At 40.8% G+C, this 72089-nt stretch overlaps 3 protein-coding genes and 1 long non-coding RNA gene across 4 annotated transcripts; 1 reads left to right on the forward strand and 3 right to left on the reverse strand.

Annotated features, from left to right (window-relative positions):
- Positions 1 to 6070: 6070 nt before the first annotated feature.
- On the reverse strand, positions 6071 to 9341 carry LOC147500064 (uncharacterized). Its single transcript, XM_086563594.1, has 5 exons — positions 9274 to 9341; positions 8599 to 9115; positions 8150 to 8211; positions 7591 to 7703; positions 6071 to 6390 (listed from the first exon to the last, which is right to left on the reverse strand). Exons 1-5 carry the CDS (start codon positions 9339 to 9341, stop codon positions 6071 to 6073), a joined length of 1080 nt encoding a protein of 359 aa, XP_086419720.1.
- Positions 9342 to 11469: 2128 nt separating this feature from the next.
- Positions 11470 to 33020, forward strand: LOC147500065 (uncharacterized). Its single transcript, XR_015196186.1, has 6 exons — positions 11470 to 11651; positions 11754 to 11843; positions 13509 to 13685; positions 15214 to 15259; positions 32277 to 32366; positions 32579 to 33020. It is a non-coding gene; the product is annotated as an uncharacterized LOC147500065 (long non-coding RNA).
- LOC147500066 (uncharacterized) lies at positions 12586 to 15003 on the reverse strand. The gene is made up of 3 exons (XM_086561789.1): positions 14667 to 15003; positions 13200 to 13910; positions 12586 to 13108 (listed from the first exon to the last, which is right to left on the reverse strand). The coding sequence occupies exons 1-3, from the start codon at positions 15001 to 15003 to the stop codon at positions 12873 to 12875; spliced, it is 1284 nt and encodes a 427-aa protein (XP_086417915.1). The 3' UTR covers positions 12586 to 12872.
- An 18543-nt stretch (positions 33021 to 51563) lies between the features above and the next one.
- Positions 51564 to 52400, reverse strand: LOC147500067 (uncharacterized). The gene is made up of 2 exons (XM_086563595.1): positions 51756 to 52400; positions 51564 to 51650 (listed from the first exon to the last, which is right to left on the reverse strand). Exons 1-2 carry the CDS (start codon positions 52398 to 52400, stop codon positions 51564 to 51566), a joined length of 732 nt encoding a protein of 243 aa, XP_086419721.1.
- Positions 52401 to 72089: the final 19689 nt, after the last annotated feature.

Consider the following 72089-nt stretch of genomic DNA (forward strand, 5'->3'; position numbering starts at 1 on the left):
TTTTACACATTTCTTCTTGATGATGATCCTGTGACGTATAATGAGGCAATCAGTTCTCGAGATGCTCCTTTCTGGAAGGATGCTATACACTCAGAACTAGATTCGATTATAGCTAATCACACATGGGAGATCGTTGATCTACCTCGGGCTAAAACCTATCGTTACAAGTGGATCTTCAAAAAGAAATTGAAACTAGATGGTTCCATTGAGAAATACAAGGCTAGACTTGTAGTCAAGGGGTTCTCCCAGAAGAAAGGCATTGACTATTTTGATACTTATGCTCCTGTAACTAGGATTTCTTCTATAAGAGTTCTAATGGCTCTAGCTGCTATTCATAATTTATTTATTCATCAAATGGATGTAAAAACTGCATTTTTGAATGGTGATCTTGATGAAGAAATATATATGATCTTTGCACTCGAGGGTACGATAGTACGGGGAATGAGCATAAAGTATGCAAGTTAGTTAAGTCTTTATATGGGTTGAAACAAAGCGCCAAAACAATGGCATGAAAAGTTTGACAGTGTCATGATGTCTAATGGATATCACATAAATAATGCCGATAAATGTATTTACTTTAAATCTTTTGATGTGAATACATATGTGATTATCTGTCTATATGTGGATGACATGTTAATCATGAGTCCTAGCCTTGATGTTGTGAGAAACACCAAGATGTTTTTATCCTCCCAATTTGAAATGAAGGATTTGGGAGAAGCTGATGTGATTCTTGGAATCAAAATCATCGAAAGCGATGATGGCTATCTGGCTTTCACAAGAGCATTATGTTGAGAAGTTTTGAAGAAGTTTAACTTTTTATGATAGTAAGCCCGCGGTCGACACCTTATGAGGCAAATAGTGAACTTCAGAAAAATGCTCAACATGGTGTACTTCAGTCTAGATATTGCCCAAATTATTGGTAGTCTCATGTACTTGATGAATTGCACTAGACCTGACATTGCTTATGCAGTTAGCAGGCTAAGCAGATACACTCATTGTCCTAGTCAGGAACATTGGAGTGCGTTAGAGAGATTAGCCAAGTACTTGAGAGGAACAATGAATTACGGCATAAGGTTTAGACAAACTCCACCGGTGATAGAGGGTTATTGTGATGCAAACTGGATATCTGATTCTCATGATATCAAGTCCACTAGTGGTTATATTTTCACCCTAGGTGGAGGTGCAGTCGCTTGGAAATCTTCTAAGCAGACCTTGATAGCTCGTTCAACCATGGAGTCCGAGCTTATTGCTTTAGATAAAGCAAGTCGAGGTCGAAAGTGTCTTAGAAACCTCTTGGCAGATCTTCCTATTGGTACAAAACCGCCTCCGGTGCATGCACATGCATTGTATTTGTCGGGCGCATAATAGCAAAGGCAAAGAGCAAATTGTATAATGGGAAAAGCAGGCATATTCGCCTGAGACTACAGTCTATAAAGCACTGCTGTTGGAATCTGGAGTTGTGGCTCTAGATTATGTGAGGTCAGAGTTAAATTTGGCCGATCCTCTGACAAAGCCACTTAACAGGAGACAAGTGGTTGATACGTCGAGGGGGATGGGACTTTTGCCTTAGATAGAGGGCGATTAATCGACGCAACCCCACCTATGTGATTGGAGATCCCATGAAGTAGGTTCAAAGGGAAAAACAAGTCACCTAGTCGCCTCGGTATGCTATTGTCTTTATTTGAGGCGCCCACCCTATGACTAGATAGCATTATTGTATACTTTGTATAACTTGAATAGCAATGAGAAAAGGATGAGTTATTTTACTCTTAATGGAATCCATAGTCCATTATTTTTATGAGATAGTGTATTTTAACTGCTATGTACACTTGATGGATATCCACCTACGTGAATGTAGAACTGGGTCGGTTCTTATGGGTATTCAGGCAAATACTCTAGAGCATTCACTTAACACAGGTAGCGCCAAAGAGGGCAAAAAAGCAACAATGAAACAGGGCATATAATGAAGGAGCAATGTGGGTGCATGTCCTCTATTTTACTACAAGGGAATGTTGGTTCAAAGATTTTTTAATCCACCACTTTCACGTATTATAAGACATGTTACCCTATGACTGGTTCAAGCCCGAAAAGCACCAGTATCTTATGCATTGTTTTTTCGATTCTCTCTGGCATTTCGTTAACATATGAAGAAATAATAACATTAGATAATAGTTAGTAATAAATCATTTAAATGGATCATAATGGATATAAAAATATTTGCATACTTCCGATTTTTTTCATATATAGTGATGATAAAATAACAATGACAATTCCATCAGAATTCTTTAGGTTTGCAAATCTTTTGGAGTCTTCACCCCATAAAGTAATTTTGATTTCATAGTTCCTGTAAAAATAGTTAGTAATTAGAATTCATAGTCATTGCAAAAAAAAGAAAGTAATTATCTTTAAAAATTATTTTTAAAATTCACAAACATTGTGTGTTACCTCTCATTCATTAGTGTGACTTCCCTGAAACCATACGGGCTTTGTGCTGAAACTTTTGTCAAAAGTCCGATAAAATCTAGTTTTTTCAAGTTAATATTAGTACAGAATTTATTTTTATGGAAAAATAACATTATTCAATCAGTAACATACCAACTGTGTTGAATGCCTTGACGTAGGCTTCTTTCTTTTCCATGAATTCTTCAAAATCAACAAATGAAAACTTGTATTGTCTGAATTTTTTTCCATCTTCTTTTGAAGCAGTTACAACTGTATCTTTTTTTAAGAAAATTGTGAAGTTGGCCCTCACCGGCTAATATTGAAATTTGGCTGCCTTAACCTCAAAATTTTCAAAACAATAAATTTCTCCTTGTTTTATTATTTTTTCAAAGACATTTTGGAATTCCTTGTCGATTTTAGCGAGAATTTGGTTTTCCTGTAATGACATGGTTTTAATGCAAATATGTTAGACGATATAGGGAAAAAAAAACATGCTATTAATGGAATATTTATGGATAAAATTTAAGAGAGATAGTAAACTGTTTATGCTCAAGAACACATGTAAAAATGACAATAAATTGCAAACAATAATATATTGAAAACATATCATGACTTGACTCTAATAGTAAAATTAGATCAAATAACTTTTACCTTTTCATCAATCAAGATCATCTCAATTCCAAAAACCTTTCCTTTATACCTTGCTATCCACATTCTGCTTACTCGTGTTATTATTTTGCAAGATGGTGAGTAAAAGTTAAGCTCGTCCAAAGTCTTGCACTTCCTCGCCATATCGTCTAATCTCTATAGCATAAAGAGTGCTTCTACATTAGTCCTTTCATCCATGTGTTTTTTTCAAACATATCTCAGGTACAAAACAATATTGTAAAAAAAACTACGATATAGTAGATTAGTTGAGAATTTACCTTTGAATTTGTAGTGTAGGTTCCTTTTTTTGTGTGCTTTCTGTTGTGTGTTAAAGCTCAAAAGCATATAATGACAAATTATATAATCGTGATGTATTTATATAGCTTTAGTATTAAGTTGATTTAGAAGTTTCCTTGTTATCGAAATCTTATGTTAAAGTAATTGTATGTTTAATAAAAGACTTCATTACGGATTAGATTAGTCTTTCTAGTAGCTATCCTTAATTCTCTCATCTATTGAACCGATTTAGTAAAAAAATAGATAAACATTAATAGTAATAGAGTCCTACTAAAAAACAACATTAATATTAATAGAGTCCTATTAAAATTGTAAGATTTAGTTAGAGATTTTGTTGGTTAATTCTTAAATATAATAATTTTGTGCCCGATTATATCTTAAAACAGATAAACATTAATAGTAGTAGAGTCCTACTAAAAAACAACATCACCAGTAATAGAGTCTTACGAAAACTGTAAGATTAAGTTAGAGATTCTGCTGGTTTTAATTTTCTGTCCGAGTCTAATCAAGTTGGACATTCAGGTGTGATTTGTGCATATCTATAAACTCTTACTCTCTTTAACCTTTATCAACTAAAATAGTGAAGTTAACAGCAAAGGAAACGATTTTCCAAAAATAAAAAGAAAAAAGTAAAGGAACCAAAGTGTAAGATAATCGAGTCTTGCATTATTCCGATCCACTATTCCCCTTTTTAGGGGAAAAGGAAATGATAACTTTGTACATATTAAGTACACCCAACTTCACACTCCTATTCTAATCAACATGCTATAATGCACTTAACCAACAGTCCAACACTACAATTAACCTTAGAACTACTAATATCAGACAATAACTAAGGAAAGATCAATCAATTAAGTAAATAACATTTTCTACTCTTGGATGAATCACATGTTGTCAATAGCTTGATATTGAACATTTCAACAACAGAATTCGGATGTCAAGTCCTAAAATGTTGGCATCTCTTTCTCTTTTAAGTTGTCTTGTTTCTAATCAACATGCTATAATGCACTTAACCAACAGTCCAACGCTACAATTAACCTTAGAACTACTAATATCAGACAATAACTAAGGAAAGATCAATCAATTAAGTAAATAACATTTTCTACTCTTGGATGAATCACATGTTGTCAATAGTTTGATATTGAACATTTCAATAGCAGAATTCGGATGTCAAGTCCTAAAATGTTGGCATCTCTTTCTCTTTTAAGCTGTCTTGTTTCTATAGGCTAGCAATCAACCAAGCTTCCAAATCCTGATTTTTCTCCCCCACCTCCAAGCCTTCCAACTGCAATATCTAATGTGGAATCACCTAAGACCTGGTCATTAAGCATCTAAGACATTCCTTTTGTGTTTCTTGTTTAGGTTAAGAAACATGGATTATTAAATTTATCATTGTCTCAAACAGACCGAAAAAACCATTGGGAAAACAAAAAATGGAAATACAAACAATATAAACACCAAAATCGTTAACTTGATAATAGTGGTAGATTCAGAATTCATATAGAAAACCAAGTAAAAAAGTTACACCACTTAAAGCAACAAAGAAGTTGTAGTCAATCAACTACCTAATATCCAGGGATGGAGCCAGGAATCTGACCTAGGGGGGGGCGAGTTTATATGCATAATCAAAATACAGGGTCGCCCGGACGGAGCCAGAATTCTGACCTAGGGGGGAGTGCTTCTACTATTTCAGAAAATGAAATAGCATGAAGCGTGTTTAGGGATAACAAAACGTATTAATAGATGAAGTAAAACATTCAAATTATGAACATACCCCATGGATCTCAAAAAGGCCCAATCAAAGTAGACTAGGAGAAAGCAAAGGCTTGGCCACTTTAAGATCCCCACAGTCACTTATATAGACTGTTTTAAGAGGTATGTTCCATATATTATGTGCACTCTGAGCTTTTTCGTCTCCAAAAAGCTCTTTCGTCACTTATATAGACTATTTGAATTGAAAAAAAATAGTTTAATATTAGGGTTTTAAAATGCTTACATCTTCTTCTAACATCATTTCTTGACTTCTTTCCATAAGAATTAGCAAATCCTTGTTATGAATTGAAATAAATTGGTTTAAGAAGTTATGGAAGGATAAAAATGAGCGATTCCCCACCCTTTTTCAAAATTCAGAAAGGTAATTAAAGTGAATAGTGAAGACAGAATGGGACCTTATTAAAGAAATGGTATAAATAAATAGTATAATAAAACTTTACTTTTTTATATTTGGAGAGAGCAAGTAAGCCGTGACTTTGCAAGGATTTTCTGCCTCGACTTAATTGTATGTTACTTGACTTCTATTATCGGTACCGACCCTTTATATTCTCTAAGAGTAGATTAATGATAAAACACTTGGGTTTGATATGATGCTCCTACACCTATTATAAGAAGACTATGTTGTGGCTTCACGTTTAAAAAACATAGTCAAAAAGTTTGAGGGGGCAGTAGTAAAATATTTGAACCTCTATGTATTCAGAAATTTTTATACTGATAATACATAGAACATAATGATTCTTTAAAACCTTTGGGGGGACGACTGCCCCCCTCCCCCCTTGTCTCCATCTATGCTAATATCCCCCATAAGGTTCTCCTGCATTAAAGAAGACCAAAAGCATAGTAAGGATAAGTTATTAAAAAGTTAAAAAAACACCATAAAGTATTTTTTGTTTGAAATACAGTACCTTCCTCAGATTGCTTGAAAAACTTCTTTATACACAATGTTCTGTGTATATCCTTTTGGCTCATCATCTTCCCTTTTGATTAGAAATTTTAGCCCCTGTCTAGATGTCGTTCTCGAAACAGCCACATATAACTGCCCAAGTGTGAAAATTGGACGTGGTAAATAAACACCAACATGGTTGAAAGTTTGTCCCTGACTCTTGTTTACAGTCATTGTGTAACACACTTTGATGGGGAATTGTTTCCTCTTGAAGACAAATGGCCACTTTGTGTCAGTTGGAGATAGGACAATTCTTGGAATATAGATAGGTTCACCTATGTTTGTACCTGTAATTATGAATTTGCTTATATGATTGTAAAGTTCCAAATATAATTGAATAAAAGAATATTTACTGGATCACGTATTTTTATACCCGTTATAATTTTTGCTTCAATAACTTTGGATCCCATCCTTGTCACAATCAACCTAGTTCCATTGCAAAGCCCAACACTCGATTCAAATTCGCGATTAACATTATAGGAACACCAACTTTCAGCTCAATGTTATGGTTTGGTAATCCATAAAATTGAAGTGTATTCAAAAATTTTGTAGGAAAGAGAACGCCCTGTTATTGAGACTTTCCATAAAACAACAAAGTAATAAGATAATAAAAGTTAAATTTTGTAAAAAGAAAAACAATTATTTATATAACTACTTTTTAACGTGTTAACCTTCTATAGGACAAAGTGTGTCTCTGCACTCAAGTAACTCTGTAAATCTCCGGAAGTGATGAAATAATGTATGAGTTGATTTCATCAATTGTTTTCATTCTTGGGGCCAAGATGCTTCTTTCCTTGAGGTACTTTTTACAAAACCGTGATTGTTTGCAAAATCTGGATAAATATTTGAAACAATATCTTTAATTGAGTCTTCGATTCAGGAATAAGAAGATCATCCGAATCTGTATCCATGTTGGCTCAATATCGTTCTCCATAGAAATTACTGGCAACTTTCCGTCTCCTAGATCTAGAACCCATTTGCTGAAATCTTCTATAAAGCTAGTTGTTTATGGATCAACATTGTCACTTTTTAATCTCATGTTTTGCGTCAGATGAAAAACTTTACATTCTCCCCAGATTTTAGACTTGTCAAATATAATTAAAGATGGCAAAATTAAAAATTGCTCAAGGTTACTAAACGAATTATTTGATAAAATTAAGATTGTTTGATATATTCAAAATGGTACTTGTTTATTGAAGCATCAACAATGTTACCTCTTTTACCCCTTGGAATAACTGGCAAAATTTGTCTAAAGTCTCCACCCATTAAAAATGTTTTGCCGCCAAAATATTTGTTATTTTCATCCATTATGTTTTTAAAGTTCTCGACGACTTGAATGTGCCTATGAGTCATTGGAGCTTCATCCCATAAAATAAGATCTGCTTTTTTGTATTAGCTTTTGGGTTCTTCATGTTTTGAGATTTTGCATGTCGACTCTTCACTGGTAGAAATTTCAATATTGAACCTAGAATGTGTTGTTCGCCCACCTGGTAGGAGTAGTGATGCTATTCCAGAATAGGCAACTGCAAGAACAATTTTACCTTCAGATCTTAGCTTTGAGATGATAGTTTTGTACAGATACGTCTTTCCGGTTCCTCCACTGTCGTAAACAAAAAATACACCTCCATTCTGTGAATATACTACTTGGGTGACTAACTGGAATACTTCACGCTACTTAGTATTAAGAACTTCATGCATTCTAACGTATTCATCACGTAGTGAACGACAATCATAGTCAAGTTCTCCTGCGATCATTCTATTACCAGCTGGCATCTGGTCTTTCACATTTGGAAATGGGAAGTCAGTGACCTTTGCCAAAGTTTTACCTCTTCTGAGCATGATTTTTTCAATCTCGCATAGAGTGTAGTTCTTTATTTTCTCCTCTAATAAAATCAATGTATGATTTCCATTGATTCTTCTATACTGAAATAACATGTCATCTCCTAGTGCCTGGTGATGTTTTTCCCATAGTTTTTCAGGAAATGATATCTCGCACATCAACATTAGCGTCACAAATAGCTCACACAAAATGCTTTAGGACATAACCATCCACTAGCTTCTTTTAGTGCATCATCCCACTCTTTGTCATCATCGAGCAAACCTAGTGCCTGGCAGGTAAATTTAATTGAACAATTAAATATGTATAGTTTAAAATTAAAATTCAGCATATATTACCTTCAGGAGTTTGTAAATTTAACTTTAAGAGTTTGAAACGAGTTCTTGTCATATTATTGTACTTTCAGAAGTGAGGTATGTCTTAACATGGTTTATATTAACTTCGTAATTAGTGGTTTAAAACTACGTTTAAAGAAAGAATATTATTATAGTATTATGACTTAGGATAATACAATGTTGATAATTTAATTTTAGAATAGACAACATGAAAAAACAAATCTAAGTGTGTATGTGTTTCCTAAGTTTATTTGTAAAAATGATTTTAAGTTTTACAGAACCTATGTAATAATGATATACGAAAAGAAAATTTCATAAGTTACCTCACATGCTGCTTTGAAAGTAGGATAAATAGTTCCATTGACTGTTCTGATTTCTTCAAAACTTCTAGGATCTTTGACAATATTAAGCAACATCCGTAGGTAAAATCTCTCCCCTGATGTAAGGTGAGCATAGTAAACATGGCCAATCTTTCTTTTACCCTTTCCCCGTCTAGGAGTCCACACTCTGTCATTGACTTGCAAAACCCATTTAGTGGAAAATTCCATATAAGTAAGTTCTCTAGCAGATGGATACCTGGCATTGACTTTAAACCATTCTATAAATTTCATTTTTGAAGCTTTCTCGCGTTTGATGACTTCTTCTGATAAATCATTGTCACCGTAGTAGACAATTTGTTCTCCTTCAAGATGAAATGGCAACCTCTCTACGTTTGGGTCTCTGTATTGAATTTCAAAGTTCAATAATCTCCAACATGCTTCAGAAGCAGAAAGATAACAACAATCAAGAAAACGTCCAACTTCATCCACACTCGAATGATTTGCTTCCCCGTGTCTACATCTGTTGCGACATTCTCAACAATAAAAGCAGTGGCTCTATATTTTCCCTTGTTAATATATTTGAAAAGATACTTTATTGACCTTGCCTTATTACAATGCTCAACATTTATTTGTGCTTGAAATTTAACACACAAATTGGCATAATGTGGTATTACCCACCTATTGTCCAGTTCCTCAGTCTTATCAAACACTTTAAGCGTGACTTTATGACCGTTGTTTCTTCTCATATAAATGGTGAAGTCATTGTGATCAGTTGTAGTATCACTGCAAAAAGCCTTCGGATAGTGTTTAGAACATTTATTTTCCAACATACATGGCGAGCTTGGATTTTTATCTCCACAGGGTCCGTGCATCATAAACTGTGTAACTGCTGCATATGCAACTTTATCTTCTGGGTCAGGAAGCTCGGCTAATATTAACTTATTTATCTGAGCAGGAGTCTTGGGCTTGGAACCATTATCCAAGAAAAGCAATATATGAGCATGAGGTAATCATCTCTTCTGAAACTCTATTGTGTATATTGCTGCAAAAACAAAGAAAAGACAATAAAAGAATTTAAGGTAAGCTTTTCATATAAGAAAAGATCATTCAATTCAACAGGGCATTAACTGCCAAATTATGCAAAAAAGTTATCTTTTGGGAAACTATAGGAAAGTATGGATTTTAGTATAGCATCTATTTTGAGTATGATACTGCAAAGTAAGTCCTAGGCAAAATGGGGAACTCTCATATCACCGTCTGGCTTGGTAAATAGTTAACATGTGGTTGCAATCAACCAAGGTGCAATAGAACCTGGATTCTATAGGTCATCTACCTTCTCAATAATGTCTAAAAAACAGTTAACACAAAAAAGTTTTTTAGATGCAATAGCAACCCATACGTCGCATGAGCATTGGCCTCCTGAACCCATGGGATGCTTCCTAAACACCCCTGCCATAGGCTTTTGCTAGTATTCCTACACACATTCATCAGATACTTTCTCATCTATTTCTTGAGTAGTTCAGAAACTCCTTCTACCCTGTAGCAAAATGAACAATATCGATACTTTTAATTGCTCCCAGGGACCAGCCAGTCATGTCCCACCCGGTTTTGTTGTATTTGCCTAAATAAATATGCAGCTCATGGAGCATGTCCTCTAGATTTATATACTGTTTTAACTATTGCAGGCCTATCTATGCGAAGGTGATGCTTTCTTGGCCTTGTAGGAAGCCAGTGTAGTTGAAAATTCAAACATAGTAGCTTTACAGATTGATCCATCTATTCGTCGATCTAAATCATTCAAGGTTATAGTCAATTTTTTGGCAGTAGATAAGTTCAGTTCAAGTGCATTTGTTGTTTAAGACATCTATCCAACAATATAGTTTGTATAATGGATAATCTGATTTTGGGAATTGATTATAATATGAAGTCATACACTTCTAGGGTGAATCCACCCACATACTTTGCATCTTGCAAATACAATTTGTCTATTTGACAGCTGGCTTTTACCAAATAATTGATTGAAAGGTGTTTTAGTTCTTATGACTATTTCTGCAGGCTCGGGTCACGAAGCTTCAAGATAAACTAACTGCTGCAGATATGGCTTCTTAACTTCGATATTGAGTGAAACCTCTTTAAATACCTTTTAAGGATATGAGACAAAGGCAAGGCAAGATGCTGAATTTCCGCATTATCTAGGTATTTTTAGCTTTAATCTTGTTTAATTTTGGTATTCTTTTTTCTTGTAGACTAACTTGAGGCGTATGCTGCTTTCTTAGTTGTAACTAGTAAGTATAATATATTAGTGGTGCTGTTGAAAAAGGTTGAAGCCCATATTTTCAGTTTTCAATAGATACACTGAAGAGCCTTTATTTTAGGGAAATACCCCTTAACGATCCGCGGTTGTCCCTTTCGGATGCAACTGTGGCAAAAAGACATGCTTCGGGGACATTATTTTCTTGTTCTAGAAACTCATAGTTGACAAAACACTTGGCTTTTATCTCACAAAGCAAAGGGGCGGATGGAAAGCAATTAGTTATGTTTCGAAGTTTTCGATCCTTAGATCTTCTTCTAACTTGTGTGGACTGTATGATAGGTTGATGCATTAGATCCAAAGAGTAGGCACAAAGGAAAGCTCGAGATAGAAAACTTACTCTGATCGAGAGATGTGAACTGAACTTCAATAAGACCGGTCTACATTTATGGCCCTTTGAACTACAACCCAATTGAGGAATGGTTCTTTCAGATTGAAAGCTAGTCGTCCAATTCAGTCCCAATTGGGGGGTTCAAAAAACTTAACTTGGCCATGTTAAGGTTAAAAGATTAAAATCTTTATCTCAAGTATATTGTACAATTCAAATTTACAGCTATAGCTACTTCTTATTTTATTTTTATTTAGTTCTTAAATTTCTAACACATTCAACTGTGGAAACACATTACAGGATTTGGCCACTGCCTTTATTCAGGTTCTTGGTAATGAGAAAGCAAGTAAGCAAATCTTCAATATCTTTGGAGAGAAATATGTCACGTTTGATGGGTTAGCAAAGGCGTGTGCTAAGGTAATTATAACAGAGAATATAAAAGAATTCAACAAATGTTGTTCACTTGTTCAGGTTGAATTTTTTTCCTTTTCCCTTATTTGATTCCACTAATTTTTCCAGGCTGCTGGCTTCCCTGAACCTGAGATCGTTCACTATAATCCTAAGGAATTTGATTTTGGTAAAAAGAAGGCATTCCCATTCCGTGACCAGGTAAACACATACTAAATCCACAATAACATCTACTAAATTATGGCAACAAACATTTCAAAGTTGACTGTTTTGTGTTTGGTTGGGGGGTGTGTGTGTGGCGCTACATGAATGCTAAGTCCATGGTTATTTATGTTGTTTTCTATGCTAAGTCGAGATAGTGCAAGAACTTGACTAAATGTGTTTGAGTTAGGACATATTTATTGTTTAACTTTTCAAAAGTAGGGTCAAAGATAAAAAGGTGCTCATATGTGCTCAAGATGATTAGCTTATCAAATGCATCATTATATTGTCTTGAAGCATGCTTGATGAATAAGTTGAATGTCAGTATTGTTCAACATGTAGTTCACATTTTAGAGTTTTTGCATTGTATTAAATGATAGCTAGCAAATTGAGTTTTTCAGTTTGCTTATTTTCCCAAAGTCTATTTTTCTTCATTTTAGGTGTTTAACTGAGAGAGGTTCATTTTGCTTTTTATTCTTTTCATTGTGCGTTTCCTTAACCATAGTACGTTAGTAATTTGTATTCTACTGATCTATCACTTGAAGCCATTCACTTAGGTAGTCATCTTTCTTTTCAATTTAAGTTAATTTTTCACTTGAAGTGTCAGAGAGTTTTGACATAATAAAGATCCATAATATGTTGCTTCCATTTTTTTCAATGACATAAGCAGGCAACCTTACATTTTAGGAAATCTCACAACTTTTAATTTTACAAAAGACGAAGGTGCCAACTCTAAGCAATCCTATAAATTGCAAAGGGTATTGCTTAAAGTGATCGGAGAAGCACTTGCAGGAGATCAAGCACAAAATATTGATCCTAAAGTGGTAATGTTCGTTATTGGGATTAATTGGGTACTCTTTTATGATTTAAGGGTAGGAAATCTTTTATGTGTAGATAACGATGTCCATTACCGGGGAGGTTGTAAATCTTTCCATGTTAAGGTCGAAAAGTTGACGAGTTATTCTGTAGTGCAACTGGTATTATGATATGGGAATTGAAATAACATCTTCGAATCTTCCTAATATCTTCCTAATGTTTACACCGTTGCAAATCAGTCATTAACTCGTGCAATTTTATTTCAAATACCCGAGCAACAATATCAGGGGCATCTTCAGGTTTTAGTCCCTTAGAAACCTTGTCCAATGCCATTTGAATTTCAGACCACTTGGGGTTGCAAGTAAATATGGTGAAACTGTCAGGAGTTCCAGCCCATCTGGAAATGGCTATGGCATCCTGATAATTTTGTACCATATATCTTAGACCACCTGTAAAAGACGATGGTAAAACTAATCATTTGTCATTATAAATCCATTTTTTAAACTTGTGAGTTTTGGGGATTTCAATAGACTTAATTACCTGTAAAAGACGATGGTAAAGCTAATCGCCTACCAACAGATGCAAGTTTAGTATCCCTAGAAACAACAGCATCAACCAAATCTTGGTACAATTCTGCACGAATAGTATGTTGGTTATTTCTAACCCATGAAAGCTTCATCTCCTCAATAGCAGTGTATGTATCTACCGAAAATTGTAGCTTCAATCGTTTACTTTTGACTATTGTTACCCCTTCACTTCCTCTCATTTGCATTCTAAATACATAGTACTCTCTCATGGTAACATGTTGTCTTTTGCCCACTTTACTACCATTTTTGTACTTGGTTTCAGGCACATATCCATAAGCTCCGTCAGGAAATAAGAGAGGGTATTGCATTAACATAAAACTTGGAAAAGTTTCATCAATTCTCTTTAAGCCGTATCCTTTATTGTCAACAATAATATCACGGTGACCTTGAGATTCATCTCCATTACCAACAATGAGAGTAGCTACCTCATTAGAAGTTGGTAAGTTGTAGAGTCTTCCATCATTTCCTCTTGTGCTAATGAGTCTTATACTAACATCAGCGGTCTCAGATTCTTCAAAACGATCTCTCGCCATTTTGTAAGTCTCAGCTATTCTGTTGCTTTCATTTAACATGCTAATGAGTCCTGCTATAATGTTTGAATCCAACGGTTTCTTCTTTTCAATCTTCTTACTAAAAGAGTTCAATCTGTTTTGCACTTTGTTGCCTGTATTATATATGTATAACTGCCCAAATTTAGGAGTCTAGTCGGGCACAAAGGGAAAAACCCAAATTAACTCGTAAAGAACATGTAAAAACAGAATTATTATGAAAATTCAAATGGCTAATTATTTGCTCCATTTATCATTGAAGAAAATCATATCTACGAAAAAAATCTAATATCCTAGCCAATAAAAAAAAATCTAATATCCTAATATCTAAGAATCTAATATTTTGAAGAAGGTTTTGTACTTCATTGGCTGTATCATATATGTACTAGGGTATGCCCGTGCCTACGGCCCGCGAGACCTCGACGTGCCTGCGGTGCTACCCCGCATTCGACTTGCGCCTACGGCGCGAAACCACAACACAAGGCGCCAAAACCCAATCAATGCCAGCCCAATTGCCCATCGCCTTCGGATAGCGCAAGGCGTAGGCACATAAAATGGATGGGGTCCTTTGGGCCCACTGCCTACCCCCACTATTACCATTTTTTTTAATTGACCATGCTCATGTTTCTAAACCCATAAAAAATTCAACCCATAAAATTTTTGTCCAATGTTGACTTTTTTGTGTGGCGTGGGTGAGGTGAGAAAAACTGTTTAACTCACCCCATAAAAGCTTTTTAATTCACCTTCCATAATTTTTTAGTGGCTATAGTTAGGGGGTGTGTCGACCACGTCTCACCTTATGACGTGGAATCTGTCCTCCCACTTCTTTCTGTTTTGTTAGATAGATAACTACCCAAATTTAGGAGGTGTACCTGGAATGGGTAGTAGGGAACCAATTTTGTGGTGATTTTGTCCGCTGATCTTAAAAACATATGGTCCCCTACCATTGTTTATTTTTTTATCAATCACTCCCCCAGTTGATGTGAAAGCAAACATCGTGTTATACGCCCTCATGTTTTCTCTGTAATTTGTAGACATTGAACCACCTTCAGAATCTAGTAGCTGGTTTAGGAATGGAGGTGCATCAGCTAAAAGAGGAAGCTGAACTTTTCCATGGAGGCAGCATATTCCAAACTTTGGTTTCTTGGTCTGCTTTGTTCTACCAACCCTTTCTTCATACCAAAGTATTGCTCCACAAAACGAACACATAGACTTTGGCTCTCCAAAATTCCAGGCTTCATGACAATTTCCTGTGTTAAAGACAAACATATAAATTTGTTTAGGAATTTTTATCATAATACAAAATTAGAATATATTGAAAATCTTATTTTTATATTCAGTTTCATTTGATATCTTCTTCATCGCCATCTAATTCACTACTCCTCATTTGTGAATAATAATCTTCGTCTAATGATACAGACTCATTAAACTCAGCAACAACAGATTTTTTCCTTTTCTTCTTCAGGTCAGCTCTTTTTTATTTAGAAATTGTTTTCATTAATTCATTTATTTCCTGATTTTGCATACACTCAACACCAAGAGGCCTTTTCCTTTTTTTCTGCTAAATAACTCATTCAATTAGATCAATTAAGTTTACATTCTGCTTTGCTTAAAATTGGATAAGTGCCTGCAAAATCAATCAATTAGTGTTTTTCTGTAGCAATATTTGTGCTAGTGTATAACATAACTCAACAAAGAAGAGAAGGTATATGAACTGATATCAGGTGGACTCATTTTCACGGCAGATTAGATTTAGAACAATAACCATCAGAATTCACTTAAGCAGGGTAGAGAGCATAAAATTTCTAAAATGGAAACACTTTTACTGTTTTCATCACATTTAATAAGCTCTTTTGACCTTTTACTTGCTATCCTATAACTCATTAGGTTATTCTTTGAAGTATTAACATTAGTGTTGGCAGTTGACCATAGTTAGAATTTATGTTTTGTTAGATTTGGAAAATAGAGATTCCATGACCATGTTTTCAGTTGATAAAAAATGGTTGTTAATTCAGCCATATCTAACCTCTCAACAGAAAACTGAGGGTCTTAACAGATTACAGACTCTTTTGTTGTCACACACACTTCGAGAAGCAAATTTTGCAGCTGACATAGCTGCAAAGCATAGCACTAGTCTTGCTGCAGGTGCTATGGAATTGTATGAAAGAAACCCCCATGGTTGTATAAATGGGAGGCCCCTGAGTCAATTTATTTTAGATTTGATAACTGAGTCTCTGGACAGTCAGATACCTGTAATATATCTTAATATCAATATATATACACAGCTCACTAAGCAAAAGGATACAATTTTTCTTCTTTTTTATACTGTGTCAGGCATATGCTTCTGACAATTCAAAATGATTCCTAAGTAGTTAGTTTAGGTGTCATTGTCAAAATCAATTAACATGTAAATGATTAATTATATTGGAAATCAATTTGATATTTCTGTTGTAAATAGTTAGAAATTAGTAGGGGAACAAGTGTGCACCTATTGATGATTGATGTCAACAAACAAAGGTCGACTTTTGGAATCATTGAAATAGAGAAAAAGAATCAAATCGATAAAATAGTTTATTACTAAAACAGATCGAATTACTGCAACAGAGTACACCAGTATTATTTATTTTAACTCAATAAGACACGTATAACTATCTGGTCCAGGTGGCCCAGGTAGTTCAGCAGTAAGCCAGCTGGTTTATGTTCCTATCATAGCCAATAAATATATGGTTACACCCAAATAACTCTTGGTCATTTTAAGAACAAAAAGAAGTTTGTCAGTCCCGCATCAAGAGCTATGCTTTTAAACATTGATTATGGGGGTGCTTTTAATGTCAGATCAACAAAATCAGAGTACACTCAGACTCTCTACTAGCTACAAGTATCCTTAACAGATCAGAATCTCCGCCATGGTACACACGGAATTTGGTAGCTCATATCCATCACTTAAGTACGAATTTTGTATCTATTGTTTTTCAAACATGGGAGAGTAACTTTTCTGCAGATCATTAGATCATAAACTTAGTACTACTGTAAAGGAGGATGTCTCCGAAATGTTGTACATACGTTTCTCTCTAATACAGATAAGGGTCTGCCTAATCCTAACTAAACATTATAAAATAAAATAGTTGAAGGGAGACATTGAAGAGTAGACTAGTAATGAACATACCAAAAAAATTTGTGGGCTTCTTGAAAAGCTCCGATGGAGAGGGCACACGCGTCTTTCCAGCCTTCAACGTATAGTATTTCTGTTTTCTTTTGATAAGTGAGCCTTTCAGGTATAATCTGATACCTCTCCCTGAAGTTCTCTGCAAAAAAAACTACAGAGGGAAACATATTGGATTGCAAGGAATATTTCAGCAACTCTAAACCCTTGCAGCAGTAAATGACATTTACCAAAGCAAACTAGATAGAAACCAAGGTTGAAAAGGGATGAGCTAAGTAATGATTTCTGTAAAGGAGCGTTTTGGTCTTCTCCTAATTACAACTAGGAAGAACGGGAAGGGTTAGGATTTTGGATGTGACCGAGGTCGCTGTGAGCGAACTGCCTACGTATCTTCTCTCCTTTTTCCTCTTTCTGGGGAGAGAAGAATCAGGTCTGACGTAGTTCCAGTAGGTGGTATTTATAGAGTTTTGAGAGAGGAGATCCTTCTGACACGTGTATTCTTTTGTACAAATGTAGGGTGGAGATCGACGGATGAGTGTTGAATCGATCTGTTATGATTGGGGGTAGATCACGGTAGTCCCTATTTCCCGGTGTTGAGATTACCACTAAGATTTTGGCAATCATTACCCCCAGTGGGGCGGTTTCTATTCAAGCCGCGTTCAGATTTGGCGAAGTGTTCAGACTTGAGATATCTCCGTTCGCACCACCTACTCGAGGCGCCTTTCGCAGGTCGGTCTTGAGGTCGCCTTGGATTCATCTATGCCGCACGCGCGTGTGGCTTTTATATTGTTCTCGTCCGTCTTGGAGGTCGATGTCTTCGCCGCTATGCTCCGCGCGAGAGTCGCGATGCCCTATGAGGATATCGCTCCCTACACGACCCACCGAGGGGCGTTGGGTGGAAACGCGCCGGCGAGAGAAAGAGTCGGACGAGCGTGGTGGAGCGTGAGCGAACAGTAGTGGATGAACCGACTGGTAGAGCGCCACTTTTGAATGTTGTGGCCTCGTGAATTGGCGGGAAAAGGTAGTTTTAACTTACGTGCACGTGACAGAATCGTAGCAGTTGAAGCAGAAACGTGTCGCCGCGTTATGCGGAACTGCTGAAAGGACAGTGCCTTGGAACACGTGTGCGGGCTATAAGCGTAGGTCGTAATGATTACTCCTTGGTAACCGAGCGGGCGGTTTATACAAAATCAGATTTGGAATACTGAAAAAGTTACTTCGTGTTTTCTTCTTCCAAAAAAAACGCCCAGCCTAGGGTTTACGGTGAGTGCTCCCCTATTCTCATTATCTTTCCCATTTCCATTTGCTTTCCTCTCGTCCGCTCGTTATTTTAAGTAAGTAGGTTATTGTAAGGCTATAGGGTTTAGAACTGAATATTTGATAGAAAAGGGGTTGTTAGAATGTTCGATTCGATGATACTCGGTCGGAGGAAGTCCGGAGAGATATCTTTGAGTTGTGGAGAGTAACGAGGATGAAGAATCGTAAGTTGTCGGCGTGGGGGTTGAGTTAGAAGAAGAAGAAGATAGGATAGCGGGGTAATGCCCGATCTCGGTCGAGATGATGACGCGGGCCGATCGCCGTCGTCGGGGAGAGGTCGGCATCGCTTTAATGCCTCCTAGAAGTGTGAACCGTCGCGGTCGCTAACTCTTTCCCCGAAATGAGTGGCGGCGATGGGATTAATGTCCCCGACCGGAGATATAATGAGCCACGATCGAAAGTGAAAATGTTCAGAGTGAGGAGTATAACCCACCGAACGGTGGAGTTATAATCTGTGAGGGTTACCGAGAGCGCCAGATGCACATACCGTTTCAAACCGGTATGCGACTTCTTGGCGCTTTGTTGGAAGTCTCCCCTGTCGGTTCGTGGGTAACACCGGCGATTATTTAAGGTGTTCGACCTGCTGAACGCGAAAGTGGGGAATATGACATAGGGTATCGGATATAGTGGAGCACTATGTGATACGCCGATCGGGGAACATGAACTTTAGCTTGCAAACCATGACGACGCCGCTCGCCGCGGATCGATGGAGTAAGCAATGAGGCCTGGACTAAGAGACCGTTGTTGCTAGTCGGCAATTACCGTGGTGAGCGGGTGTATACCGCTTAACTAGGATTTGTAACATATCCGGTGGGTAGGAACACTTTTTCGTTGTTATTTTTCGTAACGCGTTTGATAGCCGTTCTAACAGTCTTTGTTTTGCTTTGGCCGCAGAGTTTTTCGCGGAAGCGCGAACCGATCGTGGGGAGATAGAAAGATTCGCTCGGCCGACTCGGCTGAAAAACAAGCCGGTTGCCCGAGGTTGCTCATTTCTTTGAGGAAAAGGGAGGGCCGCGATCCGGGAGAAGAGGAAGGTGCAAAAAGGAGCTGGCTCTAAGTCGAACGGCGAGGGGTGATGGAGAAGCCGCACAAGTGATCCGATAACACGAGAGAGGAGAGGGTGGGCAGGGGAGCGCAAAGGCGCCCGTTAGGGGAACCGCAGAGCCGGAGGATCGGGCACCGGCGGCCTGAATGGGTTCGATCGAGGCTCCCCGTAGAGTTGGAGCCGCTGGTTTTGATCGCCGCGTGCTAGGGGCAGGTCGGAGAGGAGGCCACGCCGATGTCTCCTCGAAGCAGACGCCGGACGAAGCCGCGAAAGTAGCTCGACATGCTCGCGGAAGATGGTGCTAGCACGGGGCGGATCGATGGTGGTGCGGCGGGGGCCACGGTATCTCGGCCAGTGGGGCCCGACCGAAAGCAAAGTGATGGACTTGGCCACTTTTGAGTGGGGTCCAGCGGCCGATCGGGACGCCGATCCCAGTCCGTGAAGAAGGCCAAGGCTCCCACGTAAGGCTTAATCGAAAGCGGTGGCGTCTGCGGGACGATCCGGAAGGACATTTTGTCTATCCGACGAACGGGCGCAGCCAAGACCGCGGAAACGGTTTAATCGGCGCCGCTTCAGATCCAAAGAAGATAGCGGGTTGTTTGCTAGAACAAATAGCTCGATGGCAACCGCAGAGAGCTAGATGAGAAGCGGGTTAAGCCCGACAACTTGAGATTTAATGGAAATCGCGCAATGCTTGGTATGTCTTATAACTTCATCCGAGGTACTTGCTTGCTTATGCAAATTGTTGGTGTGCTAACCATGTGTATGTTCGCTACCGTGGTGAGTGGGTTCCGTGGTTGAAAGAGATCGCCCGATTCCTTGAGAATCGATAGGGAAATGGTGTCAAGCCGGGGTGAGGAGCTGAAAAATGTCCAGGACGCCTCGCAGATGGAGCGCGAGGAACTGGAAGATTTGAAGAGAGCTCATGAAGCGTTGAATCTGGCCAAGATGCTGAAAGATACGGAAGCGGAAGAGCTGAGGCAAAAGCTAGAAGGAGCTGAAGATAATGTGCGAAAGCAGCTACCGTGGAAATGGGGGGTCGAACGATTATGCCAGACCGCAAGAAGGTTGCTCAGGACGCTAATCAGGCCTATGACACGCTGGACGCAGACTTCGTTGAACTGGAGGCTGACTACAATGGCTTGAAGGAGGAACACGCCCGCTGTGCGTCCCGTCCCTCGGTGGAGGAGGTTCAAGGGGGTGCCGGTGGGGCGATTGCCTCTTCTGTGAGCGTGCGCGGAAGCGTAAGTGGTGGTTCGAAAGAAGAAGCGCTGCGACCGATCGCGGTGATGAGCTTAGAGTTGGATGGCATATCGATCATTGTGGACGGGAGAGATGCTGAGGTCGATGAAGCGTTTGGCGTGGAGGAGAAGTTAATGTGGCGGAGATGACGAAGTTGTAAAATTTGTTCTTTGCCTTTTATCGCCTTTTATATGCTTTGGATACAATAACCGGTTTCTGGGGTAACCTGGGCAGTTCGCCTTTTTTATGTTTGTGTACTGTAATCCTAAACAAGTGGGTGTCTCCTGCTGATTCGGGGTAGCCGAATGTGACGAACTCGTGGGGGCGGGTTGGATTTCCGAAAGTAATCTCAAAGAACTCGGCTCAACATCGAGTCGTGATGATAACGCTTATTACACCCAGATCTTCCTTTGTTTACACGCGATGATAGATAGTTGGTTTGTGTATGTCCGAGTCGGTTGCTCACTCATAGTTATGTAGGATGACACGGCTTAGAATGGAACGTGGTAGGCCCATTCAGGATGGCGACACCTCCTTACTTACGAAAGTGGTAAAATGAAGGGGGAGCGCCCCGTCGTTGGAGTGCTTTAGATTTGGAAGTGACGCCGACGACGGAGCATCGATCCGGAGTCCGCTCGAGATGCAGGTCGAATTGCTTCAGATTCGCGGCCGCTAATCGCAGTTGTTCCCTTGCGTGCATGACACGGTAGGGAGACGAGGGTTCATGGGACATAATGATGGCGGCGATGGCGTTTACGCCTCAAGGTGATAATGAGGCATTTAGGAAAAGGCGTTTCCTAAGGAATATAAACCGCTTCTCACATATCATCAAGAGGTTTTGTCATTGTTTTGCCTAAGCTTTCCTTCCTCATCTTTGCTCGCTCTTGCCCGCGCTTTTTCTCGTCGCCGCTTGTTCATCGTATGTCGCTTCTTCTACGCTGCGTGTTATTCGGGGTTTGAGAAATACCTAGAGTAAGTGTTGTTAACTTTGTCGTCGTGAACTTTGCCGGTAGGCTAGTATGGCTAGATGTCGCGGCGTTTGTGAGAGAAACGCCCCTAACAATGGAGGAAATGGAGTTTGAGCCTCATGTTCATGGCGATCGGGGAAGAGAAAAGGTTGCCTTGGAGAAGCCGGGCGGTCATAAACCATCGAGGAGAGATAGTCGCCTGGCCGGGTGGCATTGTATTGTGCCGCCACCACCGAAAGTGGGTGAAACCATCGGTCGTTTGGTTGAAAGCACAACGAAGTTGGGCGCAGGTCGCCGATTCATGTGAGAGTTCGCCCCACCATGTAAGGATGGGGGGAAATTCTACCACGGGAAAGACGGGAAGAAGCGGATGGTGAAACGCCGGATCAGAATTTTTTCACTCGGCCCCCATAGCGACCGCTCGGGGGATTGTGCTAGATGGAGACAAAGCAGAAGTCGAGGACGCGAGGACATGGGGACACCACCGGGACGATGGATATGGCCGCTTGTTTGGTGAGTTCTTGATAGCTTACGTTGTATTGACTTCCGTGGGAGTCCGGTGTTCTAACTATGTTCATGCAGCTCGCAGGGTATGATAAGTCGAAAGATGCTTTGTCGCAGCCGCTCGAGACTAGTGGTAACCCGCGACGCGGAGTGGGGGTTGCGAGCCGCGCGTGGGGGTGGACAAGAAGAAATCGGATGATATGTCCACCAAGTACCGTAACGTGAATCGCCGAGAACGCCTGTATCTTGGTGTCGGATTTGACCGAAGCCGGAAAGGGAACCGGGCGGTTGTGACGGGCTTATGCTTAAGAAATGTCGGAAGGTGGCGCTGAAGGCTTAAGAAGGCGATATCGAAGCTTGTATCGCCTATGCCGCTCTGGACGAAAAGTATGACACGCTGAGGTCAGCTCGACATACTGCTTCGACTAGCGCAGCCCCGGAAGACAAGCATGTCATTACTGAAAGTTGAGAAGGTGATCATCATCGATCTCGTCACCGTCGTAAGTTGTGAATATAGTCTACATTCCTCTCTCTTATACGGGAGCAAACAATAGAGCTGTGTTTTCAGGCTTGCCTGAGCAGTTCGCCTTTTTGTTCGGAGGACTGGTTTCCACGAAAGTGGCAGTTCTATACTTTGTTTATTTTGTAATGATCATCGATCTGGATTTCCTGGGTAATCCCAGCAGATCGGTGGACGTAGTTGTGATGACGTATTGTCATGGAACGTTGTTTTGGATGTGTATGCATGCTACTGTGTATTTGTGTATAACTAGCAACTTGATCTTATGAATATGCGCCCTGCTAAGTAGTCAACCCTAGAAATATAGGTCGTTGATGTGACAGAAACGGATGGGTTACGGTGCCGTGGAGAGCGGAGAGTGTTTAAAATACGATGAGGCCGCTTTCTCGTGGTCGATCCTAAAAATGTAGGCCGCGACGTAACAAGACTTGCAAAGGCTATGTAGCCAGTGAGCTCCAGAGAGCTGTGTGCTCGCGGAGAGCGTTCTCGCTTTAGTCGATCCTAGAAATATAGGTCCTCGACGTAACAAGAATTGAAGAGGCTAAGTAGCCTGTGAGCTCCCCGAGAGTCATCGTCGCGGAGAGCGCTCGTAGTCGATCCTAGAAATATAGGTCCTCGACGTTACAAGAATTGGAGAGGCTATGTAGCCCGCGGAGCTCCCCGAGAGAGTCGTCCGCTTTCGCCGAGAGCGTTCTCGTGTAGTCGATCCTAGAAATATAGGTCCTCGACGTAACAAGAATTGGAGAGGCTAAGTAGCCTGTGAGCTCCCCGAGAATCGCTCCGCCGCGGAGAGCGTTCTCGTAGTCGATCCTAGAAATATAGGTCCTCGACGCTACAAGAATTGGAGAGGCTATGTAGCCCGTGGAGCTCCTCGGAGAATCGGAGAGGCCATGCCGGAGAGCGTTCTCGTAGTCGATCCTAGAAATATAGGTCCTCGACGTTACAAGAATTGGAGAGGCTCCTGTGAGCTCCCCGAAAGATGTCCTCCTCTCAAGGAGAGAGAGCGTTCTCGGTAGTCGATCCTAGAAAGATAGGTCCTCGACGTAACAAGAATCGAGAGGCTAAAGTAGCCCGCGAAATGTAATCAATACAACTAACCGGAGTAGATAGTATCGGTCGAAAGAAAAACTTGTCTTACATTAATGAAAACAAAAGATTTTCAACATGAATGTCGCCATCGATAAAATTTTTCAAGAGATAAGTATTCCAAGGTCGAGGCAACATCTTCCCCTCTTGGGTTCTTATCCAAGATGCTCCATTGCCAACGACGCGTTCCACGCATGTAGGGGCCTTCCCATGTGGGTGCTAACTTGGAGTCGCCCCGCGTCTTTTTGAGCACTAGGTCACCAGTTGAAAAGACCTAGGATGAACTCGCTTTTGTAGGAGTTCTTCGAGTTTGCCGATAAGAGGCGACTCGACGCAGCCTAAGTCCCGCTTTTCTTCCAAAGTCGGTCGACGCCTCGCGGATAACACGGAGTCGTTATGCCCCGACTTCGACAAGTTCCGAGCGAAGTTGTAGCGACGGTCGATTCGGTGGGAATTTACGCTTCGTGCCATAACATAAGGAGAATGGCGATTCGCCGGCAGAGATCGAGCGAGCCGCCAGGCGTGAGCCCATAGAATGTTTTCCAACCGATTTGGCCATTGGCTCTTATTCTTTTCAATCTTTTCTTCAAATTTTCCAAGATAGCTTTGTTATCGGGCTTTCGCTTGACCATTACTCGAGCGCATCGCTGGAGTAGAGAACGATGAATGATCTTCCACTTGGCTAGGAACTCTTTGATCGTTCTCGCCTTTGAATTGAGGCCCATTGTCCATTACCGGTGTATGTGGTAACCCAAATCTGGTGATAATGTGAGTCCGTGATGAAGTTGCGGACATGGGACTCTTTGACGCAGCGCGAGGGAATGGCCTCGACCCACTTGGTGAAGTAGTCGGTGGCAGCTAGGACAAAGCGGAAGCCAAGACTCTTCGTGGAATGAATGGTCCCATGATGTCCATGCCCCACATGAAATGGCCACCGGCTCGCTTATGCCGATCGGGCCATGAAAGCTGGTTGGATGATATTGCGGGTTTAACGCTTGGCATTTTGAGACATTTGAGGACGATGCTTTAGCATCGACCGCATCCGGGGCCGAAATATCCTCGGAGAGATGGCCTTGTGGGCTAACGAGCGTCACGGGCGTGATTTCCACATTTCGCGCTTCGTGAATTTCGCAAAAATCAATTGACCCTCGCCGGGTAATGCATCGTAAAGCGCGACCACCACCGATTTCCTGAATAGCTTGTTTTGGACTAAACAATAACGCCGAAGCTTGATAAGAGACTGGCCGGGCCTTGGCACGCCCCTCGGAGCCGCGGCCGCGGCCGGATATAATCGATGATGGGTTGCATCCATGTTTGGCTCAACTGACTGGCGGAGAGAGGAAATAGGTCGCTTATCATCAAGGTATGGTCGACTTGGTATGCAGGTCGATCGACTACCTCAATGAGAACTTGTCGGGGAACGCAACTCGGTCCGGGTAGCCAAATAAGCTAAACCGTCAAGGCATGGCGTTCTCCTCACGCAAGAAATGATGTATGTGTACCGCTTAAAAAAGAAGGCAATAACCGATGAACGACCGAAGATACTTTGAAAGGTTACCTTCTTGGGTAGTGTACTTTTGCAACCCGCTAATCACATTCGCGAGTCACTAAAGACTTGAGCTCTTCGACACCGAAGCCGCAAGCGCCATCCTTAGTCCCCTAATTAGTGCTTCAGACTCGGGCTTCATTGTTGGAAGTGGCAAAGTCAATGCTTAACCGACTTTTCAATCATATTTCCGCCGGGGAAACTAATACGACCGATGCCGCTTCCACCGAGGTTACTCGAACCATCCACAAAGAGAGACCGTATGATTTGACTCGCGCTTGCATGTTTGGGAGCTCCGTTTCTTGTTCCCGGTTGGGGTCCTCGACCGAAATCATGAGGAAATCAAACGACGACCGACCTTTCCGAGAAGTGCGGGGACTAACTCTATGTGGTGTTCTCCGAAGTTCTTCGCCCAAACCGCCATTCGAGTAGTCTTGTTTTCTTTATGAAGGACTTTCTTCAATGGAAGGTCGGTGAGAACTTTGATTGATGTGCTTGGAAGTACGGCCTGAATTTCCGTATGGAATACAACAAAGCGAAAGTAACGCTCGCTCCAGAAGGAGTAGTTCTTTTCGGTCCTGGCGGAGTGTCTTACTCGTGAAGTAGATCGGCTTCTCTGAATTGTTCTCCTCTTTAAAGAGAACTGAAATGATGGCTTAAATCGATATGGCCGATAAAGCCCTGTGTCTCTCCATGTAATCGGCTTGGCTAAGAGGCGAGGCGTGGTGAGAGATACTTTTGAGAGTAGCGAATGCATGATGACATTGATCGCTCCATGAGAACGGCTCGCCTTTTTTGAGGAGCTGTAGGAACGGTCTACACTTATCTGAGGCCCTTGATATGAACCTGTTAAGCGCCGCGACCATTCCTGACAACTTCTGTATCTGTTTCTTTGTGCGTGGATCGGGCATATCCAAGAATGCTCGGATCTGGTCAGGATTGGCTTCGATCCCACGCTGCGACACCTGATACCCTAAAAACTTGCCGGAGGACGCCCCAAAGAGGCATTTTTCGGGGTTCAACTTCATGCCCGTACGGCGTAGTCTGGAGAACGCTTGTTCTAAGTGGGTGAGGTGATCGCCTTTGCTTTTTGCTTTTGACCACCATGTCGCCAATGTAGACCTCCATGGTGTCGCTTTAACATGTCTTTGAACATGTCCGTGACTAAGCATTGGTATGTGGCTCCGCCGTTCTTCGACCGAAACGGGAGGACGTTGTAACAATATATCCCTTTGTTCCGTGAATGAACTAAGTCTTCTTGATCTTCTTCGGGCGAGTGGGATTTGGTTGTACCCATCGTGACGCGATCCATAAAGGAGAGGAGTTCGTGACCACAGGTTTGGTCGACCAGTTGGTCAATGCGAGGCAAGGGAAAGCTATCTTTAGGCGTGGCCTGATTGACATTTGTGAAATCGACACATACGTTTAACCGCGTGCCATTCTTTTGGGGACGGCAACAATATTGGCAATCCACTCGGGGTAGTCGACCTTTCTGATAAAACCGACTTGCTTGAGTTTTTCGACCTCGTCGTTGATGGCTTTTTGAAAACGCAGGGATAGTCGACGAGGTCGTTGTCGAACCGGGTCCGCATTGGGGTTCACATTTAATTTGTGGTATGCGGTTAGGATCGATTCCGCACATCGATATACCACCAAGCAAAACATCTTTATTCATAGATAAGAAATTTACAAGTCAGGATCCGAAGTGTGGGGTCGAGGTTAGCCCCTACATACACAAACTTGGGGTCGCTCTTCGGTGCACCAAGATTCACTCTTTCTTTTTCTGCCGCTGAGTTTTTTTACAACGGACCGATGGTTAAATCGCTAAATAACTTCGCCATCGGAGGAGATCCGAAAGCACCGATGGGACGACCGACCGGTCGCCGAATGTGGAGCGACCTTCCGGCAACGCCGCCGTGGGTATCCACGACTGGGAGGGGCCCGGCCGCAAGCATATGATGGAGCGGGCGGCCGACAATTGTGGCGCTTGATATGAGCTGGGACGATCTCAAACTTTAACCGACAAAGGTAATCGACAAAGGTACCGACGCTGGTCGATGTCGGAGGTCATACTGGGCGCATCGAGGACTCGGGCGCGAAAAGTGTATCGGCAAATGGAGAGAAACTCACCGGAAGAGCTCCCCCGCCGCTCGCTTTGGCAGCCGGGTTGGACTTCGCAACTAAGTCCCCCATTGTGTATTGGAGGGCTCTGTGATGGTGGGAAGCAATTCACGAGCAGTGCATCCGCTGATTGGACTCGGTTGCAATGGTACGCTTCAAGTTGATTGCTTCAAGTTCCATCATGCCCGAGGTCCCGGGAAGCGGAGAACTTGATGTAAAGTAGATGGTACGCTACCGCATCCGATGAATCCAGCCGCCGCCCGAGGATGGCATCAGATATTAATTTTGTCGCCGAGAGAACGCAGAACCGAAAGTATTCCGTAATCTTATCCTCTCGAGATCCCACCGACACGGTAAGATAATGTCACTAACGGGTCGCCTCGAGCCATTGAACCCATAAAGGGGGCGATCGGGTCGACGGAGAACGGACTGGGGAGGTTCATCTCTTGCATGGTGTGGTAAAATAAGATGTCACAGAACCGCTGTGGTCGATCAGACGCTTTGATCGGCCCGGTCGCCGATTTTGACATGAACGACCAACGCGCCATTATGAGGAAGGCAAACTTTGCTTAAGTCGGCCTCCGCGGAAAGTGATATCGCTCGCTGGCCGCGACTGACCACGCGGGTGAGTCGCTTGTGAAGTAAAATGATAGACTTCCCGAAGAGCCTAACCCGACGCCTTTTCTCGGGAAGAGGTCACGGAATCATCCGGAAAGGTAATCACATGAATAGGCGAGCATTGTCACGATCGGACGAAGTGTCGCTTCTTTCGCGGGCGAGAACGCCACGGAGCCGCCCTCGACGCGGAGGACGAAAGCCAGATCCCTTTGGCGTGACGGGTGGTGGAGATCGATCACGCATTACGACGAATTTTATCAACTTGTGACGCAGTCGCCATCGTGAATGCTAATGTAGTGTTTGATATAACCGCCTTCCACCGTGTCTTGGAGATAATGCTTGAGCCCCCAAAGATGCATCGGTTTTTCATGGCACTTTGCTTTATGAAATGCACAAAAGGCTTTGCCAGTCGATCGCTGGCTGCCCGATGGTTGGCCGAAAAATGAGGCGCGCTTTGATCTTATCCAAGATGTGGACGGGGAGCGAGAGAGACAAGAAACTCTCGCCGTTATCCGATCGGCACGAAGCCGCCGGGTGCAAGCGACTGGCGCGCTTCTTGCCCCCCGCGGGGAACGATCCGAGACTTCGGCGACCTCATGCCTCTCTCGCTAAACCATGGAGTTTTAAGGTTTCCTCGCGAACTTGATGTACTTTGTCGACACGAAGCGTAGAGTTCTGGACAGTTGTCTCTCGGCGTTTCTTCATCATCCACCTAGCGAGGTCACCGTTTTCGCGACTCGCAAGCATTAGAAAAAGCCGATTGTGGCGTAAAGATTCTTTCAAGCCACTTTCCATGCACGTTAGATTCGCTTGAACCGCCCTAGGAATTCACTTAATAGTTTCGCCCTCCTTGAAAGATAATTGAAACAGAGAATCAAGATCTGCCTTCTTCCGCCTGTTGTGGACGATCGGGGCGGGCTTAACAAGTCAAGAAGCCGCTCAAGGTGTTGATAGAATCGGACTCGAGCTGAAAAGAACCAATCGAGAGCCATCCTTGAGGTCGGGCCGGAAATAATCTGCAATGGAGATAATCAAACTCGTGAGTCAGAAGTGCCGACTTTGAATATAGCGAGCCACATGTCACTGACGCAGGCAAAGCGCCGCCGCATATGGGAAAGCGTGGCTGGATGAAGTCGCGGTGGAGAGGATTTTGCCGAGGACCTCTGCGGTAAACGGAGATGCGCCGATACGCCTTAAGCATCTTGTGTACAACTGCGGTCGAAGTCCTTCTTCGCAGAGGTCCGCCAACTTTTGGGACAACTCGTTAAGTCGGCCGATTAACGCCATCGATGCCGTGGTTCGGCTCCATTGCCGAATTTGTTGTTGCCGGTAACTATCCACCGAAAGCACGAAGGTAGCATTTTCCTCCCCGAAAGCAAGGAAATGCTCTCATTCGCTACTCCCAAACCGGTGAGCAAGGTTCTCAACTTGTGCTTCTATGCTAACCATGCTTCGCGGGTCGGAGAATTAGAGATGATCTCAAGTGGTTCTCCAAGAATCGAAACCACGTCTACGCCAATGTAAAGGAGTGTTTTGGTCTTTCCTAATTACAACTAGGAAGAACGGAAGCGGTTAGGATTTTGATGTGACCGAGGTCGCCGGTGGAGCTTAATCCCGCCACGATCTTCTCCTTTTTCCTTTTTTCGGGGAGAGAAGAATCAGTCCGACGAAGTTCCAAAGAGGGTGGTATTTATAGAGTTTGAGAGAGGAGATCCTTCCGACACGTGTATTCTTTTTGTACAAATGTAGGGTGGAGATCGCTGGATGAGTGTTGAATTGATCTGCATTATGATTGGGGTAGATGCGGTAGTCCCTATTTCCGGTGTTGAGATTACCACTAAGATTTTGGCAATCATTACCCCGGGTGGGACGTGGTTTCTATTCAAGCCGCTCAGATTTGGCGAAGTGTTCAGATCGAGATATCTCCGTTCGCACCACCTACTCGAGCCGCCGCAGTCGGTCTTGGAGGTCGCCTTTGATTCATCTATCGCCGCACACGCAGGTTCATGCGGGGCCGTTCTCGTGTCCGTCTTGGAGGTCGATGTCTTCGGGCCGCTTATATCCTCGCGAAGAAAAGCGATGCCCTATGAGGATATCGCTCCCCTACAATTTCCATGGAGAAGAAGCTGTTAAACCAGGGCTAGTGCTGTTTACTGATCTGCTTGTACCCAGAAATTAATCTCCCTCACCACGGCCTATAGTGACATTAAAATCAATAACAACAAGCCCTGTTTGAAGAGGATCATATCGTACACATCTCAAACTCGAAATAATACACTGGGGATATAAAAAATAATTACTAATTCCTAAAGGCCCAAAAAGTAACTCCCCAATTACAACATTTGCAAATAAGAGGTTTAATACAATTTTTTTGTCCAAATATCGATAAAGTTTTGGAAAGAAGGGTTTGCATTAATTGACTATAAAAAAGATTATCTTCTCGTTTCACAAATTATACATCAACAAGAACTAACTAGCCAACAAAGTGCAGAATTATCATTTAAAATATGCAGTAAAGAGTGGAATCTCTTTAGTTTCCCATCATGACTTTTTTGAATTACCAATTGTAAAATCCCATCATGACTTTCTACACAATGATGTGTACAGGAAAATATACCTACTGAATCTAGACCAGATAAAAAATTTCAATAAAGACACTAATATCAGTAGATAGAAACGATGCAGAATGTAGAAATGAAAACTCTATAACTCCATAAAATCTAACAATTGCTTTCGTACTGTTAAAATTTGATAAGGACATATTTCTGAAATTTCAATCCTTAGAAAAAACCCATCTTACTTAAACCTATAAGGCTATAAAATAAATAAACCTAAAAAATATAGGGAACAATTGTGAAAAGCTAACCAAAATTAAACTACCATAAGATAAAATGAAATGGTAAAAGTGAAACTAAGCTGAGTTAAATTGGTAAAACTTATAGTTACAGTGTAATTAAATGAAAGTTGCAAAAATTACCTACCAAGTGCTCCTTAACACTGGGAGAAAATGATGCTATTTAAATGCACGCTTATTTATACTTTATAGTGAAGCTCACACGTGTAACTTTGTTAGCGTGTACTGTGGAGTACGTGTGTACTCTGGCCTCCACCGCAATCCGTGGCCATTAAAGCCCAAATCCAGAATCACACGCCTGCCCAAAGCACACCCCTTACAATTTTGATTTTGAGTTCGTCTACCACGAGAGTATCCCTATAGGGACGCCAGCCGAGACCGTTCGATCCGAGATATAACGGTCCGAAAATAAAAAACAAATCCATATTCTCTCTCTTTCTTTTTGTTTTTGATTTTCGGACCGTTGGATCCAATCCAACGGTCTCGAAACACTCATCCCTATAGAGATATCCTCGTGGTAGCCCAGATCTTTTGAAATATTGCCATTGGAAATTTGGAGCCATGAGATTGAGATCAAGGATGGGTACTTCCACCATAAAAAATGTTTATAGTAGATAAAAAAAAAATTAAACATCTCAAGTCTTTGAAAATGAGCAAATCTCAAGTATATTCTCTAAAATTTGTCTGTGTCTTTTTAATTTCATCTTTTACCCTCAATAATCCGCCAAATTCAGAAAAATAATATACGAAATTAAGGAGCTCTACGACATTTACCAAACCCCATACATGCTTTCAGAGGTCATTTTCAATGTAACTAATCTGGTTCTTAATTAAGAGAAAAATGTACTATTAAAAAGGTCCTTCCCAAAGATTTAACTTGGGCAATAGCAATATGGTGTTCGCGGTTTGTTGATCATAGCTATCTTATCAAATCCAAATCCTTTATGGACCTGTTGTTCTCATACATAACGGTTCAATTATGGAAACAAAAGATTAAATTGACGTTGTGATTTCAATACTGCAGAAAATGCTACTTGTGAAATGGAGTTGGAGCAATCAAAATGTGAACATTTTTTGGAAATATAAACCATTGTTCAAACTAAATTATAATTAAACATTTGCTATTGATCAAGGAAAAACACCAATTTAAATCATCTCCAACACGTACACACCTTCACACCCTACTGCTGCTTCCTATATCAATCATTAAACAACTTTCCACCCCTAAAATGCAATAAACTATTAAATTACTAGATAACACAAAAGAGAATTATTCGGTCGTCTTTTGTTTGCTGCCAAGAAATATATCAGACAGAACCGTCTTTGATTTAAGGGAAGTCTTCAGCAGCTCCAAACCCTATAACAGGTAAAAGAAAATCATTTATAATCAGAACAGATGAAGGAAACATTTGCACGTAGACACCTTAACTAAAACAGGGTTAAATTTGAGAAATGTACTTACTACTTTTATACTGACACCAACTATCTTCTCTTCCAGGGAACAAACATTCTGAACATTGAATTTGTTCAGAAGAGTAATGCCAGAGATTGTAGACATGGGCATCACAGCTAAATCATCCATCACCATGTACGTCACTACCCCTTTCACATATGTACCATTATTTGTTGACGCACCTGTAGACGTCGCATCATCAATGCAGGGCAACTCGGTATTCATTTGTCTATTACAGGACGAACATGTTGACCCAAGTAAATGGGTTACGTACTTATCAGAACATTTATAAGATGAACTGTATTTATCACCATCGTATGAGCATGTATAGTATTTTATCACTTTAGGGACGCTTGGTGGTAGAAGTGGAACATTAGCAATTGTCGCAGAGATGGATAGTTTTGGTTTCAACATGCTGTTCTTGTTATGATACGACTCAAAGTAGGTATTGCTGAGGTTCTCTGCACTCGTGTACAGGCTTCCCAGGGACCCGACCATGTTTTCCTTAGTGACTAATTGGACTATGGAACTTAATGGGAGAGACAAGAGACTGAAGAGAAAATCTACAAATTCCTTGCCGGCTTCAGCAAAAAGCACTCTTTTGGCTTTATTGTCAACCAAAAGCTTTATACTAAGTTCTTTCTGAGTTGCCATGGTTTTAGAAGTACTTGTAGTTGGTTCCGTGGACATACACATATATATACTAGTAGTGAGCGTAGGAAGATGAAAAGAATCACATTAACTTTTACATGCATTAAAATTACTTGGTAAATGAAAGTAGAATAAGAAGTGACAGAGTTTTCAATTGAAAAGTCCTTATTCATGCATCTGAATTAATTCAGAAGAATGTAATAAGCTAGCATTCAATCTAGGAAGATGGACAGATGGTTCCTCTTTGGATGGATTCCAATACATGGCAATTACTAACTATAGCTCTATTAGGTAACAGGTACACCGATTCATTCTAGTACAACATTTTAAAAAAAAATTATATCATATCATTACATTAGAGCAAGTCCAATGGAGAGCTGCTAAATTGGGCTGCTAAAAGGTGCCACATAGGCCTTTTAGCTTGACCAACCAAATTTGCCACCCCAAAATAAAAAACCAATCCAATTGCGTTTTCTGTTTTGAAGTGCTAAATGATACGGACAGTATAGTTTCTGTCGTCCGTCCATTATTTTGTAACTTAAGTTGAAATTTTTTTGGACGGACGGCACAGTTTCTGTCGTCCGTCGAAATTTAACACACAAACGGCATAAACTATGTCGTTCGTCCCCGAACTTATTATAACAACTGCTAGCGAAGATCTTAACTTTGGCTAGGTTTTTGACTCCTTCAAAATTTAAGACCCTTTTAACAGCCCCATTGGAATAACATTTTTGTGGTTGGGGTGTTATATTTGTCTTTAACAGCCCATATAGCCCCCCATTAGACTTGCTCTTAGTTTTGGAAAGAGTCATGTATTGGGTTGCCTCTGAATTAGATTAGGCAGCCTCCAGCCCAAGCCCAAAAACGAAATTCAATTCAAGCCCAATACACCCCCTAAAACGCGCATTACCGACAAAACATTTTTAACCGGTATCATCTCTCAAAGACACTCACCAAAAAACCCTTTGAGCTTTGTAACGAAAAAAACTCAAAACCAAACCTTTGTTTTCTTGTAGTTTTAATTCAAGACCCACAAGCTGTCGTCTCCTCGTAAACAAACTCAAAACCTTCGACCTTTATTTTGGCTAGGTCATTTTAATTCGAGTTTCTCACTGTTTCTAGGTAAATTAGTCCTTTTCCCACTGCATTTGGATCTATGGCACTGATTGTAATCAGCATTTTCAAGGACAGCATTTGGATATTGGATCTGCATTTGGATTGTGGCACCGATTGTAATCAGCATTTGGATTTGCATTTTCAAGGTAAACTAGTGCGATACTTTGGCACTCGCATTTTGCTTGTAAGTCAGTGATTTTGTGTTTTTTGCTTGTAACTAACTCGCATTTTGCTTGTAAGTTAGTGATTTAAGTCAGTGATTTTGCTTGTAAGTCAGTGATTTTGTGTGTGTGTGTGTGTGTGTTTTTTTTTTTTAATTTGATCAATCTTGTCTTTTATCACATCGTCAAACCAAGCTCTTCAAATCATTGAGGTGTGGACTATACGGTTGTGGCACTCGCATTTTGCTTGTAAGTCAGTGATTTTATGTAAGTCAATGATTTTGTGTGTGTGTGTGTGTTTTATTTTTTTATTTTTTTTAATTTGATCAATCTTGTCTTTTATCACATCGTCAAACCAAGCTCTTCAAATCACTGAGGTGTGGACTATACACCAAAGAATCTTTCTTAATAGTAATCATTTGGAATCATTGATGTGCCCCACATTGAGTAGAAACTAAGTGGTTTTAGGTCATTTTGATTTAACGAGATCGATCCCCGTCCTTGGATTCCGGGAATCAAAGAGACAGTTCAGATGAAGAAAGGACTAATTATGTTATTATAGTTTATGAACAAGAGCTGGTAGGTCTGTTTTGATGAATAAATTGGCCTTTTCTCAAATGGAAATATAATATTGATCTTTTCATAGAATTTGATACGCTTTAGTTACACTGCTATTATGATGCATGAGATCATATATGAACCAAATTGATGCATACCCAATATCTTAAACCTGCAAACCATATTGTTTAAACCCTGAATTTTGGGTGATCCATCATGTATCAGAGTATGGTAGAATATAGGTTTGAGCGTCATTATAATTTATAGCTAATGTCATTGAAATTAGTTTGTATGAGTGATTTGAAGTATTGCTAGTGTATACCTCATATTGCAGCGAAATATGGAGGAATCAGCCTTGTATGATAGATACGACAGTGTAAGAACCTAATGATGAGTTGGTACTTAGTAGACGTAGAAACAACATATTGCATTTAGCACTTATAAACTCAATGTGACTGTATCATATCTAACATAGGGTCTATGCCTATGGATAATGACAACTTAACTAGTAGGAGTAGCAGGCATAGCATACATGGAATGTAGGCTGGGCAAGGGTATTAGGGAAGACTATGGAGGTTTTGAAACTGTAATAGTAGTGTTAAAAATTAGAATATGATTTAGATTTGATTAAACTTATTATAGTTACAAATACTTGTTTTATTTTTCTTTGTAGCAATGCGTCCTTGATCAAAGAATGTCAAGAATGTAGTGAAAACTACATTCAAGGGTGTAAAGAAGTTGTTTGGTGGCGGCAGTTCCTCTTCGGGTCGCGGTGACGCGCCTGAGCCTGAGAAGAAGAGAGATAGGGGGTCGAAAACAACAACTTCAATCCGTAGAGGCGATAGGAAAGCAGATGATGATCCTACTAATGTAGGTGATGTAGAAGGAGAAAAGAAGAGAAAAAGGAGTGCGGGCACCTCGGCCTCAGTGCGTAGAGGGGACCACAATGAAGTTGTTCCGAGTAATATAGATACTGAGAGTGAGAGTGAGAGTGATAGTGAAACTGAGAGTGAGCTAGGGTGATATTAATGTAGATAAAGATTTAGATGATGTAGATAAAGATGTAGATGTAAATGTAAATGTAGCAATAGATCATGGGAAGAGTATAGTTGATGATGATGGGGATGACTCAGGTGAGGATGGAGATGATGGGGAAAAGTCTGGTGATGAAGAGGATGATGATTTGGAAGAATTGATGGAAGTTGAAGCACCGGTCGAAGTCGAAGCACCTCCAGTGGTAGACTATGTGAGAAAATCCAAGGATGATTTGGAGTACACACGAGGTCTATATGGTGGTGGCCTTACTGAGTCAGAGCTTCTGTATGACTATTCGGTGCATGTGGCTCGTGATGTTTGGGAAAATAAGGTATTATCATAGACTTAGTATCTTGATTTTCCTTTGTCTTTACAAAACCTTTTGTTTCTCCTCATTGAGTCTTTGTTGTTTCAGGCGGAGCGCGGAATGTTGAAGTGTGTTCCGCATCTATCCAAGTTAAGCCAATAGGATCTTAAGAATGAGTTCAAAAGATCTCGCAGATTTGAAAATGAGCTTAAGAGGGATTTGGGTTTTATGATGGTATTTGGGTGTTACAAACATCAAGATCCGGCGTTGGTCTATCGTTTGTGGAGAGGTGGCATCCAAAGACCAACACCTTTTATATGCCATTTGGGGAGATGACTGTGACTTTGGATGATGTCTCCCAAATCCTAGGTGTCGCAATTAGAGGCAGAGCAGTGAGAGGGAACACGGAGTTAACCTGTGAACAATTAGAGAGTCTCCTACACCGTCATCTGGGTGTCTCGCGACCTATGATTAAAGCGGAGATGGACGCGAGCTAGTTTATTTCAAAGGTAAGGCTGGAATTCCTGCAGAGCCAGTTTGCTGGGAAGGTCCGCGATAAGGATGAAGATAGGAATGTAAAGGGGAAGGTGTCGACTTTGGTCGAGGTACAGCAGGCTATAAGAGCTTATCTACTATTTTTCTTTGGATGTACCATCTTCACTGACAAGTCTGGGACTGGAGTGCCTATTTATTATTTGAGGATGTTGCTGAAATTCAGTGAGATCGGCTAGTATGCGTGGGGTGCAATAATTTTGGCCTTTCTATATAGAGGACTAGAGACTGCCACGTGTGTGAATGTGAAAGGTGTTTCAGGCTTCCTGACTCTTCTATAGGTAAAACTTAAATATTTTGCAGATTCTTTTTAATGTTAATTATATTATTCTATTAGTATGTTAACTGTGTGTGTATATATCTAGGCGTGGATCTATGAGTACTTTCCGTTATTCAGGCCAATCCCAAACTTGGATCTATGAGTACTTCGCGGGTTCTTAGACACGCAATTAGCATTGTGCACTATGAGAACCCATGCCATGCATTGCAGTATTATTACCGAGCGATAATTGATAATATGACGGTGTTCAATGTAAGTATTTCAGTTTGTTTCAATTTTTTTTTTTAGTAATTGATTATTTGAGTATGTGATTAATGACACATTTTATTTTGTTTAAGGTTGATTGGCGTCCATATGATAATGTCAGAGCTATATGCCCAGTTGATGACATTGCCTATTTTGAGGGAGTGATCTGCTTTTTTGACGTTGTGGAGATTTACTGTGTTGCAAGGGTCATGCGTCAGTTAGGTCATGTGCATTTTATACCCGCAGCTCCTCCAACACCAAATTACACGACCAGGACTGTAGCCGGACATAGGAAATGGACATTGACAATTGTTGGGCCTGTATATTGGGAGTCGTGGCAGAATCACGTGATCCAACCCAACAATCGAGGACCCATCTGTACTTATCCATGGGAGTGTTATTCAAACTATATGGAGTGGTATGTGAGGCATTCTCACATTCGATTGGTAAATCCCGAGCGGCTTCCTATCCATTTCTCCCTGGAGACATTTCCATCTTATGCACCGATTGTGAGTATTGTGATTTTCTAATTATGTTTTGGTTACGATCTTGTAAAATGGTAATTAATAATTGTTTTGCATTCTTATTTCAATAGAACAACATCATCGATGAAACGAGTCAATTGCTAGAGAGAGGTCTGCAATTGGGTGGGAATAATATTCCCGAAGAAGCAAGGTCCTTGTTCAAGGAGGCGTACAACTTGACTAGGTGCAAATATAGTGGTGGGCGGTACAGTTATCATAATTGATTTTTGAGTGTGGCTTCCGATTTTGATGTAATTTATGTATTTTTGAATTTGATGTATTTTGAAATGGAAATTGATGTATTCGATTTGAATTTGATATGGAAATGAATTTGATGTGTTGGAATCCAATTTGATGGTTTGAAGTGGAATTTGATGTATTTGAATTGAATTTGATGTATATAAATTTGATGGTTTGAAGTTGAATTTGATGTTTTGAAATGAATTTGAAAGTGTATATGAATTTGATGTGTTGGTATATGAATTTGATGTTTTGAAAGTGGAATTTGTTTGTTTTTTGGATATGAAAGTGTTGTAAAAACAAAATAAAATTCTAATTTTTTTTTGTCCAAACGACCCAGCCATGTCGTCTCCTTGTATTCTCAAACGACCCAGCCACATCGTTTGGTATAAAGGCCAAACGACTATTTCAGATCATTTCATGAAAAACCAGAGAGCTCTGTCTCAAACGACCAGCTCAGATCGTTTGGCTCAAAGGTCAAACGACCAGTTCAGATCGTTTGGTATAAAGCTCAAACGACCAGCTCAGAACGTTTCATGAAAAACCAGAGAGCTCTGTCTCAAACGACCAGCTCAGACCGTTTGGTTTAAAGGTCAAACGACCAACCCACATCGTTTGGTTCAAAGGTAAAATGACTTGACCATGTCGTTTGGGGTAAAATCAAGTAAAAGCAAATCAAATCAAATCAAATTACACTTATTCCAAATTACATCAAAATATCATATTGACAACATTATTTCCAAATCACTCGATTGCCGTTCGAATCAACTTAGTCGATCACTCGATTTCCAAATCAAATCAAATAAAAGCCCTAACATTATTTCCAAATAACATAAAAATCAAATCAAATTACACTTGTTCCAAATTACACCAAAATAACATGTCAAAATGAATTTACAAATTACATCAAAATATCATATCGACAACATACGAACAACTTAGTCGATAACATGTACTGTTGGGTCTTCAACGGGCTCGTCTTCCCATATTAGATTGGGAATGTTCAATGTCATATATTGCAATTGCCTTGCTGTGAATGTCAAATTCTAACTTTCAACAATATCATATCGAGCTCTAAGCCATTGACACATTACTGGAGGAACCGGACAATCTTCAACAAGCTCAACATTGACAAAATAATTTCCACCAACATGTGTGCTACCCAACACTTTTTTCACTCTCTCAGGATTTGCTTGGGTTCTCAGCGGCATGATAATGAAGCACTAATGAGCTCCTAAATACAGGAGGACAACATTAAATCTTGAAGCAAACACTACACCAAAACAGAAAATCAGTAACGCACACTTTTTTTGTTTACTAACGCTTTTTAGGCGTAACTAAGTTCCTAACGTTTATTTAGCGTTAAAATTGCAAATAATGTGTTAGTTAATTTTCCCGGATTTGAGAATTAATTTGTAACGTATTTATAAAGTTTTGTTTTGACATAAAACCGTAAAAGGTTATTAAGATAATAAAAACTAGATTAAAAAAAAAAAAAAAAAAAAAAAACTAAATAAAATAAATAAAAATTAGAATTTTGAATTTTAGAAAAATCGCGGCTCTTCTCTCTTCTCTCTTCTCAAACTTATATTTTTCATCCCCCTGTTTTTCCAACCAAACAAACAAACACTTACGCCACCGACATCCCTCTCTCTCTCTCTCAACCAAACAACACTTCGCCGCCACCCGACATCGGTAGTTTTCTCTTCCTTTTCCTTCTTCTTATGCTTTTTTATGCTTTTTTTTTTTTCATTAACTAATTTCCACTTTTATGCTTTTTTTTTCACACTCCTCTAGGTGTTTAATCCACAACTGCAAGTAATTTCGATGCTAGTTTGCTTCAAAGGTATGATATTTATTTTGAAATACAACAAAAAATTTCGATTTTTATTTATTATCTTGTGTTCTTCAAATAAGTTTTCTTGGTTATCCATCCATGTACACGACACACACTCTTGAGGAAGTATGTGCTTTGTTGAAGCATGCCAAACAAGCACCTTAGGCATTACTGAACTTGTTATGCTAAAATATACTGAAGCCTAGTGTACGAGACCTTTAGTTTTCCTTGTAGATACACCATCAAACCAGTTAAGGAGAGCCCAAAAAATAAAAGAAAAGCTGGAGAAAAGCAGGTTCAAAATATTTGAGTTGAGAGATAAAATTCATAGCAGGTTACATAGGAAACCCACGCAAATATTAGAAACTATGAATTTTATATAAAATTCATAGCAGGAAACCCACACAAATATTATATAAAATTCATAGCACACGCAAATATAAAATTCATAGCAGGAAACCCACGCAAGTATTGAATCTCCCTCATTCAGACAAAGATTGGGAATTCTTTCCCTGTTTACTTGGTAGGAATTGGGAGTATGCGAATCTCGTCCCCATCGCTCAGGATATCCTAAATTCTGCTTCGATGGTGAGTATATGTCCTATTCACGGTCCTGTGCTTAGAGTCCTTACATGTCGGTTTAGTTTACAATAGCTTTGTGTTAGTATACTATTTGCTCAATCTACCTATTATATTCTAACCTATACCCACTATCATATGGTTTGTTGTTTTGAGTACAACCATATTATGTATCATATCTTATTTGCTTTATATATGCAAATACATTTTAAGGGGTTAAGTAGTAGAGATACCTTTCGGTGATTGAAGAGAGGTTTTTCTTAACTTTAAGCTCACACCCATCACAGATCCACTTGACCATAAGTTCCCCAGTTTGCAATAGTTTATTTTTCTTGCTCTTTTCATGGTTACTGCTTAGCGAACTAGAAAGATATTCCAAAGTCCCTGCAACACCCATATGTACGTTTCCTTTCTTCTAAAGAAACTTTGATCAGAGAGCCTAGGATTTGATGTTTTTGTACTGAAATTCAATGACCTAGTGCAAGACCATATAATAGATTTCTCTACAGTGGGTGTTCTTTAGTGTATTTAGACTTAAGACCATCTTTTCACTTTACTATTTTACTTTGTTTGTCCCTTTTACTTTTTCTTCCCTTACTTGTGATAGATAATTGATCTCTTGCAATGAGGACTTGGATTTAAACTATGAGTACACGGGGGGACTTGGGCCTGCAAGTAGACATTGCTCACACATATGCCCCCATAGTGTAGGAAATTCATAGTTGGGCAATTTGGAGCCATGAGATATCCTCGTGGTAGCCCAGATCTTTTGAAATATTGCCATTGGAAATTTGGAGCCATGAGATTGAGATCAAGGATGGGTACTTCCACCATAAAAAATGTTTATAGTAGATAAAAAAAAAAAAAAATTAAACATCTCAAGTCTTTGAAAATGAGCAAATCTCAAGTATATATATATATATATATATATATATATATATATATATATATATATATATATATATATATATATATATATATCTAAAATTTAATGCGTGTCTTTTTAATTTCATCTTTTACCCTCAATAATCCGCCAAATTCAGAAAAATAATATACGAAATTAAGGAGCTCTACGACATTTACCAAACCCCATACATGCTTTCAGAGGTCATTTTCAATGTACCTAATCTGGTTCTTAATTAAGAGAAAAATGTACTATTAAAAAGGTCCTTTGTATAGACCTCTAAATTACTGTTCCCCAAACGCCGAACTAACTCCTTCTCTTTGCTTTCCTCTCTTCCCTCTTTTCTCCCTTTTTCTCTTTCTACTCCCCCTTTCTCTCTTTTTCTTGGCCTCCCCTTTTTCTCCACATCTTCTCCTTTTTATATCCCCCTTCCCTTCTTCAGGACCGTCCATCTACCCTGTCATCCGACGACTCGAAGTCAACCGTACACTTGCCACCGTGGACTAGGGTTCTGCGGCTTTGATCCGCTGCTCCTCCTCGTCCTTGCGTAGGTTGCTTCCTATCCGCTGCACCGTGGACTTGGTCCAAGAGGTGCATCTCATGCTATTACAAATGCCCCTTCTCGACTCCGCGGTCCTGTTAACGGATCCGGGGTCGAGAACACTCTTCGCTATTCTCTCTCCAATGCCCTTTCCCCTTCCTTGGTTTGCGTGTGTGCTTTATTACACTCATCACGCGCACTTTCAGCCGTCTCTCGATTTTTGTGCGTCCACGTGTCTCACGCTGGCTGGGCTGCTCCGCTGGCTCCTCGAATTCCACGACCCCTGAAATTCCCCTTTTGCCCTTCCCTATTTAAATACCCTTCCCTCTCCCCCTTCCTCACTTCACTTTTCCTCTTCTTTGTTTTTCCATTGCCCTTCACCCTCTCTCCCTCGCCCTCCGGTCTGCAAGCTCACCGGCTGGTTTCTGGCGATTCTCTCCCCTTTTCGGACATCTTCACGGTGTATCTACTCCTTGAATCCTTGAATGCACGCGTTTTCTATGCCTATACTACTCTTGTTCAATTAGATATTGCGTTTTTTTCCATAGTTTGTACCTGCCCCTCCATTTTTTCCGATGTCGGGTTCTAACTCCGACGACTCTTCCCCTTCCCGTTCACCTCAGATGGCCTCCCCGCCTCCTCCTACCCCCGCTGCGGCCCCTTCCACCTCCGGGCGCCTAGCCTCTTTACTTCATCCCCCCTCACGATGCCGCCGCCCTGACCTAGGTTCGATTAGGGCTGCGTACGGCATTCCGGCCAACATAACCCTAGAACATGTGCCATCCACCACCCATTACCCTCATCTGGTTCCCCGCCGACCCGGGCACCTTGTGATCACGGTGGGGCAAATTATAGCCGGGCTGCGGCTGCCCCTCACTCTCTTGGATGTCGAGGTGTGTAATCATTTCAACATTCCCCCTTGCCAAGGTATAGGAAATTTCTGGAGAATTATGTATGCCGCGAACGCTTACAATAGAACCGGCGAGCCCAAAATAACCAGCCGCGATATATTCTCCCATTACTTTCTTAAGAAAAGCACTAAAGACGTCGGTGTGGGCTACCAATCCTTTTTATAAGGGAAGTTGCCCTCTTGCTCCGTATTACCTCTTCTGACAAAGTATGGCACCACTACCCTTATACGTATCGGGACAATTTCTGTCCGCGGACCTTCCTTCAGATTTAACTCTTAACCACCTCGCCTTTATCCCCCGTGGTGAGTATCTTTGTACTTCTCTTCTCTCATTGCATTATTGACGTTGTGCCCTAATGCTCTGATTTTCTCTGTTGAACAGGTTGGCGGCCAGATTCCAAATCCCAGACTTACTTCGGCGTGTCTTGTCCCATTTTTCAAAGACTCAGCGATCCGGACCCGCTTCGAGCCACTTAGGCATCCATCCAACCACCGCTACCCCTCTGCTACAAATCCCCAGTCTGCACACTTTCCGTGGTTTCTCTTATCCCTTCTACCGCCCCCCTCCTCCCAAAGAACGGAAACCTAGAGCATCTCCCCTATCCGAAAAAGATCTCGTGTCTCCTCCTCCCACCGCCACCGTCCTCGCACCTCCACTCAACGCTCCCGATCTTGTGACTCTCCTGCCGACTCCGCGCCAGAAGCCATCCCATCTTACCGATCCATTTCCCAATCGGGGCTGACAAAGACACCTCTCCCAACTCTCCTGCCGACGACATGGATGTACACAAGTAGAAACTTTTCGACAGTGACTCCGAGGAGGATGAGGTGACCAAAGTCTCCCCGTCAGAGGTGGTGGCACCCACCGAAATGCCCCTTCCAAGAGGCGGACCTCAACTTCGAAGGGCCGTCCTTTATCGCTTCTCGGTCATCATCGCCGGACACACCTTCCATCCCGAACCCCTCTCTTCCATCCCTTCCCTCTCCCTCGCCGTCGGCTGGTAAAGAACCGATTCCACCAGCCTCCACTGTTTCAGACATGGCTCCTGCCGAAGACTTCTGCCCAGTCTTCAATGTGCGGAACTGCCGAGTATCCACAGCTGTCTCCGCTCTAGATAATGATGTTGTAGCTTCTTCCTTATTCTACAACTCCCACTTGCCCAGGGACATCGCATATGCCGATGGGGGTTCGTTTGACACCCACCGCACCTCCTTTTACACCAATTGGGAAGGGTTTTTTTTTTTTTAAATCTCTACGTTTCTGTCTTCAGGTGAGCCTGGACATTTCTTTCATGATCCGCGGCCTTCTCAGTACCAAGAACAAACTTGCTGCCTTGGAGAAAGAGGTCAACAGTGCGAAGTCGCCAATCTAATGCCGCATGCAAGGCTGGAGCCGCCGCTAATCTGGACAAACTCAAGGCTCGGGATGAACTACACTCCCGCGAGTCGTCTTTATCGATCCTACATGGATTCGGTGAATGATCGCTCGGCAGAAATAACGGGCTCCTTGAACACCATCAATTACATCGACCATCCACAAGCAAACCAAGCCGGCCAGTCACTTTACTCCGCCAAGAACATGAGGTCGCTATCGCCTCTGCTCCAAAGAACATCAAGATGATATGACTATTCTCATAACGCTTCCAAACCCCGGGCCGGAGAAAAGGATAGCCAAGAAGATTCAAAAGGAGCTTGCCCGACTTCGCCCGGGGAAGGGACCGGACAAGCCCTTCCACCCGCCAGCCCTCTCCAAAGGTTCGAAGAAAACTTCTCCGGCAGCCGAGGCCACCAAGAGACTCGCCGAAGCTTCGGAACAAGCTGCGGCGCCCTCCTACCGAACCTTATGAAGATGTGTCGGTCATCCGCCCTGCCGCTGACTCCTCCCTCGAAAAGCCATAGGAGCACTTTGTCTTTTGTAATAAGTCCGCGTTGTTCACTCGAGCCGATTCGCCTTTCATTAGTTCGATCATTTCTTTTTTGTGTTTTATGTTTACGTTTATGCTTGCACACCGCCTCTGTTTCTAATGCTAATAAAATCAGATCGAAATTTTAACATTCCCTCGTGAACTGTAGACGCTTTGCACACCGCCCGCTTTCCTATGAAATTCGATTTTGCTCAACCATTTGTCGTCTTTATCTCGTCTGAGTTGTCTATGTGCCCAACCAATCCTGTGTCTCCTGCCCTTGGTTAATGAGGGCTCATGCTACCAGAAATGCTAGTTCAGTAGGACGAATACCCCTCTGTGAGGTACTCCGCCTCCCCAGTCTTTCTCTTTATGTTTGGCCTCCTCTCCCATTGGTCGTTAGTCTCTGTAATCCGCGAAGGGCTCCTCCCACTCCGCAGATAATTTAACCACGTGGAGTCGTATGGGGTAGCTCCTCCTGCCCTTGACTCCCTCTAACTACCTGTCAGCGAAGGCTCTTTCCCCCCGCTGTCTCTCTCCCCACGGGGTTCTAATGCCCCATGTGTGATTTGCTCCCCGCGGAGGGCTCATCCCACTCGCGGTCTCCGGTATCCTCGGCATGTCCTCCTGGTGGCGCTCCTCTTGCCCCCATCTCCTCCTCACTGTCTCTCCCTCCCCCGGTTCTATGCCCCAGGTGGTGCCCTCAGTCTCGCCTCCGCTGGATCTCGCCTTTCGGGGAGGCTGAGGGTTCATGTTTGGTTTAGTTTAGGTCTCCTATTTTTCACAAATGGCGACTTCCTCTCAAAAGTGCTGGTGTATTATATATATATATATATATATATATATATATATAATACAGACACAAACTCATGCATTACATTTCCCTTACGCCAAGTGTGGAATTTTTAACATCCTCACGTTCCATGGTTTCTCTAACAGCTTGCCTTCCTGGTTAATGCAATCGTATGTGCCCGCCCTCCAAAGATCCACCACCGTGATATGGTCCTTCCCAGTTTGGGCCCAACTTCCCATCTTTCTCCTCCCTTGTACTAGGGCGCCACTCGGCGGAGCACTGTGTCGCCCCAGCCGGACTCGCTTTAGCTTGACCCTACGGTTGTGTCTTGTCTTTTGCAATCTCGGGTGATACTCCTCCAGTTTAATGCCTGCAGGTGTCTCTTCTCTTTCTTCGCTAAATTTAGGTCCGCTGCCAATATTCTCCGGTTTGATCCTCTTCCATGGACTTCGTCCGTTGAAGGCCGTGAACCATCTCCGAGGGATCACGGCCTCTACCCCCGTAGGCCAAGGAAAAGGAGTCTCAAGTGGGAGTATCGAGGGGTGGTCCGGTAGGCCCATAGTACATGATTCAGCTCATCGGCCCACGCCCTTTCTTGTCCTCCAATTTTCTCTTAAGGTTGTTCATGATGATCTTGTTGGATGCCTCTGCCTGTCCGTTGCCCTCGGGATTGTAAGGGGCCGAGAACCCCTGTTTCACTTTATAGGCTTGCAGAAACTTGGCCACCTTCGCTCCCGTGAATTGAGTACCATTATCCGCGATGATCACATATGGCAACCCAAACCGGCAGATGATATTGTCCCATAGAAACTTTATGATTTGTGCCTCCTTCACCTGTTGCAGGGATACGGCTTCGATCCATTTAGTGAAATAATCCGTTGCCGCGAGCATGAATCTCCTTTTACCGCTGGCCATGGGCAGCGACCCCACTATATCCATTGCCCACATGGCAAACGGCCACGGACTTGAGACGTTATGAAGGGGCTCCGCGGGGGCGAATATCAGCTGGGCGAATCTCTGGCATTTGCCACATTTCTTTGCAAATTCCACAGCGTCTCTCTTCATAGGGGCCAAAAATATCCCTGCGTCAGTAGACGATGGGCCGTCGTTCTCCCCGCTGAGTGACTCCCGCAGTCCCCCTCATGTAATTCTGCCAACACTTCATGAGACAGCCGCGGACCCAAACATTTTAACAGCGGTCCATTGAAGTTTTTCCGATATAGCTCTCCTTCCAGTAGAACGTATCTCCGAGAAGTTTGCTCTAGTCTCCTTCTTTCTTTTTTATCCGTCACCTCCTGTCCGGCAAGAAAGCCCTTAATTGGACCCATCCAACTCCCCTCCTCTTCCGCTATCTGACAAACCTCTATCACCTCCCCAGATTGCTCGCCTCTCCAGCCTCCTTCCCACGCCAGATAGTTCTTTCCTCCTCGACCCCGGATGGCAATGCTACATATGCCGTAAGTCCAAGATTACTGTTCGCTTCTCCCGCCCAAATGAAGGAAACAGAGCTTTATGAACTTCGCGGCTCTTTTACGCACCACTTCCAAATATCTCGCCATCCGGGGACATCTAGCTGCGAACCCTCCATTCGCTGGCACACCACTAAGTTTGAATCAATATACTATCAGCCCCGAACTCCCGTGATCTTCACCATTCTTAGTTCTCGCAATCACGCTTCACTTTCATTACTTGACGCCGGGCAAGCCCAATTTCATGGTTTGTTCTATTCGCTATTGTCGGGCGTGAACCAAAACCACCCCTATGCCGCCGCGGGTGTCCGTTGATTGATCCGTCCGCGGAATACCTCCACCCATTCCTCTTATCCCAAGGGTCCAGGATATCCCTCCCCTTCTCGTTCGTTCCATGATTTTTCCTCTCTCGGTGGGATCCTCCGCAGAAACTCTGCGAAGAAACTCAGCCATCGCTCTTTTCTTTTTCCGCGGTCCTTACTGATATTGTATCTCATAGGAACTCAACATCACCGCCCACTTCAACATCCTACCCGATTTTACGTCTTCGCCCGCCCCTCAGAGGCAGATTCGCTACTACCACCACCACATGTGCTTCAAAGTAGGGTTTCACTTTTTGAGGGTGGAGAAAAAGCCACGCCAAGGCGCACCTCTCTCAATACGGGTCAGACTGCGTCGCCTCTAGCAAAGGTCTCTTACTCTGAAAATACAATGGCTTTTCTATTTTGTCCACCACCCGCACTAGAACGGAACTAACCGCGATAACCGCGGGCCCCCGTGTACAAATACGCTTTTCCCCAATCTCGGGTCGCGATAGCAAAGGTGCTTTGCCCAAGTATTTCTTCAAGTTCGAATGCTTCCTCACACTCCGTGGTCCATGAGAAGTCCGTGTGCTCCTTAATAATCGATCGGTCTGATGTGATTTATCGGATGACTTGAAATGAATCTATTCGGCGGGCTACCCTTCCCCGCTAATCGCTGTACTTCTTTCACACTCGCGGAGACAAAGATCTCTACCGGGGATCTTATCCGCTTCGGGGATTAGCCTCGATTCCCCTATGGGTAACAATGTAGCCCAAAAACTTCCCTGTAGTCACCCCGAAAGTGCACTTCTCCGGATTCAGTTTCAAATTGTGCTCACGTAGTATCCCGAACGTTTCCCGTAACCCCTCTATATGCTCCTCCTCCGTCATGCTCTTCTCCACCATGTCGTCTATATAAATCTCGATTCCCCTCCGAATCTTGCTCGCGAACATTTTTTCTCCCAATCGCTGGAAGGTAGCCCCCGCATTTTTCAAACCAAACGGCATTCTCGTGTAGCAGTATGTACCGCCCTCCACCACAAATGATGTCTTCTCTTGGTCTAGCTCATACATCGCAACCTGATTATACCCCATCGAAGGCCCATGAAAGAAAATATTTCAACCCGGCCGCCCCGCCCACCAACTCGTCTACGCGTGGCATGGGATAGCTGTCCTTTGGGCACTCCAGGTTGACGTCAGTGAAATCCACACACATACGCACTTTCCCGTTCTTTTTTGGTACCGCGACTATGTTCGACAACCAGTCCGTGAACCCACCTCTCGGATTATCCCTCGCCCCTTCAATCGGGCAACCTCTCGAACCTCCTCCGCGTGCGATTTCGCCCGAGACTCCAATTTTTTGTCTCACTGGTTTGGCATCCTCCTCTCATATGCAAGCGGTGACATGCTAACTATGGGTCCAACTCAGAATATCCTCTATCGCCCATGCAAAGACGTCTTTGTTATCCGACAATAATTGTATCAACTTAGTCCTCCATTCCGCGGCAAACTTGACCCTATCGACGTGACCTTCTCCTCTTCCCCCTATCCCAATATTCACTTTCTATCTCGCTGCCGCCTTGTGACCCGCCGACGCTTCTTCCCCACCTCCCCCGAGGTGTAATCAGAATCGCTATGCCGCCTCTTCCTAGGGTTGAAGTTTCTTCCTTTTCGGCCGATCAAACGTTTCATGGTCCCTCTCGGACTATTCTTCACTGTTACCTGATCCCCGTAGACCTCATAACGTGCGGTAGGCGTGGGGAACCATATCACCCGGTAATACGTAGATGGGACCGCTTTCATCTCATGAATCCACCGCCTTCCCAAGATCGCATTATATTGTGAAGCCGCATCCACTACCATGAAGCGGGTGAAGACGGTCACCGGTCCCCGCCACGGGCAATAAAAGTTCCCCATGGGCCTGGTCATACTCCCATTAAATCCATACAAGTTAGTGCGCCAAGGGGTGTTTTTGTTTGGGATCCACTCCCATTTCTTCCAAGGCTCCGGAACAACAGGGTACCGCTTCGCAATCGATCAACACCCTCTTCACCATGTAGTTTCCTATTGCCATTTGAATGACTAGTGCGCCCTCGTGGCGAATCCACCGCCTGTAGGTCCACATTGCTAAAGACAATTTTATCTTTCTCGCCGTGTGACTTCGCTTGCCGTGGCCTACTCGTTCTCTCATTAATTTGTTGGATGCTCGGCCGTCCAGATCTTGTCTCTATGTGCATTATGGCTCATCACTTCCCCATCAGAAATCACATTGATGGTTCCTGTAGTTTTCCTTGCCGCGCACTCGCTTCTTTGTTCCGTTCGTCTCTCACAAATTCTCCCATCCTACCCTTCTCCACCATCCTTTGTACCAACCACTTGAGAGTGAATACCATCCGTTTGCGGATTTTTATCCGATGATATGCACGCAGTGTCTTTCCGGCATTTCTTCAGCATACTTCGCGGTCCTTCATACCCCGGCAGTCCCTTTATTAAAGGCAGAATCTCACTGAGCGGTTTGTTCAACGGGGTTTGTTCCACTTCGCGGTATGGCTTCCTCTCCCTATACTCCCTCCGAATTCCTTCCCGACTTCTCTCCGTTCATGCTCCATCTCCGCGGTATTGACCTCTTTCTTTTCCCCGCCGCCCGACCTACGCCGCCATTCTTTCCTTCTCCAAAGACAACACAGCCTTCCCTGCCCTCTTAGAATCCTTTTGCACAGAGTCTTCATACCTTATATACTTTTCCACTCGTGGATATAGCTCCTGCAACGTTGCTATCTCATTTTTTGCTACGGATTGGTGAACCCCGGTTCCCGGGCGCAATCCCCTTTCAAACGCTTATCATCATTTGTCCTTCTCATCCAGATTCTCCACCTTCGTCTCCGCTTTGAACCGACATAGGTACTCTCGATTGACTTCGCGGATCGTTGTCGTGACATTGAACAAATACCACGATGTCCACCACCTTTTTTTTCTCGATGTATGAAATGATCCACTTAACGCTGCTCCAACTCTTGAAAGTTCTTAATGCTCCCGGACGGCAATCAGAGTACCAATCCGGACGCCCCTCCTTTCGGACTAGCAGGAACATCATGCACCGCACCATCAAACCGAGCCTCCCGCCACAACGGATCGCCGTCTAAAATGATGGATGTGGTCTAGCTAGGTCTCTTTTGCCGCCGATCTCTCAATCTCGGCCGAAATAATCGCTTGGGAACCTCCGATGCCCATATGTCATCTGCTAGCGGGTTACGGTTCAACCTGACCACCACTGCTAGCTACTCCCCCCAGCCTTCACCGCACGGTTGGCTTCCCCTATCATTGTCTATCATTTCTTGAACTTGCTCTATTGTTAATCCCGCCACCGGTTTTCCACTAAGTTTGGTCCGGTCTCCTCTCCTCGCCTCCGTGATTCCTCACTCGGTCTTCCCCTGTCTCCTCCTCCTCTTTCTCTCTCTCTCTCTCCGCATTTCATCGTTTTCCTTTCTTAGCCTTTCGATCTTCTTTCACGATCAAACGGCGCCTCTTCTTCCGCTTCGCTCTTCTTCCAGTTTCTCCCCTCCTCTATCATAGCTTTCCGTGTCACCCTCGATCCCTAACTTTCTTTGGCCTTCCCCACGCTCTTCGGTGCCATTTCGAAGTTGCTTTTCTCGGTCCCCCACAGACGGTGCCAAATGTATAGACTCTAAATTATCGTTCCCCAAACGCCGAACTAACTCCCTTCTCTTTGCTCTCCCTCTCCTTCTTTTCTCCCTTTTCTCTTTCTACTCCCCCTCTCTCTTTTCTTGGCCTCCCCTTTTTTCTCCACATCTTCTCCTTTTTATATCCCCCTTCCTTCTTCAGACCGCTCTATCGCGCCATCATCCGACGACCCAAAGTCAACCGTACACTTGCCACCGTGGACTAGGGTTCTGCGGCTTTGATCCGCTGCTCCTCCTCGTCCTTGCGTAGGTTGCTTCCTATCCGCTGCACCGCGGACTTGGTCCAAGAGGTGCATCTCATGCTATTACATCCTTCCCAAAGATTTAACTTGGGCAATAGCAATATGGTGTTCGCGGTTTGTTGATCATAGCTATCTTATCAAATCCAAAACCTTTATGGACCTGTTGTTCTCATACATAACGGTTCAATTATGGAAACAAAAGATTAAATTGACGTTGTGATTTCATTACTGCAGAAAATGCTACTTGTGAAATGGAGTTGGAGCAATCAAAATGTGAACATTTTTTGGAAATATAAACCATTGTTCAAACTAAATTATAATTAAACATTTGCTATTGATCAAGGAAAAACACCAATTTAAATCATCTCCAACACGTACACACCTTCACACCCTACTGCTGCTTCCTATATCAATCATTAAACAACTTTCCACCCCTAAAATGCAATAAACTATTAAATTACTAGATAACACAAAAGAGAATTATTCAGTCGTCTTTTGTTTGCTGCCAAGAAATATATCAGACAGAACCGTCTTTGATTTAAGGGAAGTCTTCAGCAGCTCCAAACCCTATAACAGGTAAAAGAAAATCATTTATAATCAGAACAGATGAAGGAAACATTTGCACGTAGACACCTTAACTAAAACAGGGTTAAATTTGAGAAATGTACTTACTACTTTTATACTGACACCAACTATCTTCTCTTCCAGGGAACAAACATTCTGAACATTGAATTTGTTCAGAAGAGTAATGCCAGAGATTGTAGACATGGGCATCACAGCTAAATCATCCATCACCATGTACGTCACTACCCCTTTCACATATGTACCATTATTTGTTGACGCACCTGTAGACGTCGCATCATCAATGCAGGTCAACTCGGTATTCATTTGTCTATTACAGGACGAACATGTTGACCCAAGTAAATGGGTTACGTACTTATCAGAACATTTATAAGATGAACTGTATTTATCACGATCGTATGAGCATGTATAGTATTTTATCACTTTAGGGACGCTTGGTGGTAGAAGTGGAACATTAGCAATTGCGGCAGAGATGGATAGTTTTGGTTTCAACATGCTGTTCTTGTTATGATACGACTCAAAGTAGGTATTGCTGAGGTTCTCTGCACTCGTGTACAGGCTTCCCAGGGACCCGACCATGTTTTCCTTAGTGACTAATTGGACTATGGAACTTAATGGGAGAGACAAGAGACTGAAGAGAAAATCTACAAATTCCTTGCCGGCTTCAGCAAAAAGCACTCTTTTGGCTTTATTGTCAACCAAAAGCTTTATACTAAGTTCTTTCTGAGTTGCCATGGTTTTAGAAGTACTTGTAGTTGGTTCCGTGGACATACACATATATATACTAGTAGTGAGCGTAGGAAGATGAAAAGAATCACATTAACTTTTACATGCATTAAAATTACTTGGTAAATGAAAGTAGAATAAGAAGTGACAGAGTTTTCAATTGAAAAGTCCTTATTCATGCATCTGAATTAATTCAGAAGAATGTAATAAGCTAGCATTCAATCTAGGAAGATGGACAGATGGTTCCTCTTTGGATGGATTCCAATACATGGCAATTACTAACTATAGCTCTATTAGGTAACAGGTACACCGATTCATTCTAGTACAACATTTTAAAAAAAAATTATATCATATCATTACATTAGAGCAAGTCCAATGGAGAGCTGCTAAATTGGGCTGCTAAAAGGTGCCACATAGGCCTTTTAGCTTGACCAACCAAATTTGCCACCCCAAAATAAAAAACCAATCCAATTGCGTTTTCTGTTTTGAAGTGCTAAATGATACGGACAGCATAGTTTCTGTCGTCCGTCCATTATTTTGTAACTTAAGTTGAAATTTTTTTGGACGGACGGGCACAGTTCGTCGTTGCCGTTAAATTTAACACACAAACGGCATAAACTATGTCGATTCGCCTCCGAACTTATTATAACAACTGCTAGCGAAGATCTTAACTTTGGCTAGGTTTTTGACTCCTTCAAAATTTAAGACCCTTTTAACAGCCCCATTGGAATAACATTTTTGTGGTTGGGGTGTTATATTTGTCTTTAACAGCCCATATAGCCCCCCATTAGACTTGCTCTTAGTTTTGGAAAGAGTCCTGTATTGGGTTGCCTCTGAATTAGATTAGGCAGCCTCCAGCCCAAGCCCAAAAACGAAATTCAATTCAAGCCCAATACACCCCCCCCCCCCCTAAAACGCGCATTACCGACAAAACATTTTTAACCGGTATCATCTCTCTCGCACACTCACCAAAAAACCCTTTGAGCTTTGTAACGAAAAAAACTCAAAACCAAACCTTTGTTTTCTTGTAGTTTTAATTCAAGACCCACAAGCTGTCGTCTCCTAAAAAAACAAACTCAAACCTTCGACCTTTATTTTGGCTAGGTCATTTTAATTCGAGTTTCTCACTGTTTCTAGGTAAATTAGTCCTTTTCCCACTGCATTTGGATCTATGGCACTGATTGTAATCAGCATTTTCAAGGACAGCATTTGGATATTGTGGCACCGATTGTAATCAGCATTTGGATTTGCATTTTCAAGGTAAACTAGTGCGATACTTTGGCACTCGCATTTTGCTTGTAAGTCAGTGATTTTGTGTTTTTTGCTTGTAACTAACTCGCATTTTGCTTGTAAGTTAGTGATTTAAGTCAGTGATTTTGCTTGTAAGTCAGTGATTTTGTGTGTGTGTGTGTGTGTGTGTGTGTTTTTTTTTTTTTAATTTGATCAATCTTGTCTTTTATCACATCGTCAAACCAAGCTCTTCAAATCATTGAGGTGTGGGCTATACGGTTGTGGCACTCGCATTTTGCTTGTAAGTCAGTGATTTTATGTAAGTCAATGATTTTGTGTGTGTGTGTGTGTTTTATTTTTTTATTTTTTAATTTGATCAATCTTGTCTTTTATCACATCACAAACCAAGCTCTTCAAATCACCGAGGTGTGGACTATACTGACTAAGAATCTTTCTTAATAGTAATCATTTGGAATCATTGATGTGCCCTACATTGAGTAGAAACTAAGTGGTTTTAGGTCATTTTGACTAACATCGAGATCGCCCCGCCCTTGGATTCCGGGAATCAAAGAGACGATTCGATGAAGAAAGGACTAATTATGTTATTATAGTTTATGAACAAGAGTCGGTAGTTGTTTTTGATGAATAAATTGGCCTTTTCTCAAATGGAAATATAATATTGATCTTTTCATAGAATTTGATAACGCTTTTTAGTTACACCGCTATTCGATGCATGAGATCATATATGAACCAAATTGATGCATACCCAATATCTTAAACCCGCAAACCATATTGTTTAAACCCCTGAATTTTGGGTGATCCATCATGTATCGAGTATGGTAGAATATAGGTTTGAAAGGCCATTAGAATTTATAGCTAATGTCATTGAAATTAGTTTGTATGAGTGATTTGAAGTATTGCCGGTGTATACCTCATATTGCAAATAAATATGGAGGAATCAGCCTTGTATGATAGATAATGCATGTTGTAAGAACCCCGATGATGAGTTGGTACTTAGTAGACGTAGAAACAACATATTGCATTTAGCACTTATAAACTCAATGTGACTGTATCATATCTAACATAGGGTCTATGCCTATGGATAATGACAACTTAACTAGTAGGAGTAGCAGGCATAGCATACATGGAATGTAGGCTGGGCAAGGGTATTAGGGAAGACTATGGAGGTTTTGAAACTGTAATAGTAGTGTTAAAAATTAGAATATGATTTAGATTTGATTAAACTTATTATAGTTACAAATACTTGTTTTATTTTTCTTTGTAGCAATGGGTCCTTGATCAAAGAATGTCAAGAATGTAGTGAAAACTACATTCAAGGGTGTAAAGAAGTTGTTTGGTGGCGGCAGTTCCTTTTCGGGTTGCGGTGACGCGCCTGAGCGTGAGAAGAAGAGAGATAGGGGGTCGAAAACAACGACTTCAATCCGTAGAGGCAATAGAAAAGCAGATGATTATCCTACTAATGTAAGTGATGTAGAAGGAGAAAAGAAGAGAAAAAGGAGTGCGGGCACCTCGGCCTCAGTGCGTAGAGGGGACCACAATGAAGTTGTTCCGAGTAATATAGATACTGAGAGTGAGAGTGAGAGTGAGAGTGAGAGTGATAGTGAAACTGAGAGTGAAGGTGATATTAATGTAGATAAAGATTTAGATGATGTAGATAAAGATGTAGATGTAAATGTAAATGTAGCAATAGATCATGGGAAGAGTATAGTTGATGATGATGGGGATGACTCAGGTGAGGATGGAGATGATGGGGAAAAGTCTGGTGATGAAGAGGATGACAATGATGAAGAGGATGATGATTTGGAAGAATTGATGGAAGTTGAAGCACCGGTCGAAGTCGAAGCACCTCCAGTGGTAGACTATGTGAGAAAATCCAAGGATGATTTGGAGTACACACGAGGTGTATATGGTGGTGGCCTTACTGAGTCAGAGCTTCTGTATGACTATTCGGTGCATGTGGCTCATGATGTTTGGGAAAATAAGGTATTATCATAGACTTAGTATCTTGATTTTCCTTTGTCTTTACAAAACCTTTTGTTTCTCCTCATTGAGTCTTTGTTGTTTCAGGCGGAGCGCGGAATGTTGAAGTGTGTTCCACATCTATCCAAGTTAAGCCAATAGGATCTCAAGAATGAGTTCAAAAGATCTCGCAGATTTGAAAATGAGCTTAAGAGGACTGGGTTTTATGATATGGTATTTGGGTGTTACAAACATCAAGATCCAGCGTTGGTCTATGCGTTTGTGGAGAGGTGGCATCCAAAGACCAACACCTTTTATATGCCATTTGGGGAGATGACTGTTACTTTGGATGATGTCTCCCAAATCCTAGGTGTCGCAATTAGAGGCAGAGCAGTGAGAGGGAACACGGAGTTAACCTGTGAACAATTAGAGAGTCTCCTACACCGTCATCTAGGTGTCTTGCGACCTATGATTAAAGCGGAGATGGACGCGAGCTAGTTTATTTCAAAGGTAAGGCTGGAATTCCTGCAGAGCCAGTTTGCTGGGAAGGTCCGCGATAAGGATGAAGATGGGAATGTAAAGGGGAAGGTGTCGACTTTGGTGGAGGTACAGCAGGCTATAAGTGCTTATCTACTATTTTTCTTTGGATGTACCATCTTCACTGACAAGTCTGGGATTGGAGTGCCTATTTATTATTTGAGGATGTTGCTGAAATTCAGTGACATCGGCTAGTATGCGTGGGGTGCAATAATTTTGGCCTTTCTATATAGAGGACTAGAGACTGCCACGTGTGCGAAGGTGAAAGGTGTTTCAGGCTTCCTGACTCTTCTATAGGTAAAACTTAAATATTTTGCAGATTCTTTTTAATGTTAATTATATTATTCTATTAGTATGTTAACTGTGTGTGTATATATCTAGGCGTGGATCTATGAGTACTTTCCGTTATTCAGGCCAATCCCAAACTTGGATCTATGAGTACTTCGCGGGTTCTTAGACACGCAATTAGCATTGTGCACTATGAGAACCCATGCCATGCATTGCAGTATTACCGAGCGATAATTGATGATATGACGGTGTTCAATGTAAGTATTTCAGTTTGTTTCAATTTTTTTTTAGTAATTGATTATTTGAGTATGTGATTAATGACACATTTTATTTTGTTTAAGGTTGATTGGCGTCCATATGATAATGTCAGAGCTATACGCCCAGTTGATGACATTGCCTATTTTGAGGGAGTGATCTGCTTTTTTGACGTTGTGGAGATTTACTGTGTTGCAAGGGTCATGCATCAGTTAGGTCATGTGCATTTTATACCCGCAGCTCCTCCAACACCAAATTACACCACTGTGATCAGAAATGACATAGGAAATGGACATTGACAAACCGTTGGGCTCAGATATGGGGAGTCGTGGCGTAATCACGTGATCCAACCCAACAATCGAGGACCCATCTGTACTTATCCATGGGAGTGTTATTCAAACTATATGGAGTGGTATGTGAGGCATTCTCACATTTGATTGGTAAATCGAGCGGCTTCCTATCCATTTCTCCCTGGAGACATTTCCATCTTATGCACCGATTGTGAGTATTGTGATTTTCTAATTATGTTTTGGTTACGATCTTGTAAAATGGTAATTAATAATTGTTTTGCATTCTTATTTCAATAGAACAACATCATCGATGAAACGAGTCAATTGCTAGAGAGAGGTCTGCAATTGGGTGGGAATAATATTCCCGAAGAAGCAAGGTCCTCGTTCAAGGAGGCGTACAACTTGACTAGGTGCAAATATAGTGGTGGGCGGTACAGTTATCATAATTGATTTTTGAGTGTGGCTTCCGATTTTGATGTAATTTATGTATTTTTGAATTTGATGTATTTTGAAATGGAAATTGATGTATTCGATTTGAATTTGATATAGAAATGAATTTGATGTGTTGGAATCCAATTTGATGGTTTGAAGTGGAATTTGATGTATTTGAATTGAATTTGATGTATATAAATTTGATGGTTTGAAGTGGAATTTGATGTTTTGAAATGAATTTGAAAGTGTATATGAATTTGATGTGTTGGTATATGAATTTGATGTTTTGAAAGTGGAATATGTTTGTTTTTTGGATATGAAAGTGTTGTAAAAACAAAATAAAATTCTAAATTTTTTTTGTCCAAACTAACCCGACCCATGTCGTCTCCTTTGTATTCTCAAACGACTGTACCACATCGTTTTGGTATAAAGGCCAAACAACTATTTCAGATCATTTCATGAAAAAACAGAGTTCTCGTCTCAAACGACCCGATTTCGGATCGTTTTGTTTCAAAAGTCAAACGACCGATTCGGATCGTTTGGTATAAAGCTCAAACGACCAAATTTAACGTTTCATGAAAAACCGAGAGAGCTCGTCTCAAACCTAACTCGCACCAAGATTTTGGTTTAAAGGTCAAACGACCAACCCACATCGCTTGGTTCAAAGGTAAAATGACTTGACCATGTCGTTTGGGGTAAAATCAAGTAAAAGCAAATCAAATCAAATCAAATTACACTTATTCCAAATTACATCAAAATATCATATTGACAACATTATTTCCAAATCTTTCGATTGCCGCTCGAATCAACTTAGTCGATCACTCGATTTCCAAATCAAATCAAATAAAAGCCCTAACATTATTTCCAAATAACATAAAAATCAAATCAAATTACACTTGTTCCAAATTACACCAAAATAACATGTCAAAATGAATTTACAAATTACATCAAAATATCATATCGACAACATACTTAACAACTTAGTCGATAACATGTACTGTTGGGTCTTCAACGGGCTCGTCTTCCCATATTAGATTGGGAATGTTCAATGTCATATATTGCAATTGCCTTGCTGTGAATGCCAAATTCTAACTTTCAACAATATCATATCGAGCTCTAAGCCATTGGCACATTACTGGAGGAACCGGACAATCTTCAACAAGCTCAACATTGACAAAATAATTTCCACCAACATGTGTGCTACCCAACACTTTTTTCACTCTCTCAGGATTTGCTTGGGTTCTCAGCGGCATGATAATGAAGCACTAATGAGCTCCTAAATGCAGGAGGACAACATTAAACAAAGGGCATGCTCATCCACTTATTTAAGGGTGCATAACCTTCGTCATGTTGGATTTCCTTCTTCACATAAACAACCTCATTTTGAGTGTACAAAGTACAATAAAGGGGGAGGTTGTCAATAAGCTCTTGGTACAAGTCCTTTCTCATCCGTGGCCAATCTTCTTGACTTCTTCCTAATGCAATGCATAAAGCTCTATAACCGCAGTTGCCATCGCCAACAGGGTCATCGACTCTAACAATGTATTTGTGCATTTCTTCAAGAATATCCAACCCGTAATCCTTAGGACCCCTCGTCTTTCCAAAGTTTAACCCATCTTTCACATTTCGTGGTGTGGTTGTTTTTGGAGAAACCTTATTTCTTGGTGTGGTTGTTTTTGGTGTTTTTGGAGAAGGCTTCTTTCTTGGTGCGGTTGTTTTTTGTGTTTTTAGAGAAGCCTTATTTCTTGGTGTGGTGTGGGTATTTTGGGTTGATATTTTTGGAGAATGCTTCTTTCTTGGTGTGGTGTTTTGGATGGGCATAGTGTTTAGTTGTGAGACCCACTCCTCATAGTCACGTTGAGAATGTTCAAAATGAGATGGATCTCACTTTGAAGAGTTCTCATCTCTAGTTAGAAGCTTTCTCCTGCAGCTACCTTTCGGCCGACCTTTGGTTTTTGCTTCCTCACGAGGCGGTACTAGCCATGTACTTTATGTTACAGTGATAAACGATAAAATTGAATAGTTCTACTCAAAAATAAAAGATTAAACTTCTAAATGAAAGTAAAACTATAACTATACGAAGACAGTGTTTATCAAAGATTTCTATACTCTTGAATCTATCGAAATAGAGTGGAGTAAAAGATTCGTTCCGCTCCTAGTTCTTTAGCATTCAATGTTTTCTAATATTATCAGTCCTAGCCAAAGTTAGTGAGAGTAATGGTGTGGAATTTATACTACGATGTGAATTCAACTAACAAGATACTAACTATAATGATTCAACTACGAAATACTACGGAATACTAAGGTTTGAATCTAGATAAAGAATTAGGGGGGATTGAATCCACCTTGAATCCAACTTAATAAACTAGCATAGATTGTTGTAATCCAATTCTTACGTTATTACGATAAGAATTGGTCGTTCTAATCCCTAATCATTCATGGCAATCTCTACCAACTAATGACTAGCATGTGAGGAAGTTCTACCCATTCTCATGGCAAATCAACTACCTTCTAGAGTGGAATAGACTCTTACAATGATTCTACACTACACAATCAAGTTTTCATCAAGGCTTCATCAAACCCCTCTAATAGAGGTTTAGCCTTGATTCATCAAACTATCATTTCCATATGATATTGAATAAGACATAATATAAATATTATAACTTTACTATATCAATATACTCAAGAATTCAATTCGAAATTAAACAACTAAGAAATGAATAACAAACAAGAATCGAAATTAGATCTAAGCAATTTTAAATAACAAAATCGAAATTATGAAGAACTAACTATTTTTATTAATCTAATGAAAGAATAACAATGATTCAATAATCTAAATTAAAATAAGGTATAAAAACTAATTAATTAACTAATTAAAATTCTCAAAACTAGATCTTGAAACTATCTCTAATGGCTACTTTCTACCCTAAGCTAATTGATCTTTAAGAGCTAAGTCTTGTGTGTGTGGAAATGGAGGAGACTAGATCCACATTTTTGCATGGGCTGAGGAGCCATGTTTTGGGCCAAAAAATCGAGCCCAAAGCCCAATTTCTTCAGTCCACAGAACCCTTTTCAGCTGGCTTTGACTTCAACAGATTTTTCATCCACTTCTGCTCCTCTGATTGGGTTAAGGTTTGCACCATTGGAAATCTCTTTCCGAGCTAGTCATTTTGACATAAGGTACACCCAATTCTGAGGCCTGAGTCCATAGATACGGTCTTTGAAAGTTCTGTTAACTTTTGTGTGCTGTTTCTGCCCGCGTTGACTTTGACTTTTCAGCTTTTGACCGGGCTTTACAAAGGTTTTTTCTCCTTGAATCTTGGCCTTTAATCACAGAACTTCTTAGCAACCAACCCTTGCTCCTTTATCTCGCCAAAGTGGCACAATTCTACACATAATTGACTTCAATGCCTGAAATACATAAAAGCACGTAATCAGCATTAACTCTTATTTATTACTCACTGCACATAATTGGTCTAAAAGTATTATTGTTAAAGGGTTAAAACTACAGTTTTGGGCTCTTATCATACATCAATCTCCATAAGCTTCCTAATCATAACCCTCTGCTCTTCTTATTCAGAAACCATTGCAAACATTTTATTGAACAAGTCGATCAAAGGTGTAACATCGGGACCAACACCCACTGACACATTGGGAGAAGCAGACAATGTTTTCCAAAAGGGGTCGATTGCAGTCAAAGGGATGGACCGCTTTTGCTCTTCAAACTCAATTAATTCATGAGCACATGGCAGTCCATAGCTCATGCGCAAATAGCACCAACACCTTATCTCTCCATCTTTAACACGTTTTACACGGGTATCTATTTCTTCAAATAGTAAGTCCAAACACTTGCATGAGACAATGCCTCTGAGTTCACAAAACAAACTAATCTGGTGGTGGTGCTGAGTTACGATCATACTCCTCTCGAAGGTAGCTCTAATCTAGGACATCTGGATCCCTAGAATCGGGTAGATTAAGCTAAACATACTCAATTAAAATCATGACAGTTTGCATTTTCTAGTACACGCTTCACCTGAGCATGAGACCCTTCAACTCTATTGGTCGTTGTATTCCCAAAGTGAATATGTTTGTTAGTCCAACAACATATGAATCGATCCCTGTGAGGAAACCAAGTCTCTCGCAAATAACTAACAAAATTGGAGTACTCAACCCTGTAATATTTTTCTAAAGCATCCCATCTAGGCTGGAAAATAACCTCTGTCTTTGATTTGACTACAGTGTTCCATGAGAACTGGGCCTTCTCTATAAGTTCTGTAGTTGGAAAAATATTGTAACATTTTGAAAGGACACACGTAGCGATATGCCATCTATATAGATGCTTGTGTGCGTTAGGGAAAACTTTGTCAACGGCACTCATCAGGGCCAAGTCCCTGTCATACACGATCACGGATGAGCTTATATCACCAAGCAAGCCACTAAACTGACACAGGGCCTACTCATAGTCGACTGTTGTTTCAGACTAAAGCAGCATCTGATACACGGTGAAAGACTTTCACGTTGAACTCACCCCAACAAACTGTACGAAAGGCCGCTGATACTTGTTAGTTTTGTAGGTATTGTCTAACATGAAAACTGTTGGAAAAGTCCGAGCCAACTTAACACCTTCTGGATGGACCCATAACAACCCCGTTATCTCTTCGGTATTCTCATCCTGTCTCAACTTCTCAAAATAATATTCTTTTGCTAATAACTCACGCAATCTATGCAATTGTGTGAGACCGTTCATATCCAATTTCCTCACCTTCTGCCTTGTAGTGTAGACTTGAGATATACTAGATATGTTTTCATGATACCTATTCTTCATGGAATCCAAAATTTGTTTAGGCTTTATTCCACACTTACTCATCTCTGACAAGTACTCGAACTCTAGAATGGTCAGACGAGTAGCAAATGCATATCCTTCAAGGGTCTTCGCTAATACATGGTTGTGAATACTATTTCTAACTTCTATTTTCCAACTGTCGACAGTGCTGCATTGGAAAACACCTTTTAACTTAAATGGACATCCCGATTTCTTGGTTCCCGACCTTCTCTTATTAGCCCTCCCTTCACCTTCCTTCTTGTGTGACCGATACACACCCGAGCACTCGCAAGCCAAATTCAATCTTGCTACTAGGTTTCCCTTGGCACACTCCGACTTTTCAATGACCACAACACAAAGATATACCGTGGTTCAGCCAATGGTGCCTACTTCTACAAGAGCTAATCCTTTTATAAAGTGGGAATGAAATTTACAATCACTCCTTTCAATCTCTTACCTTACTAAATCACTCCTCTCTCTTTACAAGATTTTCTCTCTGCAAAGGTTTTCTCTCAATCTTGATTGCTCTTAAAATTGGGTTTCAATTTGTGTTAGGTTTTCCAAAATCTTGTTTCTATTTATATAGTAACCCGCAATCTCGCGGTTATTGTAGCAAAATAGAAAATACAAAATTAGACATGAGCGCGGGCGCGCCCTTGTCAAGGCAAAATCGAGGGTGCACGCATACCCTCTGATTTTTCCTCGAACTAAAAAATCTAATAACATGAAGGCGAACGCGCTTGGTGCTTAGGTCAATCTGAGCGTGCGCGCGCTCAAGCTTCTCCACGCAGACGTCAACCGATTTCTCTCCTCTTCCTCATGTGAGGGATAACTCTAATAATCTCCCCCTTTCGAACAATGAGGAGGGATACCTCCATGCAATTTCCAAATCAACAGGAGGAGTGTGCTACCATTACGGTGGTAGCACAACAAACATCAAACTTACCTTTCGGTAAGACCTTGGTCATCATATCTGACCCGTTCTTATCGGTATAGATCTTCTCAATGCACAAATGCTTGTCTTCGAGTACTTCTCTAATCCAATGATAATGCACATGTATGTGCTTGGATCTATAATGAAAACTTGGATTCTTGCTCAAATGGATGGGGCTCTGACTGTCACTTAAAACTACAAACTGTTTCTGCTTTAGCCCTAGTTCATCGAAGAACCTCTTCATCCATAGCATCTCTTTACAACACTCAGCGGCTGCAATATACTCGGCTTCTATAGTGGAGAGGGCAACACACTTTTGCAACTTAGATTGCCAAGAAACTGCTCCCCCTGCAAAAGTAACTAGATAACCGGAGGTGGACTTCATCGAGTCAACATCACCTGCCATGTCTGCATCAGTGTAGCCTTCAAGTAAGGGCTTATTTGGAAGTACCCTTGAGATATCTCAATATCCACTTAACACCTTCCCAATACTCCTTACTCGAATTTGACAGAAATTGGCTTACAACACCATATCCTTAATGTATCCGGTCTTGTACACACCATTGCATACATTAAGCTGCCCACTGCGGATGCATAAAGAATCTTTTCCATCTGACTCTGCTCATGCTCACCCTTTGGACACATCTCTTTGGTCATGTGGAACTGGCCACCAAGCGGACAATTGACTGCCTTTGCTTGATCCATGTTGAATCTCTTCAACACCTTCTCAATGTAGCTTTCTTGAGAAAGCCATAACTTCCCACTCTTTCTGTCATGAGTGATCCACATCCTAAGTATCTGCTTTGCTTGACCCAAATCCTTCATCTTAAAGAACTTACTCAAGTATTTCTTCAACTTGGATATCTTGTTGATGGTCGGGCCAACTATCAACATATCATCCACATACAACAAGAGCACTATGAAATCCCCATCTAGAAATTTCTGAACAAACACACAATGATCGGAAGCAAACTTCTTGTATCATTACTTCGCCATAAAAGAATCAAACTTTATGTACTATTGTCTCGGTGCCTGCTTCAACCCATACAAGGTCTTTATCAGCTTGCATACTAGGTGCTCCTTGCCTTTGACCTCAAACCCCTCTAGCTGGTCTATGTAGTCATATTTTTCAAGGTCTCCATGAAGAAAAGTTGTCTTAACATCTAGCTGCTCAACCTCCAGGTTCGTACTTGCGGTCAGACCCAATACCACCCGGATAGAAGTCATCTTCACTACAGGAGAGAAAATTTCATCAAAGTCAATCCCTTTCCTTTGACCGAATCCCTTCACAACAAGATGAGCTTTGTGCCTTGGGTGTGGATTATTCTCCTCATACTTGACTTTGTAGATCCACTTATTCTTGAGAATTTTTCTTCTTTTCGGTTTCTCAACTAAGTCATAAGTGTGATTCTTATGCAAAGAATCCATCTCATCATGCATGGCCTTCAACCACTTCTCTTTGTCTGTACTTTCAAGAGCCTCTTTATAGTACATAGGTTCTCCACCATCAGATAGTAAAACATACGTATGTGGTGGATACCTGGTTGAAGCTTGTCTTTCTCTATCAGACCTCCTTACCCCATCTGCTTGTGGCTCAAGAGGATGTACTTCTGCTTGCTCAGGTGGTGGTTCATGCACTTCATCTGCATTTTCTATATCAATAGGTTCTATCCCATCATGAGCAATAGGATCATCATCATGAGTTTCAAACCCATGGTTCTCTGCATTCTTAATGCCTTATGCACGTTCTACAGTAGAAACTTCTGATTCTAAATCAATAAGATCATTAGTGAAAGCTTGTAGCTTCTCACCCTCCTCAAAGTCTGCTATGGTTTGGTCTTCCAAGAACACAACATCTCAACTACATATTACATTCTTGTTAATTGGATCATAGAGTTTGTAGCCAAACTTCTCATCCCCATAATCCAGAAAACTGCACTTCTTGGCTTTGTCATCAAGCTTGGATCTCTCATCCTTGGGAATATGAACAAATGTCCTGCACCCAAATACCCTCAAGTATCCATAATTAACATCTCTACCTGACTATACTCTCTCTGGATAATCATTATTCAGAGGCTTTGACGGTGATAGGTTGATCACATGCACAGCTGTACGCATTGCTTCTACCCAGTAACTTCTAGGTAGCTTAGAGTGAGACAGTATGCATCTCATCCTCTCTATAATGGTCAGGTTCATTTTCTCTGCTATACCATTCTGTTGTGGTGTCTTGGGAACGGTCTGCTCATGACGAATCCCATGACTCTTGCAATACTCTTCAAACGGCCCTATGTACTCACCCCCATTATCTAAGCAAATACACTTTAAAGGCTTCCCTGTCTCTCTTTCCACCATGCTATGGAAAGTCTTGAACACGCCAAATACTTCATCCTTGGTCTTCAAACTATATGCCCATATCTTTCTTGACGCATCATCAATGAGAGTCAAGAAGTAAAAGCTCCCCCATGGGACTTTACTTTCATAGGACCACATAAGTCAGTTTGAACTAGTTCAAGGACATTGTCCTTTCTGTGAGACGGGAATCTTTGGAAAGACACATTGTGTTGCTTTCCTACCAAATAATGAGTATATCTATTTAAATGTGTACCTTTAATGTCTGGCAAGGCCTTTTGCTTGGCAAGAACTTTCATGCCTTTTTCGCCCATATGACACAGTCTCTTGTGTCATAGTTTGGAGGAAGCTTCTTCTTCTACCACATTTACTTCTGCTTTACACAAACTAGCATGTGTCTTGTAAAGAGAGCAAGTTTTCTTCCCTTTTGCTGCTACAATGGAATCTCCGCTCAGTTTCCATACCCCATTACCAAACGAGTTTAGAAAGTCATCATCATCTAACTTCCCAGCGGAAATTAGGCTTAGCCGAATTTCAGGGACATGTCTTACATCCTTGAGTGTCAAGGTGTATCCGACATTAGTTTCTATATGAACATCCCCAATGCCTGCAATCTTCGAGACTCCGTTGTTACCCATTTTCACTTCACCATATTCATTATAGTTGTAGGTAGTAAAGAATCCCCGTGCGGTGTGACGTGATAGGATGCTCTTGTATCTATCACCCACTCTGTATCCTGGCATGAGATACTAAGACAGCACAACACTCACCATAATCTGACATAATTCCCACTAGACCATCATCGACTAGTGCGGTAGTATCTCTGCCTGAGTTTCCGTTCCTCTTTACCATGTCTTCATGTACACATTTAGTCTTCTCATTCCTCTTCAATGTTCTGCACTCATACCTGAAGTGACCCTTGGTGGCACAGTAGTAACATTGCCTATTTGCCTTAGGAGTTCTAGCTTCACCCCTAGATTTGCTTATGTCATCACCTCTAGAATGAGATGGTTTTATGCTCCTTCCTCTCCCCCATTTCTCTGTGACAAGGATCTCTGAGTGAGAGGAGCTGCTTCTTGAACTCCTTCTAGTCTCCTCATTCAACAAAGACGCGGTAGTCATCTCCATGCATGGAAATGATTCCATCCTTAGCTGATCCGTGTAGAGAAACTGCTAACGTCTCCCAACTTTCGGGTAGAGAGTTTAATAGAAACAAAGCCTCAATTTCGTCTCCTATATTAATCTTCATCAAATGTAACTAATTGATGGTATTCTGTACTTTATTAAGATGCTCAGACATTGAAGAATTACATATGCATGTGCAAAAATGTCAATAAAATGAGTTCGTTTGGGCTGGTTGCAAATAATGCTAGAATCATCATGAGGTATTGGGTACCATATCATGACAACTTCACAACCACAGAGAAAAGTCCACTTGAAAAAGTGGAGGTGTAGAGTCAAATAGAATAGTAGGTTAACATAGAGAAGGTTAGGGCTCAAAACATAATATACCTCATAAAAACGCGAAGATGTGATATACTGTATAACATAATAATTATTATAAAATCATTCCATTTCCAATTCAGTTGATTTAAACTTAAAACTTTCATACCGAAAAACTAAAGAAAAATAAAATAAAACAGTCTAATAGTTTATCTTTGAAAAAAATAAAGTAAGCTAATCGCCTTTTTCGACATTTACTTTCATAATATAAGGAATATGTGTGATTATTATTGTTATTATCAGTGTGTGTGCTTATCCAGCACTTCAAGGTTTTTTGCAGACTCAAGGGACAACAACATGTTAAATTCTAGGCATGTTTGTGCTTGAAATACCTTACGGCTGCATACCTTTCCCCACAGAGTGAATATAGGTATTAAGATTGAATCAATACCTATTTTTTCCTTTGATTTTATTCTTGTCCTTCTTGTTGCTCTAGGTTTTGCTCTATTTTTTTATGCTCTACCACTGGTTGAAACACGCTTTGATGTTCCTTTTGATACCATTGAAGCTATACAGTTGAGAGTTTTTAGAAAGTTGAGGTTGATATAAGAAGTTGAGTTTTTGGTTTAGTAGGTTTTAGGAATTCAAAATCTAACTCGGCTGCTAGGTTTGAGAGTTTTAAGAAATAAAAAGTGGAGTTTTTGGTTTAGTAGGTTTTAGGAATTTTGTTTTATTAGGATTCGTAGAGTTTTAAGAAATAAGAAGTTGAGTTTGTACATGTGTTCTGATATTTGAGGAGGCCCAAATAAATACAAAATAAACGAAGGAGTCTATGAGTCTATGAGAATGCCTAGTTAAGAAAACAAATGTTTTGATATTTGAGTGAATCTAATCATTAATAACTTTTGTGAAAATCGTTCTGATACAATACTAATTTCATGGATGTATTAAATTAGTACACCCTCACCCTGACAGACTATGCATTATTTGCATGAGAGCATTCTTCTTTTGCGCAACTATACAAAGTTTCATTTAGTAAAGATGGGAATATTACTTACTTTGTTGTGCCATAGCATAGGGATTCCATAAACTACACTTACCAAGTCATTATTTATCAGACTCGTGATTCTTGTGTATCAACTGGACCTTCTGTTATACATTATGACTACCACATAAGTATGTTTCTGTTGACACTTTATGTTGATCAAGTTCTAAAACTTACTTAACCCCACAACTCACAAATGCTCTTTACTTTAATTAGCTATTCAAAGGGTCATTTTTAGATTTTCTTAGGCCGCAGCCAAGTTACTACATCAAGAAAAGTATCAGGCAGATAAAACTTTGCACATCTTGTTCATCGACATCGACATTTCATTTCCTTCCTGTGGCATCCGTGGTTGGGCAAGGGGAAGAGGAATACATGGAGAGTGCAACCGCTCGTTCTGAGTGAAAGAAGGCATCAGCTGCTTAGGTACAGAAGGGCAAAAGCTTCTCTGTTAGCATCAACTCTTCCTTAATACAATTGTTTCTTTTCTTATGTCTATTAGTCATAGCTTGCAAAGAGCTTCCTGTGGGTTTAGTGGAGGCAACATCCAAATGTTTCTGGATGGTGGGCAACTTCTGAGAATCCAGATTCCAGGTCTTGCTTAAAGCTTGCGGATAGGTAGCAATAGTTTCATAAAAAAATCTGGCTTGCTTCCACAGACTTGGGAGAAACTCTACAGATTTGTGAAGTATATCAGTAATGCATTTGTCTACCATTGATTTGGATAAGCTTCTCTATACTTTGTGTCTTCTCCTTCAGTAATCGTCAGGCAAAGCATTTGCTTCATACTGTTCTAAACTCTCTTCGTTTGGTGTTTCTTTCTTCCCCAACATGGAAGCCATAGTACACTTCTTCTCTTTCAAAAATGAAGCACTCTCAGTTGCTGCTCCCAATGTTTCAAAATATGAGGTTGATGTTACAGCAGCTTCACGCAGCACTGATTCATTGTGCACACAAACTTTTGCAAGCTTTGTGTAGTTGGAGAAAGGGATTGTCATAACCTTTATTCTGCTTGGTCGAGTAATGATGGATAAGGACAACTTCAACTTGGATGTCCCAAAGAACATTAGCATTATCGTGCCTCTGTAGCTAACATATCTGGCACAGGCAACAACAAAGAATTCACCTATAAAACACCATCAGTAATGCATTTGTCTACCATTGACCCAAAGAGCAGCCCCCCAAGCAAGAAATGGAGAAACTGGATATGAGAGAGTGGTGGAAACTTTGAGTGAAATACCCATTGTATCCATCTTAAAGGAACAAATAAATAATCACTAATACAGTAAACTTGTCAGCCTTGTAAGTAACTTGAGTTCAGTATTCAGTTTGCATTAATAATCCAACTTAGGCATCTACGTTTTATAAGATGCAATTGATATTTGCAAAGTGATAAGTTTATACACATAAAAACAGTTAAACACTAATATTAATGTTAACAACACTAATACGTAATATTACCATTTTTATGTTATCAATTATATTTCCTTACTCTCGCAAATAATAATGAAGCAATATAGATAAGAGTATGGATTCGTTTCACTCTTAAACTACCAAGACTCAATAGGATTCAACTAATTAAATCAAGAGGAAAGTGGTGAGAGTAATAATTATATTGATAATAAACTAATTATGATTATGTTATTAATTAAAACGTAAACTAAATAAACTAAACTAATATAAATAAGGTTTTGATAGAAAAGAATAATATAGAGGAAGTAATAAATCCATATATGTAAGTTTATTCATAATTCATTTAGTTCATGTATTAATAAGTCATCATCTCTATCAAATTCCGTAATGCAATAAAATAAAGATTCTTACTTTGTAAGATCCCTAATCAACTATTACTTTCTCTAGTTAATAATTAATTAGCATGAGATAATAGTACTTCTATCAATCTCTTGTATAAAATTACTAAACTCTAGTTCAAAACTAACAATTTCTATTTCTAAAAATATGAAAGCTTCAAACTTTAAACACATAAACACAAATAACCAACAAAATCATAAACAATCCTCACACATGCTTCATTAAAACTCCCTCTAATAGGAGTTTTAGCATTGATTCATTGGACTGAAATTACTTAAACAATAAAGGGAAAACATTATAAAAAAAAACTTGAAGTAAGAGGAGAATTGGATATGATAACTAAAGTTTTTTTTTATTGAAAGGTTTAATGGAGGCTATAAACTAAATCTAAACTAAACTAAAATGAGAGAGAGAGAGAGCCCTAATTTATTCTAAACTAAATAGGAGAGTAGCCAATCTTTGTTTTAGTTTTAACCCTCTTTATATAGGAGAGGGTTAGGTTGCAATTTCGTGCATGGGCTTTTAGGCTAGGTTATGGACCCATAAATCAAGTCCATAACCCAATTGGGTAAATCCAAGACTTCCAATTCTGATTGTATTACTGTAGCAGATAATTTTACCAACTTATACTGCTCTGATCGAGTCAAGGCCTAGACCATTGGAAAGAGCTTTCTGAGCGGTTATTTTGATATAAAATGGGATTAATTCTGAGGCCTGAGTCCAAAGATATGGCCTTTTGAAGTTTTGTTGATTTTTCTTCAGCTTTATAATCTAGTTTGACTTTCACTTAACAGCTTTGACTTGGAATTTTTAAGGGCTTTTTCTCCATGAAACTTGGGCTTTCTTTATAGCACTTTCATAGCAATCACTTTAGCTCCTTTTAGCACCTAAAGAGTAACAAATTGACATTTATTCAACTCCGAAGCCTGAAATATTCAAAAACACGTAATTAGTGATAAACCTATACTATTAATAATATAATTGGCTAAATAAAAATATTATTAAAGGGTTTAAACTATATTTTTGGGCTCTTATCAAACCACCCCCAAACAGCATTTTGTTTGTCCTCAAGCAAATATGTGAAATTAAAATAAGTGGTCAAAAATGTATTTTTAACTAGTCTCGTTTCGCTGAGTGCGACTGCATTGACCATATGCAATAAGGCCTTAAACCACTAGGAATTCTCTAGTGGACGAGTTATAGCCTCGTGAAAGTTTTCTAGAGAAGGTACTCACAAACTTCATTTATACTACAACGACTAAGAAATAACAGTAATTGTTCCCTAATTTTATCTCAGAATCTATACATCTCACTAGTACTTAAACAAGGATGATCATTCTAAAACTTAAACTAATACATGCATAATAATCAAATCATCTTAAGATAAACAACTATACAATGAACTATGATATGAAATGCAATGGCAGGTCCGTTTATAAAACTTTTGGGTAGCATGCCCAAGTAGGTTCTCACAAGGAATGTGTCAAAACATATAACACTCTGATTTTTCCACTCAAGTATGTTAACTCCAGCTTGTAGTGGGCACACGTTTCCTCACAATCTCAATGACAATCCAAGGAAGTCGAGGTAGATCAAACACATCTACCACTTACCATCATACCAACCTATTCCTAATTGAGCTAGAGGTATTTATTAGGTGAAACGGGGCGTAGGTGTTGGTTAAATAAAGAAGGAAATAGATATTCAAAAAGACAAGTTTGAGAAAATAGGGTCTTCATATTATGTAACTAGAGAAAACCTTATTCTTTTGCTTCTACACTTTGTTTCCATCTTTAGCCTTTTTATTTTGGTTTTTTGACTCCTTTTATTCTATTTTTGGAGTTTTTATTTTATTTTATTTTTCTTTTCTTTTCTTTGGGTGAAAACTTTCTTTTCTTTTTCTTTTCTGAAGAAACTAACTAATTTTTGTTTACACAGGTTTTTCTCTTCTCTTTTCTTCACTCATCCTATTTCTCAGACTTATCTAGATAGGTAGGCTGATTTTATTTTTTTATTTTGTTTTATTGGATAAATGATTTTTGGTTTGTGAAAAGGCTAATGAAAGGCTCAGTGGGGCGACTAGCAGATAATAAATGTCATATAAGTGTGAATTTCTAGCTATATTGATCCAAAGAGGGCCTAAATTCTCGCTTAGGATATGATATGGTGATCAAGCAAGTGGATGTGTGATTTCTCTACTCGGAATTTACTTCTCCCTTGTGTCATCACTCAGATATTTCACTCTTATGAGGCTTTTAGGCTAGATGCTCACAGAATATGT

This window comes from Coptis chinensis, chromosome 5 (genome assembly GCF_015680905.1).
Source record: "Coptis chinensis isolate HL-2020 chromosome 5, ASM1568090v1, whole genome shotgun sequence".
Taxonomy (NCBI): Eukaryota; Viridiplantae; Streptophyta; class Magnoliopsida; order Ranunculales; family Ranunculaceae; genus Coptis; species Coptis chinensis.

What these genes read in the sequence shown, in the direction of transcription:
- LOC147500064 (XM_086563594.1), bottom strand. Translation starts at nt 9,341, where the DNA reads ATGAGAAGAAACAACGGTCATAAAGTCACGCTTAAAGTGTTTGATAAG. An exon ending in CTTTCAAAGCAGCATGTGAG is followed by an intron (nt 8,212 to 8,598) that starts GTAACTTATGAA and finishes TTTACCTGCCAG; the next exon opens with GCACTAGGTTTGCTCGATGA. An exon ending in AGCATCACTACTCCTACCAG is followed by an intron (nt 6,391 to 7,590) that starts GTGGGCGAACAA and finishes TCATAATTACAG; the next exon opens with GTACAAACATAGGTGAACCT.
- LOC147500066 (XM_086561789.1), bottom strand. Translation starts at nt 15,003, where the DNA reads ATGTGTTCGTTTTGTGGAGCAATACTTTGGTATGAAGAAAGGGTTGGT. An exon ending in TTCCCTACTACCCATTCCAG is followed by an intron (nt 13,911 to 14,666) that starts GTACACCTCCTA and finishes TATATAATACAG; the next exon opens with GCAACAAAGTGCAAAACAGA. An exon ending in TTTACCATCGTCTTTTACAG is followed by an intron (nt 13,109 to 13,199) that starts GTAATTAAGTCT and finishes CGTCTTTTACAG; the next exon opens with GTGGTCTAAGATATATGGTA.
- LOC147500067 (XM_086563595.1), bottom strand. Translation starts at nt 52,400, where the DNA reads ATGGCAACTCAGAAAGAACTTAGTATAAAGCTTTTGGTTGACAATAAA. An exon ending in TTGGTGTCAGTATAAAAGTA is followed by an intron (nt 51,651 to 51,755) that starts GTAAGTACATTT and finishes TACCTGTTATAG; the next exon opens with GGTTTGGAGCTGCTGAAGAC.